The sequence below is a fragment of the Salvelinus namaycush genome, chromosome 18 (genome assembly GCF_016432855.1).
Source record: "Salvelinus namaycush isolate Seneca chromosome 18, SaNama_1.0, whole genome shotgun sequence".
Taxonomy (NCBI): Eukaryota; Metazoa; Chordata; class Actinopteri; order Salmoniformes; family Salmonidae; genus Salvelinus; species Salvelinus namaycush.
Window position 1 is genome coordinate 32,624,053 of NC_052324.1, and position 71,894 is coordinate 32,695,946.

General features: G+C 42.9%; 3 protein-coding genes across 4 annotated transcripts; 1 reads left to right on the forward strand and 2 right to left on the reverse strand.

Annotated features, from left to right (window-relative positions):
• The first annotated feature begins 11,058 nt into the window (after nt 1-11,058).
• LOC120062788 (leukocyte surface antigen CD53-like) lies at nt 11,059-21,394 on the forward strand. The gene is made up of 8 exons (XM_039012858.1): nt 11,059-11,166; nt 13,227-13,310; nt 15,862-16,050; nt 16,443-16,517; nt 16,741-16,854; nt 17,096-17,188; nt 20,564-20,647; nt 20,988-21,394. The coding sequence occupies exons 2-8, from the start codon at nt 13,248-13,250 to the stop codon at nt 21,054-21,056; spliced, it is 687 nt and encodes a 228-aa protein (XP_038868786.1). The 5' UTR covers nt 11,059-11,166; nt 13,227-13,247; the 3' UTR covers nt 21,057-21,394.
• A 3,771-nt stretch (nt 21,395-25,165) lies between these two features.
• Nucleotides 25,166-49,413, reverse strand: LOC120063367 (serine/threonine-protein kinase A-Raf-like). 2 transcript variants are annotated; one of them, XM_039013711.1, is made up of 16 exons: nt 49,368-49,413; nt 48,181-48,385; nt 47,702-47,805; nt 47,312-47,414; nt 46,938-47,092; nt 40,388-40,492; nt 39,401-39,545; nt 39,180-39,210; nt 38,949-39,073; nt 38,513-38,715; nt 38,113-38,289; nt 36,360-36,406; nt 34,391-34,509; nt 29,376-29,507; nt 28,968-29,102; nt 25,166-28,789 (listed from the first exon to the last, which is right to left on the reverse strand). In XM_039013711.1, exons 2-16 carry the CDS (start codon nt 48,289-48,291, stop codon nt 28,649-28,651), a joined length of 1,833 nt encoding a protein of 610 aa, XP_038869639.1. In that variant the 5' UTR covers nt 48,292-48,385; nt 49,368-49,413; the 3' UTR covers nt 25,166-28,648. The 2 variants fall into 2 exon arrangements, with proteins under 2 accessions (XP_038869639.1, XP_038869640.1); XM_039013712.1 differs by lacking the exon at nt 40,388-40,492.
• Nucleotides 49,414-49,822: 409 nt separating this feature from the next.
• Nucleotides 49,823-53,343, reverse strand: LOC120063368 (U3 small nucleolar ribonucleoprotein protein IMP4-like). The gene is made up of 9 exons (XM_039013713.1): nt 53,261-53,343; nt 52,809-52,917; nt 52,563-52,646; nt 52,322-52,431; nt 51,922-52,054; nt 51,454-51,608; nt 51,269-51,363; nt 51,076-51,149; nt 49,823-50,863 (listed from the first exon to the last, which is right to left on the reverse strand). Exons 1-9 carry the CDS (start codon nt 53,261-53,263, stop codon nt 50,751-50,753), a joined length of 876 nt encoding a protein of 291 aa, XP_038869641.1. The 5' UTR covers nt 53,264-53,343; the 3' UTR covers nt 49,823-50,750.
• Between the last annotated feature and the right edge of the window lie 18,551 nt (nt 53,344-71,894).

Consider the following 71,894-nt stretch of genomic DNA (forward strand, 5'->3'; position numbering starts at 1 on the left):
TTATGCGGATTTTTGAATATTTTCATGAAAATCTGTCGCAACTGGATGGAAACCTAGCTATTGAAGAGGTTTGAAATTGGAATGCTAGTGTACTTCCTGAATTGACTGGAATTTAAATGGAATTGTCCCCAAGTCTGATAGATAAACATTGGACTGTTTTACATTGGTAATTACTTAATATTGTAAACAAAGTAGTTGCCTGTTTAGCCAAGGCCAGGAGGTGAAGATGACTGGTGTTTCTGTTTGAGCGGCAGATAGCTTAGTGGTTAAGATCCCAGTGAAATATCTTTCGATGTACCCTTGAGCAAGGCGCTTAACCCTAATTCCTCTTTCTGCTAAATAACTAAAATGTTAATAGTAGAGGATCAGGTGAAAGGGACTCCACCCACTCTGTGAATGTATGAAAAGGTCCTTGCATATGATTGGCTTTGCGCTATATTCATTGCTCTGGCATTTACTTGTAACTTCAAACATTGTGATTCTGTGTATAGAGGGGCGACTCTACTATGAAGTATATATTTCACTTAGGTGTCTGACAACAAATATTGTCCTGCAGAGTTCCCTTTGACTCTTCTTTCTCTCTTGTCTTATGTCACCTCCAGCCCTTACCTGTCAACAGTCAACACCCAAAAGTATAGTGGTACCCAGGTATTATATCTGCTGTTTTAACTGAGGGAACGTTGTGGACTACTTTGGATCGATTTGTTTGTACGGTACCATGTTGTCACGCCCTGGCCTTAGTTATCTTTGTTTTCTTTATTATTTTAGTTAAGCCAGGGTGTGACATGGGGGATGTATGTGTTTTGTATTGTCTAGGGTTTTTTGTATGTTTATGGGGCAGTGTTTAGTCTAGGTGTATGTATGTCTATGGTTGCCTAGATTGGTTCTCAATTAGAGACAGCTGTCTATCGTTGTCTCTGATTGGGAGCCATATTTAGGCAGCCATAGTCATTAGGTAGTTTGTGGGTGATTGTCTATGTGTAAGTTGCCAGTGTCTGCACTTATTGTTTGTATAGCTTCACGTTCGTCTGTTTGTTGTATTGATTAGTTTGTATAGTGTTCGTTTCGTTTTCGTCTTCATTAAAGAGAAGAATGTATTGTTATCACGCTGCGCCTTGGTCCTCCTCACTTAAATGTTACGACGAATGTGACAGAATCACCCACCAACCTAGGACCAAGCAGCGTGGGAAAAAGCAGCAGCAGCGATCGCAGGACTCATGGATTTGGGAGGAAATTTTGGACAGCGGAGGACCCTGGGCACAACCTGGAGGATATCGCCACCCTCGTGAAGAGCTGGAGGCAGCTAAAGCCGAGAGGCGGTGGTATGAGGAGGCAGCACGGAAGCGCGGCTGGAAGCCAGAGAGGCAGTCCCAAGAATTTCTTGGGGGGGGGGCTCTCGGGGAGTGTGGTGAAGTCAGGTAGGAAACCTGCGCCAACTCCCCGTGCTTACCGTGGAGAGCGAGAGTACGGGCAGACACCGTGTTATGCGGAAGAGCGCACAGTGTCTCCTGTACGTGTGCATAGCCCGGTGCGGTACATCCCAGCACCACATATCGGCCGGGCTAGATTGAGCATTGAGCCAGGTGCCATGAAGCCGGCTCAACACATCTGGTCTCCAGTGCGTCTCCTTGGGCCGGTGTACATGGCACCAGCCTTACGCATGGTGTCCCCGGTTCGCCAGCACAGCCCAGTGCGGGTTATTCCACCTCCCCGCACTGGTCAGTCTACGGGGAGCATTCAACCAGGTAAGGTTGGGCAGGCTCGGTGCTCAAGGGAGCCAGTATGCCTTCACGGTCCGGTATATCCGGCGCCACCTCCTCGCCCCAGCCCAGCACCACCAGTGCCTACACCACGCACCAGGCTTCCAGTGCGTCTCCAGGGCCCTGTTCCTCCTCCACGCACTCGCCCTGTGGTGCGTGTCTGCAGCCCGGTACCACCAGTTCCGGCACCACGCACCAAGCCTCCTGTGCGTCTCCAGAGCCCTGTGCGCCCTGTTGCTGCTCCCCGCACTAGCCTTGAGGTGCGTGTCCTTAGCCCGGTACCACCAGTTCCGGCACCACGCACCAGGCCTACTGTGCGCTTCAGCCGGCCAGAGTCTGCCGTCTGCCCAGCGCCTTCTGCGCTGTCCGTCTGCCCAGCGCCGTCTGAGCTACCCGTCTGTCCAGCGCCGCCTGCGCTGCCCGTCTGCCAAGCGCCATCTGAGCTGTCCGTCTGCCCAGCGCCGCCTGCGCTGCCCGTCTGCTCAGCGCCGTCTGAGCCGCCCGTCTGCCCAGCGCCGTCTGAGCCGCCCGTCTGTCCTGAGCCGTCAAAGCCGCCCGTCTGTCCTGAGCCGCTAGAGCCGTACGTCAGTCAGGAGCCGCCAGAGCCGTCAGTCAGCCAGGACCGGCCAGAGCCGTCAGTCAGCCAGGACCTGCCAGAGCCGTCAGTCAGTCCGGAGCTGCCCCTCAGTCCGGAACTCGCGGTAAGGGTCCTCGCTCCAGAGGCGCCACCAAATCGGGTTTGGACTATGGTGGAGTGGGGTCCACGCCCTGCACCCGAACCGCCGCCGTAAGAAGGCCCACCCGGACCCTCCCCTTCTGTGTCAGGTTTTGCGGTCGGAGTCCGCACCTTTTGGGGGGGGGGATACTGTCACGCCTTAGTTATCTTTGTTTTCTTTATTATTTTAGTTAAGCCTGGGGGATGTATGTGACATGGGGGATGTATGTGTTTTGTATTGTCTAGGGTTTTTCGTATGTTTATGGGGCAGTGTTTAGTCTAGGTGTATGTATGTCTATGGTTGCCTAGATTGGTTCTCAATTAGAGACAGCTGTCTATCGTTGTCTCTGATTGGGAGCCATATTTAGGCAGCCATAGTCATTAGGTAGTTTGTGGGTGATTGTCTATGTGTAAGTTGCCAGTGTCTGCACTTATTGTTTGTATAGCTTCACGGTCGTCTGTTTGTTGTTTTGATTAGTTTGTATAGTGTTCGTTTCGTTTTCGTCTTCATTAAAGAGGAGAATGTATTGTTATCACGCTGCGCCTTGGTCCTCCTCACTTAAATGTTACGACGAACGTGACACATGTCCTCTTCAGTGATTTTTAGTTTTTACAGTAGATTTTACTGAGATATTATAATTTATATTATTATTTTTATTAGATTTTTGTTTTGTTTCAGACACAGCTGAAACAACAGTAGTACAGTCGTGGCCAAAAGTTTTGAGAATGACAAAAATATTAATTTTCACAAAGTCTGCTGCCTCAGTTTGTATGATGGCAATTTGCATTTACTCCAGAATGGTATGAAGAGTGATCAGATGAATTGCAATTAATTGCAAAGTCCCTCTTTGCCATGCAAATTAACTGAATCCCCCAAAAACTTTTCCACTGCATTTCAGCCCTGCCACAAAAGGACCAGCTGACATCATGTCAGTGATTCTCTCATTAACACAGGTGTGAGTATTGATGAGGACAAGGCTGGAGATCACTCTGTCATGCTGATTAAGTTCAAATAACAGACTTGAAGCTTCAAAAGGAGGGTGGTGCTTGGAATCATTGTTCTTCCTCTGTCAACCATGGTTACCTGCAAGGAAACACGTGTCGTCATCATTGCTTTGCACAAAAAGGGCTTCACAGGCAAGGATATTGCTGCCACTAAGATTGCACCTAAATCAACCATTTATCTGATCATCAAGAACTTCAAGGAGAGCGGTTCAATTGTTGTGAAGAAGGCTTCAGGGCCCCCAAGAAAGTCCAGCAAGCGCCAGGACCGTCTCCTAAAGTTGATTCAGCTGTGGGATCGGGGCACCACCAGTACAGAGCTTGCTCAGGAATGGCAGCAGGCAGGTGCGAGTGCATCTGCACGCACAGTGAGGCAAAGACTTTTGGAGGATGGCCTGGTGTCAAGAAGGGCACCAAAGAAGCCACTTCCCTCCAGGAAAAACATCAGGGACAGACTGATATTCTGCAAAAGGTACAGGGATTGGACTGCTGAGGACTGGGGTAAAGTCATTTTCTCTGATGAATCCCCTTTCCGATTGTTTGGGGCATCCGGAAATAAGCTTGTCCGGAGAAGACAAGGTGAGCGCTACCATCAGTCCTGTGTCATGCCAACAGTAAAGCATCCTGAGACCATTCATGGTTGGGTTGCTTCTCAGCCAAGGGAGTGGGCTCACTCACAATTTTGCCTAAGAACACAGCCATGAATAAAGAATGGTACCAACACATCCTCCAAGAGCAACTTCTCCCAACCATCCAGGAACAGTTTGGTGACGAACAATGCCTTTTTCAGCATAATGGAGCACCTTGCCATAAGGCAAAAGTGATAACTGAGTGCCTCGGGGAACAAAACATCGATATTTTGGGTCCATGGCCAGGAAACTCCCCAGACCTTAATCCCATTGAGAACTTGTGGTCAATCCTCAAGAGGCGGGTGGACAAACAAAAACCTACAAATTCTGACTAACTCCAAGCATTGATTATGCAAGAATGGGCTGCCATCAGTCAGGATGTGGCCCAGAAGTTAATTGACAGCATGCCAGGGCGGATTGCAGAGGTCTTGAAAAAGAACGGTCAACACTGCAAATATTGACTCTCTTCATGTAATTGTCAATAAAAGCCTTTGACACTTATGAATTGCTTGTAATTATACTTTAGTATTCCATAGTAACATCTGACAAAATATCTAAAGACACTGAAGCAGCACACTTTGTGGAAATTAATATTTGTGTCATTCTCAAAACTTTTGGCCACGACTGTACAATAAATAATAATGAGGACAATTGACCTTTTTCATTATAGATTGTTGATGAGATGTTTGAAGGTTATATCACTTAAAATGCCCACAACCATTTAAGTTTCAGTGAAATACAAAAGATCTGATTATATAAAGTAAATCTAGACTTAAAAAGTAAACTGCAACAGGCTCTGACAATTAGTGGCATATTGTCAGTCATGGCTCTGTAATGGTAAATCATGCAATAAATTGGATTCAGTTTAAATTGTGTATGAAATAAAAAAAAATATGCTTGGGTCAGGCACCATGTTGGGTTGCCATACCGAACAGTGCTGTCTTGTGTCGTGGAAAATTGCAACATGATGTTATAATGCTTGTATTGCATTATAATGGTTGTTTTATTCGACAGAATAGAATATTCTGTTAACTATTGTGTGTGTGTTCTACTGAGGATGGGCCTCTGAGATTTTTTTTAACCTTTATTTAACTAGGCAAGTCAGTTAAGAACAAATTCTTATTTTCAATGACGGCCTAGGAACAGTGGGTTAACTACCTGTTCAGGGGCAGAACGACAGATTTGTACCTTGTCAGCTCAGGGATTCGAACTTGCAACCTTTCGGTTACTAGTCCAACGCTCTAACCACGAGGCTACCCTGCCGCCCAGATAACACTGACAGAGGAGATTTACGATGTCTTTGGGTGATAAAACCTAAAGAGCATTCCAGAGAACATGAGCTAATGGTTCTGTTCTATACCGTACCAGGGAGAGACGGTTCCTGTTTGGAGTAGGAGGGCCAGACACTGGTCTTTACAATGAAAACTGTTGGCACAGCAGTAACTGTCTGCTATGTTTTATAGATATCTTTCATACAAATCTTAACCTTTATGAACTGTTCCTAAGATCTGTGGTTCGTCATGTAAGTTGAGAGGGGTGTATCTTGGCTGTAAAAGATCTTTGTACTTTTCTGTTGGTACTTTCAATGGTTCATTAGAAATATGAGCCACACCTGCGTCATTGAAAGTCAAAAAGGCTATTGCAAAGCTCTTATTATTAAAGATGTAGTTTAAGTATAACTCTGACTGGTGTGTGAAGTTTGTAACTCTCCTCATTTGGTAATGCAGAAATATGCCACCACACTTGTCAACACTTCAACCATTATACCTAAGGAGTAGTCATGGTTACTTGAATCAGCTGCTTTCCTACTGTAAAGCTGGATTAGACATTATTATGAAGTCTTTATCATCTCTAAAACGTGAAATGACTGGTGACATCATAAATATATCATATCAAATGCATCCTGTAGAGGGGATAAAGCGTAAACACCACTTTCTATTCAGATACTTTGTTAATACTAAGTCATCAAAAATATTTTTTATTCCTGTCATTTAAAAAAAAATCTCAAATGTCTACATTTTAATTTAATTAATAGCTTGAGAGATCTACAAGATCAGGTATTCCCCTTTTTGACCCTGATGCAAACCTTATGTTCCAGTTGTGTGGTGCCTTCATCGTGGGTTTTGGAGATTTCCAGATGATGTAATCTAGATTTGTCTCCCTCATCACATTCCTCTGCCCCATCAACCCTGCCAACACCCTGGTAGTCACGGGAACCATCGTAACCTGTGTGTTACCTGGGAATCATGAATCATCACCCATGAAGGAAAACCATTGTATGCTCATCACTGTGAGTTTGCACAGATATTCTTTACTCATTATTTTATTAGGTCATTTGTCAAGGACTATGCAGAAAAGGTACGCGTTCCAAATGCCACTCCATAAGACCCTGGTCAAAAGAAGTGCTCTATAAAGGTGCCTGTGGTTTGTGAGTGATTTGTGATCTGTTGTAATTGCAGTTTTGCATCTTGTTGTTTTGCTTGATGCTGGTGGAGCTGGCCATGGTGTTTGAGAGGGAGATAAGAGACATCTAAAGGCTTCTCTGCTGTTCTTATGACCTGATTTGAACATGGTAATGGTGGTAATATTTGTCATATAAACATGTGACCTGTTTGCCATACAGATTGACACTTTCTTTTTAGAAAGACCTGGTTTGTAACCTGGACGTAGAAGAAATCAAATCACATTTTATTTGTCACATTCGCCGAATACAACAGGTGTAGTAGACCTTATCGTGAAATGGTTACTTACACAAAAATAAATATTAATAACACAATAAAATAACAATAACAAGGCTATATACAGGGGGTACCGGTACCAAGTCAATGTGTAGGGGTACAGGTTAGTTGAGATAATTGAGTTAATATACCCCTTCGGTGAGTATTCAGACCCCTTGACTTTTTATAATTTTGTTAGGTTACAGCCTTATTGTAAATTTGAATAAATTGTTTTTTCCCCCCATGATGACAAAGCTTTTTTGCTAATATAAAAAATAAAAAATGAAATAGCACATTTACATAAGTATTCAGACCCTTTACTCAGTACTTTGTTGAAGCACCTTTGGCAGCGATTACAGCCTTGAGCCTTCTTGGGTATAACAATACAAGCTTGGTACACCTGTATTTGGGTTGTTTCTCCCATTCTTCTCTGCAGATCCACTCAAGCTCTGTTAGGTTGGATGGGGAGCAATGCTGCACAGCTATTTTCAGGTCTCTCCAGGGATGTTCGATCGGGTTCAAGTCCGGACTCTGGCTGGGCCACTCAAGAATATTCAGAGACTTGTCCCGAAGCCACACCTGCGTTGTCTTGGCTGTGTGCTTAGGGCCGTTGTCCTGTTGGAAGGTGAACCTTCACCCCAGTCTGAGGTCCTGAGCGCTCTGGAGCAGGTTTGCATCAAAGATCTCTCTGTACTTTGCTCTGTTCATCTTTCCCTTGATCCTGACTAGTCTCCCAGTCCCTGCCTCTGCAAAACATCCCCACAGCATGATGCTGCCACCACCATGCTTCACCGTAGGGTTGGTGCCAGGTTTCCTCTAGAAGTGACAATTGGCATTCAGGCCAAAGAGTTCAATCTTGGTTTCATCAGACCAGAGAATCTTGTTCCTCATCGTCTGAGAGTCTTTAGGTGCCTTTTGGCAAACTCCAAGCGGGCTGTCATCTGCCTTTTACTGAGGAGTGGCTTCCATCTGGCCACTCTACCATAAAGTCAAATCAAATCAAATGTATTTATAAAGCCCTTCTTACATCAGCTGATATCTCAAAGTGCTGTACAGAAACCCAGCCTCAAACCCCAAACAGCAAGCAATGCAGGTGTAGAAGCACGGTGACTAGGAAAAAAATCGCTAGAAAGGCCAGAACCTAGGAAGAAACCTAGAGAGGAACCAGGCTATGAGGGGTGGCCAGTCCTCTTCTGGCTGTGCCGGGTGGAGATTATAACAGAACATGGCCAAGATGTTAAAATGTTCATAGATGACCAGCAGGGTCAAATAATAATAATCACAATGGATGTCGATGGTGCAACAGGTCAGCACCTCAGGAGTAAATGTCAGTTGTCCCAGCTTCTCAATCACCTCGTATGGCCCGTGCCATGTTGCCAGGAACTTACATTTGGCCGTGGGGATTAAGACCAACACCCTGTCTCCCACCTGGAATTCTCGTGGCTGGGCTCCCCGATTGTAAACCTGGGCTTGGGCGCGTTGGGCCTTCTCCATATGTTCCCTCACGACTGGACATATGGCTGTCATCCGCTCCCTCATCATCTCCACGTGCTCTAACACACTGCTTAAGGGGGTCTGTTGGGCTTCCCACACCTCCTTGGCGAGGTCCAGTAGGCCGCGTGGCCTCCTCCTGTAGAGGAGTTCAAAAGGGGAAAACCCAGTGGAGGACTGGGGTACTTCTTGGATTGAGAACATTAGGTGGGGTAGTAGCTGGTCCCAGTTCTTCCCGTCCTGCTCGATGACCTTCCGCAGCATTTGTTTGAGCGTTTTATTGAAGTGCTCGACGAGCCCATCCGTCTGCGGGTGAAAGACGAAGGTCCGGATCTGCTTGATCTGCAGGAGAGCACACAACTCTTTCATTAGGTGGGACATAAACTCAGTACCTTGGTCTGTCAGGATCTCGTTCGAGATGCCCCCCCTTGCTAAAAAGGTGGAACAGCTCTCGGGCGATTCCCTTGGATACCGCAGCCGTAGGGGAATGGCCTCGGGATACCGGGTGGCATAATCTACTATCACAAGGATGTACCGGTGTCCTCATGCTGTTTTTACCAGGGGTCCCACTATGTCCATGGTGATGCGTTCAAAGGGCACCCCAATGATTGGTAGGGGGACCAGAGGGTTTCGGATGTGTGCTTTTGGGACAGCGGGTTAACACTCCGGGCAGCTGCAAAGACTACTGAGTCTTCCACGGCCCTCCTCATCCCGGGCCAGTGGAACTGGGCTGCGATTCATTCCCGGGTCTTCTCCATTCCCAGGTGCGCCCCCAACAGGTGGGTGTGGGCCAGCTGAAGAACGGTTCCCACGTACCGTCGGGGCAGCAACAATACCTCTCGAAGTTCCCCCGTTGGCGCGACACCTGATACAAAAGGTTATTCTTGATTTGGAAATGGGGGTATCGCCAGTCACTCACCCCCGGAAGTAGCTGTCCATCCACCGCTATCACTTGGATTGCGGCGGCTTTCAAGTTCGTATCCTCCCACTGGGACGTCCCGAATTGTCCCCTCAGTTGGCCCCCAGCAGGTGTCTCGACTGGACCCTCGAAATTGAGGAGGGGGAGGCTGGGCTCCTCCTCCAGGGTTCCGGCGCCCCCTCCGACTCCGGACCTGTAGATACAGGTTGGTCAACCGGTTGCTTCCGGGCCGCACAGGCGATGGGTCGTCCCCGCTCTCTTCTTCGGCCAGCTCGTATCTTTTTCTTCAGCTCGTGCCCCCATAGGGCCGCGAACAGCGGACAATCCCGTCCCACTAGGAGAGGTACTGGCAACTCTGGTACTGCACCCACCATCATCTGGCAACTCCCTTGTGGTGTTACGATGTTGATCCATCCGGTTGGATACCGCTTTGTGTCACCGTGAACACAGGAAATGACATCTCCTTACCCCGTTCGGTCTCCTGGTTCAGCAGGCACGTGGTTACGAGCGTAACCATACTTCAGGAGTCTAATAGAGCTTCCGTGTCGTGTCCGTCAATCTTCACTGGGACCATGGGTGCAGTTGATTCGTGGTGTGCCCAACAGGAGGTGACATAGTTCAACAGTCACAACAACGTAACCTCTGTCTCTTTCTGGGCCGTCATATGAAGCTCAGGAACTGGGGAGGAACTTTCTCAGCACTGGAGCAGGTGTCATACCCCTGTTCATTCTGCAGGTACAGTACACTTTCTACGCTTTTACTTATTTGGATCAATGTGTGTGTCCCAAACGGCACCCTATTCCCAATATAGTGCACTACTTTTGACTAAAGCCCATTGACCCTGGTCAAAAGTAGTGCACTATATATAGGGAATAGGATGCCAATGTGATTCTCACCATCTTCTTCATTCTACTTAGCCTGTTTCCTCTTCCTTAGTCTATAAGACTGTCTGTGGTCTTAGTTCAAATGTGCTGACTATGCATCCAGAACATGTTTCTGTTATTGTTTGCAGTTGATTTGCCTGTGTTTCACCGTCCCCATCTTCTGACACTTCAGTCGTAATGGATATGGTTACAAGTAAAAGAAGAACCCATGACTTTCAACTGGCTTATTACGCAAAATACCCTCTACAATACGTTGTTTAGAGGATGTACTGCTCCTTTGACTTTACCGTACTGGTATTTTCCATTCTCATTAGACTCTGAAGGCAAGGGGTTTGTCAGTTGTCTGTAAATAGAACACAAAGCAATCAGGTACCTTTTTTGAGAGAAGTTATGTTATGAGTACTTAGCATAATGACCAAGCATCTGACAAGAACAGTTGCCATTGAGACTGAGCCATTTTCAGGTATCATTCTGTATTTTCATGTTTTGATTTCATTCTGGATGAATCTCACCTGAGAGACTAATATATATGTATGTTATAGGGATTGTTTCAAATTTACAGAAAAAAATGTATGTAAACAATAATAATCTACATTTTGACTGCTCCTACCTGTGTATTAAACCATTGATTACCTCTCAAAACGTGGATGTGCATAGCACATTTTCACTCTTACAGAGTAGGCATGATTGAAACAACAATGAGTCAGTTTTTACTTCAGAAAATCTTTTTTGATCATTGGTTATTTATAGTTGAAAACATAGGTGCCAAATTCCCCTCCACTGGTAGAAAAGGGTTACCACAGCTTTAGACTTTGTGTGTTTCCTTTTGCTAGTTTAAAATGCACGGCACAAGTTCTCAGTATAGATTTGTCCCAGTGTGCCCCAGAATAAGGAAGTAGAATGAACTGACAAACCCCTTGCCTTCAGAGTCTAATGAGAATGGAAAATACCAGTACGGTAAAGTCAAAGGAGCAGTACATCCTCTAAACAACGTATTGTAGAGGGTATTGGGCTTGAGTTACACTTGTATCACTATTTCAACTGACAAGGTAAGCACAAGGTTGGCATTTTCTTCATTCACTAAAGCTCAATCGATACCATTCTCACAGGAATTTAATGACGTCTCAATGTCATCATCTTTAATTGAAAGTTATATTTTATTGGTTATAAAACAGAGAGGACATATGATTGTATTTTGATTGTTATGAGTGACTTACTGCATGAGTCTATTGATCTAATAGACATAGCTAATGTCCACATGATCTCCACCCGGCACAGCCAGAAGAGGACTGGCCACCCCTCATAGCCTGGTTCCTCTCTAGGTTTCTTCCTAGGTTTTGGCCTTTCAAGGGAGTTTTTCCTAGCCACCGTGCTTCTACACCTGCATTGCTTGCTGTTTGGGGTTTTAGGCTGGGTTTCTGTACAGCACTTTGAGATATCAGCTGATGTACGAAGGGCTATATAAATAAAATTGATTTGATAGCTAACCAAGGGATAAGAGACATTGGTCATGGGTTAATAAAGAGAGAGTAACTATAACTTATTAAACCTTGTCTGAGAACAATCTAAAATGTAATGTCAGTATTATTGAAAACATCTATTTGAAGACATTTTATAAATGTGGTATAACAAGAAAGGTAGGGTAGTTTGGGGTTTCTTAGGCTCTTAGAGGTAATTTGGCAGTAATTGAAATTAGCTTGAATGTCAAGAAGGAAATTAAGTACATTTTAAATTTGACATTGAAACAGTTTCATTTCAATATGTTTATCAATTACAGACACAGCATGGTTTCAGAGGATGAGGGTGATATTGGGTTGGACACATTACTGAACAAAAATATCAACGCAACATGTAAAGTGTTGGTCCCATGTTTCATTACATTAAATAAAAGATCCCAGAAATTTTCCATACGCACAAAAAGCTTATTTTTCTCAAAATGTGTGCACAAATTTGCTTACATCCCTGTTCGTGAGCATTTCTCCTTCGCCAAGATAATACATCCACCTGACAGGTATGGCATATCAAGAAGCTGATTAAACAGCATGATCGTTACACACAGGTGCAGCTTGTGCTGGGGACAAAAAAAGGCCAATCTGAAATGTGTTGTTTTGTCACACAACACAATGCCACAGATGTCATTTTGAGGGAGCGTGCAACTGGCATGCTGATTGCATGAATGTCCACCAGAGCTGTTGCCAGAGAATTGAATGTTAATTTCTCTACCATAAGCCACCTCCAACGTCATTTTAGAGAATTTGGCAGTACTTCCAACCGGCCTCACAACCGCCAACCATGTGTATCCACGCCAGCCCAGGACCTCCACATCCGGCTTCTTCACCTGCGGGTTCGTCTGAGACCAGCCACCCAGACAACTGATGAAACTGAGGAGTATTTCTGTCTGTAATAAAGCCCTTTAGTTGGGAAAAACATATTCTGATTGGCTGGGCCTGGCTCCCAAGTGGGTGGGCCTATGCCCACCCATGGCTGTGCCCCTTCCAAGTCATGTGAAATCCATGGATTAGGGCCTAATGAATTTCTTTCAGTTGACTGATTTCCTCATGTGGACTGTAACTCAGTAAAATCGTTGAAATTGTTCCATGTTGCGTTTATATTTTTGTTCAGTATATTAACCTGAAGAAGGTGTACAATTCTACCCACATTCATCCCGCAGTTGAATGAAATATTGTTATGATGTTGGTTTACTTCGACAGATATTTCCTCAAAGATTAAATCGATATCAAACTGTCTTGGTCTAAACATCAGGGTAAAAACTATGATGAAAACCAGCCTGGTCCCCTGGATAAATATAAAGGAAGTATTATACACAGGAAACCAGATAAAGCAGGCTCCTTTCCTCATACTGTGTGACACTTGATGGCCTCACTACTCAGTCTCAGACAATGGTACCATGCTCCTTCTCATTTCTTTTGATGAACAAAATACAAATCTGACTCAGAGGTGTCCTCAAAGTTTTTAAACAATCTTTGCTGTGCATTTGTGTGGTATTGTATGTTGCTGTTTTCACTGATGGTTTCTGTGTTAAAGACACGCTTTTCATTGATCTGTTGGCACATTGTGTGTTTATCTGTCTCTTGTTTTGTTTTTTCAGGTCTGAACGCACTTCTGGGAAATGGCTCAAAATTGCCTCAAGTGTTTGAAATACACCATGTGTGTGGTTAACTTCGTGTGCTTTGTACGTATCCCAAACATCCATCTGTTACCTTCTACTCTTCCTTCCCTCAATGAGATAAAAACCCATGTTCAATATTTCAGTGTCCATTTATCACAATTTGTACAACGGGTGGGTCTAATCCTGAATGCTGATTGGTTAAAACCGCATTCCAGCTGGTGTCTATTCCATACGTTACCACCGGCTAAATCTATGACTTTAAAATGCCTATTTACTCTGTTCCATCTGACTTTTTTTTAGACTAACATTTAGTTTTCAAAAGCGGAGATTTGCATAAAACTTGCTGTCTGTCTCTCCGACATTTACAACACTGCTTCAATATTCAAATTCGATCTCCAGCTGTCAAATAGTAATGAACATGTCGTGACGAGACAGGCACGCAGGCAGCGTTTCTCAGACAGTTGAAATCATGAATCAGCCGGTATTTTTTTAATGGATATATACAAAGAAATGTCAATTGATAAAAGGTAAAACGAAACGAAATGCAGCTAGCTTGCAGTCTTTCCAGCTTCCGTTTGAAGTGATTGTGTTAGCTGTGTTGTTGGCTAGCTCCTTTGAACAATAGTGTTCTGACAAGAGAACACATTTTCTATGCCAGGTGAAATGGCGCCTCATTAGCTCATTGTTATTGTGTATTTAAATAAATGTCACTAGAAAACAGCTTAAACAAATGCAAATGCAGCTTCTTTGCTGTTATTCTGGATGCGCTTTTTGACGTAATTGTTAGCCGTAGTTGGCTAGCTAGTAAGCAAGGGATAAGAACGTTGCCAGCCAGTATGGCAATGGAACATTTACAACGAACGACTGGGCTGCGTCCATAGATACAGAACAAAAAGACTGGATGGCTGGGTCGCGTCTCTAGCAACCGAAACGATAGAACAAACGACCAGCCGGCTTGGGTAGCAACCCTAGATTTGTATCGGGACTATATCTTGTGGAAGGATGAAATAGTATGAATAAATTCAGCAAAATAACGTTTTTAATGAAAATATGTTGGTAACCCGTTGTATTAAAGTGATTATGCCCTCGAAGCCAGTGTTTGGAGGATATATTGGCACATATCAATTAAGACATCAAAACTATGAAATAACATATGGAATCATGTAGTAACCAAAAAATTGTTAAACAAATCAAAATATATTTTATATTTGAGATTCTTCAATTAGCCACCCTTTGCCTTGAGCTTTGCACACTCTTGACATTCTCTCAACCAGCTTCATCTGGAATGCTTTTGCAACGGTCTTGAAGGAGTTCCCACATATGCTGAGCTATTGTTGGCTGCTTTTCCTTCACTCTGCGGTCCAACTCATCCGAAACCATTTAAATTGTGTTGAGGTCGGGTGATTGTGGAGGCCAGGTCATCTGATGCAGCGCTCCATCACTCTCCTTCTTGGTCAATAGCCTTTACACAGCCTGAAGGTCTGTTGGGTCATTGTCCTGTTGAAAAACAAATTATATTCCCACTAAGCGCAAATCAGATGGGATGGTATATCGCTGCAAGAATGCTGTGGTAGCCATACTGGTTAAGTGTGCCTTGAATTCTGAATAGCACACCCACACCACCATCACACCTCCTCCTCCATGCTTCACAGTGGGAACCACACATGCAGAGATGATCCGTTCACCTACTCTGCGTCTCACAAAGACACGGCAGTTGAAACCAAAAATCAGAAATTTGGACTCATCAAACCAAAGGACAGATTTCCACCGGTCTAATGTCCATTGCTCGTGTTTCTTGGCCCATGCAAGTCTCTTATTATTGGTGTCCTTTAGTAGTGGTTTCTTTTCAGCAATTCTACCATGAAGGCCTGATTCACGCAGTCTCCTCTGAACAGCTGATCTTGAGATGTGTCTGTTACTTGACCTCTTGTGAAGCATTTATTTGGGCTGCAATTTCTGAGGCTGGTAACTCTAATGAACTTATCCTCTGCATCAGAGGTAACTCTGGGTCTTCCTTTCCTGTGGTGATCCTCATGAGAGGCAGTTTCATCATAGCGCTTGATGGTTTTTGTGACTGCACTTGAAGAAACTTTCAAAGTTCTTGAAATATTCCGTATTAACTGACCTTCATGTATTAAGTAATGATGGACTGTCATTTCTCTTTGCTTATTTGAGCTGTTCTTGCCATAATATTGACTTGGTCTTTTACCAACTAGGGCTGTCTTCTGTATACCACCCCTACCTTGTCACAACACAACTGATTGGCTCAAACGCATTGAGAAGAAAAGAAGGTACACCTGTTAATTGAAATGCATTCCAGGTGACTACCTCATGAAGCTGGTTGAGAGAATGCCTAGATTGTGCAAAGCTGACATCAAGGCAAAGGGTGGCTACTTTGAGGAATCTCAAATATAAAATATATTTTGATTTGTTTAACAGTTTTTTGGTACTACATGATTCCATATGTGTTATTTCATAGTTTTGATGTCTTCACTATTATTTGAAAATGTAGAAAATCGTCAAATAAAGAAAAACCCTTGAATGAGTAGGTGTGTCCAAACTTTTGACTGGTGCTGTATGTTGAACACATGCTGTTGTGTTTGGTTCTTGTCAGATCTGTGGAACTGCAGGGTTTGGTTTTGGAGTGTTCATGATGATGAACTCTAAGGTGTCGTCTCTCATCCCATCCCTGTCCTCCCTGAACATTGCCAACATGCTCTTCATCATTGGCATCATCATGACCTGTGTGTCCTTCCTGGGGTTCCTGGGGGCCCTGAAAGAGAACCGCTGCCTCCTTGTCACTGTAGGTCTCACATTTGACATAATTTCATATTTTTTAGAGACATTGGTCTCATCCCACGGGGCACAGACATCAGTTCAACGTCTAGTTTTGATTTACATTTGGTTGAGTTGTCTAACATGAATTCAACATGAAATCATCCAACAATGTCACCCTGTCGTTGGATTTAAGTTAAAAGTTGGGTGAAAAAAAAGACAAAATTCCCTGACGTTGATGTATTTTTTCAAATCCAATCAGTTTTCCACATTGATTCAACGTCATCACGTTGAATTTTTGGGTTGAAATGACGTGTAAACAACATTGATTCAACCAGTTTTTGCCCAGGTGGGGATCATTCACTGTCCTTGCTTAAATTAAAATGACTTACAAACACTTGTACTTTTCTTGATTTTCAGTTTTTCATCCTGTTGTTCATTCTGATATTGGTGGAGCTGACTGCAGCCTTTCTACTGCTTTTATATGAGAGCAAGGTAAGATATAGCAGATGGGCACTGGGATGTTGGGAGGAGGTTTGAGAGGGGTGACAGAAAATGAAGTGAAGAAGAGAACTTTAATACAATACTAATTTACATGAGGAACATCAGGGATTGAGAGAGGGCGATTGTTGTGAGGAAAGCTCAAAGATGATAGGAGATAATCAGGTAGCGTTTTATGAGATGGTCATACTGCCAAGTAATTAATGTGTGTGCTTAGATTGGCAGCTTCCTACAGAGGGATCTCACAGACAGTCTGGAGAAGTCCCGGGAATCAGCTAAAGGTGGGAATTCAACAATGAGCACGGGTGACTGGGATATCATTCAGACCACGGTGAGCGTGTGCTGTGAAATATATATCAGAAACATTTAGTGTGCGTCCCAAATGGTACCTTATGTACTATATAGTGACATGACCAGGTCTTATAGGGAGACACTGAGACTTTACAATGAAACATGTATACTCCCTCTTTAGCCCTCCCAGGCATGTGAACAAAAGGGAGTGGAAATGTGATGTTGTTTCATGTGTTGATAACACTGCTTTTGTCATGTTTAATTCTATTACATACATGTAGTTCCAGTGCTGTGGGGTCCATAACTCAAGTGACTGGAAGGATAAAATGCCTGCGTCCTGCTGCTCCAAGACCCAATGTGACATCAATCAGCCGGTATACTGGAAAGAGATATGCTGCCAGGCTTGGGGTCAATTCAGGAAGTACACTGAAATTCCATTTCCAATTCCCTTCAATGCTTTTCAATGATGAACATTTTGAATTGGAATTAGAATTTGGTTTACTTTCTGAGTTGACTGGAATTGAAATGGAATGGTACCACATAATGGTCTTCCCCTCTTCAAAGGGGGAGACACCTTAGACCCAAACTGTTATAGACCTATATCCATCCTACCCTGCCTTTCTAAAATCTTCAAAAGCCAAGTTAATAAACAGATAACCGACCATTTCAAATCCCACCGTACCTTCTCCACTATGCAATATGGTTTCCGAGCTGGTCACGGGTGCACCTCAGTCACGCTCAAGGTCCTAAACGATATCATAACCGCCATCGATAAAAGACAGTACTGTGCAGCCGTCTTCATCGACCTGGCCAAGGCTTTCGACTCTGTCAATCACCGCATTCTTATCGGCATACTCAATAGCCTTGGCTTCTCAAATGACTGCCTCGCCTGGTTCACCAACTACTTCTCAGATAGAGTTCAGTGTGTCAAATCGGAGGGCCTGTTGTCCGGACCTCTGGCAGTCTCTATGGGGGTGCCACAGAGCTCAATTCTCGGGCCGACTCTCTTCTCTGTATGCATCAATGATGTCGCTCTTGCTGCTGGTGATTCTCTGATCCACCTCTACACAGACGACACCATTCTGTATACTTCTGGCCCTTCTTTGGACACTGTGCTAACAAACCTCCAAACGAGCTTCAATGCCATACAGCACTCCTTCCATGGCCTCCAACTGCTTTTAAATGCTTGTAAAACTAAGTCCATGCTCTTCAACTGATTGCTGCCCACACGCTCCCGCCCGACTAGCATCACTACTCTGGACGGTTCTGACCTAGAATATGTGGACGACTACAAATACCTAGGTGTCTGGTTAGACTGTAAACTCTCCTTCCAGACTCACATTAAGCATCACCAATCCAAAATTAAATCTAGAATCGGCTTCCTATTTCGCAACAAAGCCTCCTTCACTCATGCTGCCAAACATACCCTCGTAAAACTGACTATCCTACAGATCCTTGACTTTGGCGATGTCATTTACAAAATAGCCCCCAACACTCTACTCAGAAAATTGGATGAGTCTATCACAGTGCCATTCGTTTTATCACCAAAACCCCATATACTACCCACCACTGTGACCTCTATGCTCTCGTTGGCTGGCCCTCACTACATATCCGTCACCAATCCCACTGGCTCCAGGTCATCTATAAGACTTTGCTAGGTAAAGCCCCGCCTTAGCTCAGCTCACTGGTCACCATAGCAACACCCACCCGTAGCACGCGCTCCAGCAGGTATATTACACTGGTCATCCCCAAAGCCAACACTTCCTTTGGCCGCCTTTCCTTCCAGTTCTCTGCTGCCAATGACTGGAACGAATTGCAAAAATCTCTGAAGGTGGAGTCTTATATCTCCCTCTCTAACTTTAAGCATCAGCTGTCAGAGCAGCTTACCAATCACTGTACCTGTACACAGCCAATCTGTAAATAGCACACCCGACTACCACATCCCCATATTATTACTTACCCTCTTGCTCTTTGCACCCCAGTATCTCTACTTGCACATCGTCATCTGCTCCAGTATTAATGCTAAATTGTAATTAGTTTTGCCTCTATGGACTATTTATTGCCTACCTCCCTACTCTTCTACATTTGCACACACTGTACATAGATCTTTCTATTTTTCTTTTATTTTGTGTTATTGACTGTACGTTTGTTTATGTGTAACTCTGTGTTGTTTTTGTCGCGCTGCTATGCTTTATCTTGGCCAGGTCGCAGTTGTAAATGAGAACTTGTTCTCACCTGGCCTACCTGGTGAAATAAAAAAAATCAACTAAAAAAATAACAAATATCCTTTCATGTGGGTAACAAGTGAACTGAACTATAAAACTAGAGTACCAGTCAAAAGTTTGGAAACACCTACTGATTACAGGGTTTACAATAATTTTGACTATTTTCTACATTGTAGAATCATATTGAAGACATCAAAACTATGAAATAACACATATGGAATCATGTAGTAACCAAAAAAGTGTTTATGCAATTGAGCCAATCAGTTGTGTTGTGACAAGGAAGGGTGGTATAGAGAAGATAGCCCTATTTGGTAAAAGACCAAGTCCATATTATGGCAAGAACAGCTCGAATAAGCAAAGAGAAATGACAGTCCATCATTACTTTAAGACATGAAGGTCAGTCAATCCGGAAAATGTCAAGAACTTTGAACGTTTCTTCAAGTGCAGTCGCAAAAACCATCAAGCACTATGATGAAACTGCCTCTCATGAGGACCGCCACAGGAAAGGAAGACCCAGAGTTACCTCTAATGCAAAGGATAAGTTCATTAGAGTTACCAGCCTCAGAAATTGCTGCCCAAATAAATGCTTCCTAGAGTTCAAGTAACAGACACATCTCAACATCAGCTGTTCAGAGGAGACTGCGTGAATCAGGCCTTCATGGTCAAATTGCTGCAAAGAAACCACTACCGAGGGACACCAATAAGAAGAGACTTGCTTTGTCCAAGAAACACAAGCAATGGACATTAGACCGGTGGAAATCTGTCCTTTGGTCTGATTAGCCCAAATTTGAGATTTTTGGTTCAAACCACCGTGTCTTTGTGATCTCTGCATGTGTGGTTCCCACCGTGAAGCATGGAGATGGAGGTGTGGGGGTGCTTTGCTGGTGACACTGTCAGTGATTCATTTAGATTCAAGGCATTCTGCAGCGATACGCCATACTTCTGGTTTGCGCTTAGTGGGACAATCATTTGTTTTTCAACAGGACATTTTTTATTTTATTTAACCTTTATTTAACTAGGCAATTCAGTTAAGAACAAATTCTTATTTACAATGACGTTCTACAATGACCCAAAACACACCTTCAGGCTGTGTATGGGCTATTTGACCAAGAAGGAGAGTGATGGAGTGCTGCATCAGATGACCTTGCCTCCACAATCACCCGACCTCAACCCAATTGAGGTGGTTTGGGATGAATTGGACCGCAGAGTGAAGGAAAAGCATCCAACAAATGCTTAGCATATGTGGGAATTCCTGTTGAAAAAGCATTCCAGGTGACTAACTCATGAAGCTGGTTGAGAGAATGCCAAGCGTGTGCAAAGCTGTCATCAAGGCAAAGGGTGGCTACATGATTCCATATGTGTTATTTCATAGTTCTGATGTCTTCACTATTATTCTTCAATGTAGAAAATAGTAAAAATAAAGAAAAACCCTGTAATGAGTAGGTGTGTCCAAACTTTTGACTGTTACTGTACATTAAAAAAACATAGCTGTCACTCAGCAATGTTTTCTCTTCTTCATCTCAGGGTTGTTACAATAAGCTGAAGGCCTGGTTTGAGGAGAACTTCCTAGCCACTGGAGTTGCTGTGATTGTGCTCTGCGTTATTGAGGTATAGTCATCTTCCCATACTTGTTAATACAGGGGGTCAGTGACAGGTTTATCCACATTCACATGACAAACATGTCTTATTCCTGACCACGATAAACCTTCAACTATATGTATCAATCATCATGTATAGCTTCTAAGATATATGTATTGTGGCCCAAATGGCACCCTATTCCCTATGTAATGCAGTGTGCACTCATTTTGACCAGATAAGCCCATGCACTATGTATGGCCATTTGGGAGGCTGTTGCATGAGTTTTTAAACATGTATTAGATGGAAATGAAAACTCCACCAGAACACCATGTAGGCTAACACATCCATTTTGTTTTTTCAATGTTGGTAGGTCCTGGGCATGTGTTTTTCCGTGACTCTGTTCTGCCACATAAGCCAGTCTGGACTCAGCTACAAATGATGAAAACGGCATTTATTTTTTTGTTTGTTTTTTGTAATATAATCCCCTCTCGGTTTATGCTCTCTATGATGTTTCATTTCATTACATGCTAAAAGGCAGGCACTTTTTACATTTGAGTCATTTAGCAGACACTCTTATCCAGTGACTTACAGGAGCAATTTGCTCAAGAGCACATCGACAGAGTTTTCACCTAGACAGTTTGGGGGTTCTAACCAGTGTCCTTTTTGTCTTCTTAACAGCTATGCTACCTACCTGCACTTTTGAATGCTATGTAATACTATTGATACTGTGACTGTACTGACACATTTTGTAAACAACCCAAATAATTCAATAAACATTGAGCTGTTATTTAATTTTAACCCCACAATGAATCTGACTGAAATTACTTTTCGATCTTTGTAACTACGCAGTGACTTACTGTGTAGTTACTTATGTTATTTGTGACTGCTGCTTCTCAACATCACATGGTTTCCTGTCACTAACTTTCAACCTGCTTTGTGAGTGTTCATATAACCACTATTTTTAGCTTATCTGATGCTGGTGGTTTCACAATATAACAACGAGGGCGATGAAGTTGAAGAAAAGGAGCCTTTGTTAAAAGTCCTCCCTGAGTGAAAACGGTGGGCCTTGCAGAGCATAGGCCCACCCACTGGGGAGCCAGGCCCAGCCAATCAGAAAGATTTTTTCCACTCAAAAGGCCCTTATTACATACAGAAATACTCCTGTGGATGCAGCTTATGGTAGAGAAGTGAACATTCAATTATCAGGCAACAGCTCTGGTGGACATTCCTGCAGTCAGCATGCCAGTTGCTTGCTCCCTCAAAACTTGAGACATCTGTGGCATTGTGTTGTGTGACAAAACTGCACATTTCAGAGTGGCCTTTTATTATCCCGTGCACAAGGTGCACCTGTGTAATGACCGTGCTGTTTAATCAGCTTCTTGATATGCCACACCTGTTGGATGGATTATCTTGGCAAAGGACAAATACTCACTAACCAGGAATGTAAACAAATTAGTGCACAACATTTTAGCAAAATAAGCTTTTGTGGGTATGGAACATTTCAGGGATTTTTTATTTCATCACATTAACATGGGACCCACAATTTACCTTTTTTCTCAATCCTGGGGTGGGATATATTTAACTTGAGGTGAGAGAACCATATGCAACATCTTGCAGGTACATTTGCAAATACACTTGAAGGTAGCCTATGCATTAAAGGTCAAATGCAGATGTTTTTATCTCAATATCAAATAATTTCTGTGTAACAATGAAGTACCTTACTGTGATAGTTTAAAACAAAAGCTTCTTAGCACATAGCAATATCTCAATCAAGAATTTTGGAAAAAAACTGAAATCTACCTGTTACTGGCAGAGAGGTTTGGAACTCTTTCTTATTGGTATATTAACTAACTCCATCCCACCAACAGGCGGAAATATCAGGCAGAATTTTCAAACAGTTCTTACACTAAAAGGGCAGTATCATAATTTTCACAATATTATTCCAACCCCATTGTGGAAATACACTATACAGAAATACACTATATTCAGAAAGTATTCAGACCCCTTGACTTTTTCAACAGACTTATTCTGGAACGATAAAATACTAAAATAAAAAAACTGAAATAAACGATTTACATAGGTATTCAGACCCTTTACTCGGTACTTAGTTCAAGCACCTTTGGCAAAAAATGACCGCCTCGAGTCTTCTTGGGTATGACGCTACAATCTTGGCACACCTGTATTTGGGGAGTTTCTCCCATTCTTCTCTGCAGATCCTCTCAAGCTCTGTCAGGTTAGATGTGGAGCAGGCTCTGGGAGCAGACTTGTTCCGAAGCCACTCCTGCATTGTCTTTGCTGTGTACTTAGAGTCGTTGTCCTGTTGGAAGGTGAACCGTCGCCCCAGTCGGAGGTCCTGAGCGCTCTGGAGCAGGTTTTCATCAAGGATCTCGCTGTACTTTGCTCCGTTCATCTTCCGTCGATCCTGACTAGTCTGCCAGTCCCTGCCGCTGAAAAACATCCTCACAGCATGCTGCTGCCACTAACATGCTTCACCATGGTGCCAGGTGTCCTCCAGACGTGATGCTTGGCATTCAGGCGAAAGAGTTTAATCTTGGTTTCATCAGAACAGAGAACCTTGTTTATTATGGTCGGAGAATCCTTTAGGTGCCTTTTGGCAAACTCCAAGCGGGCTGTCATGTGCATTTTACAAAGGAGTGGCTTCCGTCTGGCCAATCTACCATAATAGCCTGATTGGTGGAGTGCTGAAGAGATGGTTGTCCTTCTGTAAGATTCTCCCATCTCCCAAGAGCAACTCTGGAGCTCTGTCAAGAGTAACCATTGGGTTCTTGGTCACCTCCCTGACCTAGATCCTTCTCCCCAAATTTCTCAGTTTGGCCGGGCGGCCAGCTCTAGGAAGAGTCTTGGTGGTTCCAAACTTCTTCCATTTAAGAATGATGGAGGCAACTGTGTTCTTGGGGGACCTTCAATGCTGCAGAAATGTTTTGGTACCCTTCCCCAGACATGTGCCTCGACACAATTCTGTCACTGCGCTCTACAGACAACTCCTACCTCATGGTTTACTTTTTTTCCTCTGACATGCACTGTGAACTGTGGGACCTTATATAGACAGGTGTGTGCCTTTACAAATCATGTCCAATCAATTAAATTTTTACCACAGGTAGACTCCAATCAACTTGTAGAAACATCTCAAGGATGATCAGTGGAAACAGGATGCACCTGAGCTCAATTTTGAGTCTCATAGCAACGGGTCTGAATACTTGTGTAAGGTCTGTTTTTTAATTTTTTATACATTTGCAAACATTCTAAAAACCTGTTTTTGCTTTGTCATTATGGGATATTGTGTGTAGTTTGATGAGGAAAAACATGTATTTAATCAATTTTAGAATAAGGCTGTAGCGTAACAAAATTTGGAAAAAGTGAAAGGGTCTGAATACTTTCCGAATACACTGTTTATAGAAATGTTGACACCCCTTAATTTGTGGATTTGGCTATTTCAGCCACACCCATTGCTGACAGGTGTATAAAATCAAGCACACAGCCATGCAATCTCTATAGCCAAATATTGGCAGTAGAATGGCCTTACTAAAGAGCTCAGTGACTTTCAACGTGGCACTGTCATAGGATGCCACCCTTCCAACAAGTCAGTTCGTCAAATTTCTGCCCTACTAGAGCTGCCTCGGTCAACTGTAAGTGCTGTTATTGTGGAGTGGAAACATTTAAGAGCAACAACGGCCACGAAGCGGTAAGCCACACAAGTGCACAGAATGGGTGTAAACACTCATTACGAGTTCCAAACTGCCTCTGGAAGCAACATCAGCACAATAAATGTTAGTCGGGAGCTTCATGAAATGGGTTTCCATGGCCTAGCAGCCGGACACAAGCATAAGCTCATCATGCACACTGCGAAGCGTCAGCTAGAGTGGTGTAAAGCTCGCCGACATTGGACTCTGGAAACGCGTTCTCTGGAGTGATGAATCACGCTTCATCTGGCAGTCCGACGGACAAATCTAGGTTTGGCGAATGCCAGGAGAACGCCACCTGCCCCAATGCATAGTGCCAACTGTAAAGCTTGGTGGAGAAGGAAAAATGGTCTGGGACTTTTTTTTCATGGTTCTGGCTAGGCCCCTTAGGGAAATCTTAATGCTACAACATACAATGACATTCTACACAATTCTGTGCTTCCAACTTCATGCCAACAGTTGGGGAAGGCCTTTTCTTGTTTAAGCATGACATTGCCCCTGTGCACTAAGCAAGGTCCATACAGAAAAGGTTTGTTGAGATTGGTGTGGAAGAGAACTTGACTGGCCTGCACAGAGCCCTGACCTCAAACCCATTGAACACCTTTGGGGTGTTTGCAACGCCAACAGAGCCAGGCCTAGTCGCCCAACCTCATTAATGCTTATAGCTGAATGGAAGTAAGTCCCCGCAGAAATGTTCCAACATTTAGTGGAAGGCCTTCCCAGAAGAGTGGAGGGTGTTATAGCAGCAAAGGAGGACCAACTCCATATTAATGCCTACAATTTTGGAATGAAATGTTTGACAAGCACTGGGCCTTTTAAGTAGAGAATTAAAACAGACATTTAAGCATTCCATAAGTATTCCACAGTTTTATTTAAAGAATAAAATCCTGCATCAATATTTTAAGACAAAAAAACCTAAGATTTCCTTTAAATTTTAAAATAATTGTTCTTTTTTGAAACCATCACAAAAAATAGAAACAAGTACAATTTTGTAATTTAAAATGTTTTACTGTACACAGCAGAATATACCATTTATTGCAAACTGAACACCCCTGATACCTCAGAAACTATACACACAATTATTTCAATTCACCTAGAGATATGCAAAACTACTGAGTTCGTTAATTATATTTTCTGGTCAAATATGACAGTCCGGTTTTTATGCCATTTAATTACCATGTGTCTAAAGCACAGTAAGTGGCATCTTCAATGTGACGTCATGCCTTCCGTACAGTCCATTTCAGGGGAGGTCAATTTCTTTATTTAGTTTGTACAAAATTCCAGTAAATGTGGCACTTTTGTCCTCCTTTCTGCAAACATACAACAGAATAAACTAATGGGGAAGTTTTTTTTAAAGAGCTCGCCACAGAGTCCCTCTGAGTGACAAACATGTTTACTAATTAATTCAGCAGAAACTGACCGACTAACATTATGGTAAAGCAATGCCACCAAACGTAAGATGCTAGACTATTCCTGCATATCTCTAAACACACAGGACAAAAAGAAATAAAGTCTATAAAAAGGGATTTCATTTGGAAAGATATGTTTCATTCAGCCTTTGGGCTATTCAATTACTTATGACCTACATATCATAAGACAAAGTAATGTTTGATGTACAACGCCTTAAAAAATGTGTTCCATAGTTTCTTTCTTTTGCTGCAGATCGCAATAATAACAGTACATGCCATTTTAATCACACATTCCATGTTTACTGGTCTAATCAGAGGAGGGTAGGGTTGCAAAATTCTGCTAACTTTCCAAAAGTTTGAGTTTCAGGAATCCTAGTTAGAGGCTTCCGGATTTCCTGCTCATTCCGGGAATATGCCAACCGGGATTTCTGGGTATGACATAATGTAGCCCAGTGGCCCAAGAGGACACTGTATATGCAGTATAATGGGTGTATACGACATTATTCCACCCCAGTAAATTACTCACTGCGGCCAAGTAACAGTTGCAAACGAAAATGTTGTAATCAAAAGCCAAATAAATACACCTGCATGACACAGCGTATCAGAAATCTGAAGCTCAATTAGAATAGTTTGAGACAGTACCATGACTAGAAAGGACATTTCGTTAAGTTAGAGAACCCAAACCATCCATGATTTAAATGCTGTAAAGAGTGATCTCTTATCACTCAGTAAATATTTAGTCCACCAAAAGGTCCATGACAGCAGATCCATCACACTGCTTTATGTAATATCAATAAATAAGATGAGAAATCTTTTCCAACCCTTTTCTACCAAAATCCCCAAGCCAAACATATTCATACAACCCAATCATAACCACCAACCTCATTGGAATGAGGAAACAAAATAGGGTGCCCAGCCCCTCTAAAGAATCTAGGTTAAAAACCTGTATATCATGTTTTTTATAAAAGCTGTCAGTTATGTTTGTTGAGTAACCGTCGACCCATGATAGAACCTGCACTTGTTTAAATTGATCACGTCAAATACAGCATCAAGAAATCACGCCCCTGTACTGTCCATTGCGAGCATACATAACACCAAAAACAACAGACCCCTTATGGGTTAAGATCACAGTTACGGTTAGTTAAAAAAAGTTACCAATGATGATTCAAATCTGCCTCTTTTTGTAACCAGTATTCAGCCAAATAACTGAAAATAACTGCCATCCCCACCCCATTGCACCATGGAGCCATCTACTTAGCATCAATTGAAAAAGCCTCTCAAAATAACAATCAATGCACTTTCACTGAAAGAAGCTGGAAACTAATAGGCTCATCACTGCTAATGCGAACCAAGTAAGCAATCACCTTTCACTAGTCACTAGTTACAACGCTCAATTGAAGTAGCAGCCCGCAATCAACAGCAATAGGAAGGAGGAACAGGAGAAATGATTGATTTAACAGCAACTATTTTCCCAAAGTGTTTAAGCTACTCAAAAATATGGCTTGTATGCGTTTTTAACTGTTCCAAAAAAATAAAAATAAAGTTATTGACAGTAGGAATCAGACGTCAAACTAGAGGTCACATGATTGATAGTGACTAGCACATTTTAAACTAAACCAAAAACATCCATGGAAGAGACTACTTTTCACTTCAACCACAGCCATAACCATAGTGTTACAATGAGCAAGAAAACTGTACAAGTAAGGCAGCTTGTTTTAACCAGATTAGTCAAAGCTAGCACAAGTGCTGCCCCATGGTGCATTGGAGTCAAGCAGACTGTAAGCATGTAAAGCATTGAGAATGCTCTACTCATCTGTTAAGACTACAGGTTTCATGGTCATACAGAAGCTCTCTGGGCTGAACTAACCTACATGTATTCAATGGAAAAAAATGCACAGGTTTGAACATGTCTGGGTCGTATTCATTAGGCACCAAACGGAAGAAAACAGACTGAAAGATGGAGGGACTACCTAACCTTGTCCAATAAGAACCACTTGTTTTTTATTTCCGATGGCAAAGCACTATGTCATGGTGTGCACTAATGAATACGACCCCTCTGCGCATTTCAAAATGTTGCTGTACCCATATGACACTGCAGTTCACGGCTTCCAAACAGATGGTCTTAGACAGTGGCATATCGATCCATGTTGTAAAGCAGCAATACAACTTATTCATCTTCATATTCTAACAACGCATTGACGACACTAATTTACCAAAACCGTTATGGAACCAGAAGGACCAATAACTATAAATATGGTCATAAAACCCAAGTGAAATTCACTTCTCTGCATGCTGTTTTGCAAGCACTTCTCTTCCATCGCTTGCACTTATTCTCAGAACGCCGACTTCAAAATGATACAAAAAAAAAAGTTTGGTGTCCCTTCCCCCCCAAAAGCAGCCTTGAGAAATCCATAGCCACGCATGTACAGTTACAGTATAGGAATGTAGGGGGTCTGACATGGCCAGGCTAGCGTGTGTTCTGCAGTTCCAGTTTGTGTAGGCCTGTGAGCAGGGGGAAGGGAGGGGAGCTGTGTGTTTGAAGTGGAGTAGGGAGAGACTGAGGGCTCAGGGGGTTGTGATGGGGAGTGTCTGCTTGATGAGGGGTTGTATGTGTTGGTGGTGGTGTCTGTGGGAGGAGCCCCAACCAGTGCCAGAGGAAGGGGAATGCTGGGTTGTTTCCCAATTGGCAGTCTTATAGTGTCCCATAGGGATCGGGTAAAAAGTAGTGCACCATGTAGGGAATAGGGTGCCATTTGGTACGTAGCCTCTGGGGTGTTGGGATGGGCAGCTGTCAGTGCACTCTCTCTTATGGGAATAATGCAGCCATCGGTTGCATCAGTGATGGTCTCTTTCCTTCTCTCTCTCTCAGACAGAGGGACAGACAGATAGCTTCTGGGACTGGGGGCCTGGAAGGTCAGGGCTCAAATGGGCATCAGCCGAGTGGTGTTGAACAGGAGTGGGTTCAGTTCCTCTGCATGCACAGCCCTGTGGAGGGAGGGCTCCGAGGCACTCCGCTCGATTTTTGGTAACAGGTCCTGGACCTGCTCAATGCCTAACATGATCTGCGGAGAAACAAAGTAAACATTGTAGAATTGGAAAGATACTCACACTCAAACCATAAACAGCAAGAACCAAGGAGGCGGAGATGGATAAAACAAAAACAATAAGAGAACAGTATGTAAAGAGGAAAAGACCCTGTTGTTGACTTTGATTAAATGCTTTGGCAGTGCTCTCTCTCACCTGTGGAAAGAGGGGCCTCTCATCACGTTTGAACTTCAGGCAGTCAATGATGAGCCTCTTCATTGATTTGGGTGAGCTACTGGACAGCAAACTGAGGTCTGGAGACAAGTAGCCGCGCCCAACCATAAAGAGTATCTGAGAGGAAAGACGGGTTGGTAAATGTATGTCTCTGGTTGGGAATAGAATATGCCACAGTATCAGTTCTTATGTACGAGACGTTTGAATGTGAATGATCTTAAATAGCATACATGTTAGCTGCACCCTTCAGATCTGTATTAAGAGGTAAACCGTTCCCATCCTCTCAGTAGTCTCATTTTATATTTATGTTTTTTTGTAAAATTGTAACAATTTCATTGTAATTATTTGTTCTCGTAACTCTGCTTGCTGCTGCCATTATAATCGTTTCACCTGGTCTCTGTTGTTGATCTGGGAATAAGGCAGAGTCCCTGACATCAGCTCAAACAGAACCACCCCGTAGCCATACACGTCTGACTGAAACGTATAAGGGTTGGTGTCCTGCATCCGAATCACCTCAGGAGCCTAAAAACAGAAAACACACACATATCGTTGGACAGCTGACTCAAGTACAAACATTATATTTTATCTGCAGGTTCCATGAAGATGCATTTAAGACTAAGACTTTTTCCATTTGCCTGGCTACCCAGTTTCTTCTCTGCAATGAGTCTGGATTGGAGTACATCCCTGACTCTTCACCGAATGCGAACACATTCGGGCCGTCTGACTGGTCCAGGAACCGATGGGTTGGGCCAGAGCCGGAACACACGTGGGTAAAGAGGCAGTTTGAAAATTCTTCATTGGCTTTGATACTCTGACTGGTTTGAGACAATCCCAACACCCCTCCCGCCCTTCATCACCAAACGACTTCAATGATGGAAGTTTGACTTCAAGATTAGATACCCATAGAGTAGATATCCATAGACTGCTAGTCATTGCGCCAACGCTAGTTAGCAATTGCACTAGTTAGCAACTTTCCTCAAACTGCACACAGAGAAATAAAAATTGTATTCACAAGTTCAGTTCTTCATGTTTTGTGTCCTTGCCACGATACCTCCGAGTATAGCAACAACCCTAACTGTTATACTAACATAAAGCAGAGACTGTCCTCTTAACAGTAGTTTTAAAAACAGTCTTTCCCACAAATACATTTTGAAAATGTTGCCCAACTGTCAGTATGCTTGCACTTAACAGAAAGTATCTCTCCCTTCACTTCATGTGCAAAGGGGAGAGGGAGAGGCAGAGAAACAGAGACAGGGCAGTGACTTTCATTGCAGGAAGCAGGTTAATCCAGATTCATACACATTGACAGATGGAATGGAATTGCTTTTCCATTACTTCTAACCAAATTTCCATGACCAACAATTAGAGACATCTTGATGTACGTACAAAAACCAATGCATAATATGGTATTGACACTGGGAGGCTGCTCTTTGATCCCATGTACCATCTCCTGCCGCTGTGCAAGGCACTTAACCCCCCCACCCCAAAGTATTATACCTGTTAGGCAACTGTATAAAACACATGGTCCAACCCTCAGTCTGGAGTACTGGGTATGAAAGCTTTTGAGCAAGCCCTGCTCAAACACACCAGAGCCACTTTATCATGGTCCTGTTGAGCAGTTTATTTCTAAAATGTGGTTTGTTAGAGGGTGATGGGAAAAGCACACCCATTAGCTCTCACGGAGGATGGATGACCACCCTTGATGTATAAAATTGCAACATTACAACCAAATACGTTTCATGCCTTTTGAAATAATTAGCTTATTCAATATGTATCAAAGATCAAATGGCTATGGTAGGACACAAATATTTTTAGACAGCTGAAGCAAGCTAACATTTTCCTCAGGAAATGTACCTTTTCCAGTTTAGTCAATCTTAGCTACCTTAAGTGTTTACTTTGCAGGTTCATTAGCATCTATTGAGTTGCAATGTCCCATATATTGTATGACCAAATCAACTGGAAGTATCTACAAAACAAGTATTGAAGCCACATAATCAAAAAGGCTACATCAAATCTATTTTCCTAAAATTACTCTGTGATTCAAATTATTTTGACTTGATTAATCGTTATTGAACCAAATCTCAACTAATATAAATGGTGAAGTAAATCATTTGTTTCGTCAAAAATACTTGTTTAGGGCCTCCCGAGTGGTGCAGCGGTCTAAGGCAATGCATCGCAGTGCTAGAGGCGTCACAACAGACACGGGTTCAACCCTGGGCTGTATCACAACCGTCTGATTGGGAGTCCCATTGGGCAGAGCACAATTGGCCCAGAGTCGTTCGGGATAGAGGAGGGTTTGGCCGGAGGGGCTTTACATGGCTCATCCCGCTCTAGCGACTGCTTGTGGCGAGCCGGGCGCCTGCAGGCTGACCTTAGTCATTAGTTGATTGATGTTTCCTCCGACACATTGGTGCGTCTGGCTTCCGGGTTAAGCGGCCGAGTGTTAAGAAGCGCGGTTTGGAGGGTCATGTTTTGGAGGGCGCATGAGTCGATCTTCGCCTCACGAGCCCGTTGGGGAGTTGCAGCGATGAGACAAGATAGAAATTGTGGAGAAAAAGGGGGTAAAATACATTCATAATAATACTTGTTAAATTAATCGTTAAAAAAGTAAATCCACCTTGTTCGCGAGTGTCAGTGGTACGTTTTTGGGCTCATTACAAATATTAATACATGCTAATAATATCTAAACAGTTAACTAGAAGGTACAAGATATGTTTTGTTTTGAATTGGTTACTAGTCTGTTCTTTATCATATTTTATAGGCTAGGCCTACCTGCTGCTGCAACGTCTGACTGACTCCTTGAGCAACGAACGGCCCACTCGTCTTGCACACATGCAGGTGATGCGAGCAAACAAACGAGCTGAAGTGTCATTCCGATCCTGGCGGATATGTTGATTTATTTGACTGACAAAATCTTTAAACTGTGCCTAAATATATTAAATTAATTTCCATGACCTTTCCAAAACTTTTAGGATGCTATAATTTGCCAAACCTTTTTCAGGCTTGGAAAACACAATTTCAAAATGTTATGACTTTTCCAGGATTTTCATGACCGTAGGAACCTTGGTTAATGCACATTACTGTTGAACAAAAATTTGTTTTAGAACCCAAAAAAATCAGCAGGAACGGCGTTTAGCCTAATCACCAAAATTATAGACGTAATCAAAATTTCTTCGGTAAGAGGGCAATGTCGGTGTCTAATTTTCAGGTAATCGTCCCAGCTCTAGTTACTGTTGTCTTAAATTGTGAAGACCACTTTTCTCTCTCTGCAACAGCCTGACTTGCACATGCAGATAAGCTCTGTAACATCTTGAAAGTTGTGACGGCCCTGAATATTTCTGAACCGTCTCAGTGCTTCTCCTAATAGGGCGCTTCCCCTTTAATTCCCCATTAAATAGCCAGCATCAGCTGCGCAAAGGTGAAGTTGTGATTGAGACATGAATGAGGATGTGTACTACCCTCAGTTCATGAAGCTTCGCTATTCCGTTTGTTTTGTTGCCTTAAAGCGAGTTTACCCAGGATTGGATCCACTCTGTGCGTCTGTGGACTACACCTCTCCGTTGGTTTTCGTGGCCTTTTCTCCGCTGGAGATCTGTTGGCGGATTGTCTGACTGACCGACTACAACTTTTTGTACACGGTATTTCATTTGTTTGGGGTGATGTATACTGTGATTTATGTAGTTGTGAGGACGTATTATTCTTTGATAAGCTTTATAGTTGTATTGCAAAATAAGTGTTATTTTGAGTGTATGAATATACTGGGTTTACGCTACGTACAAACGTTGCGTGACTAAGGTCACTTGAGTCACTGAACTTATTTACCGGGCTGGACTCTTTTTATGCCCGAGGTACAGGACATTTCTAAATGAACATAAGTGCATTAATTGTTATATTATTGTGTGTGTGTGTGATCATTTATGTTGTTAATACAACCACGCAAAAGAATACACTTGTTTGAAGTTCTTTCCAATGTTTTAAGGGGTTTATGAAAAGTATATTTCCATCCTGACTTTTACATAAGTCCTTTGTATTGGTGTGACTTGACGGACCAGATGGGACTCATTCCCTCCCAAACTAAAAGGAGAAACCAATGCTTTCTCTGGTAGGCACAACCTACCTGGCACCCCTATAAATAACCTCAAGTCAAAACCGTTACATAAAAAATGGCACCCCAGATGGGACCTCAACATTGAGAACTAACCAAAGCAAATCTTTTGTGTGTAATTAAAACAATGGATTCACTCCAAGAAAATGTGCTCATCCATATCCTACCTGTCAATGGGAATACACAGGGCCATTCTGACCACCGAGCCAACAATACAAATCATAATGTGAATGGAAATAATGGAGTTGATTTGGGCCAGAGCCCTGGGAATCTGAATGCTCGGTCTGGACCACAGGCCACAGGAGGTCTAACCAGTAACTCACTTATTGACATGGATTTGTGTGGAAGTACTGAGCTAGCCCTCCCTCTGACACCCAACCTTCCCCCATTGTCTGGTTTATCTCCAGAGGTTGTAGTCTTACAACTTCAAGGTGACATCCTTGATATTCGTCGGACTCAACAACATCTCCAAACTCTAATCCACCATAAATTCAAATGTCTGAGTGAAGAGCAACAACAGAGTGCCATGGAATTCAGAAACTCACTGAGCACTAACTCACACGCTGACAGAGCTCAGTGAGAGTGGAAGACGGGATGTTACTGGTGCCATGGACAGGCAGTTTGACTACCAAAGAAGCCAACTCACTGCCACTCTCCAGTGGCGCCTGCAACATCATCACACTGAGGTCCTCAAGGACGTTAATTCTGTTTTTTCTCCCCTGGTAAACACTGTAGACCACTTGCAGACAGCGCTCTCTAATTGTGTTAAAATGTTGGATGACGTGTCTGTTGACATTCTTGACAAAGTGTGCCTCAAGAATGATTATTTGTAAAAAAGAATAAAAATATTACCGTGGTGGCAACAATTAAGCAGCTGCACAATCTAACAGAAACTGTGTAGTTATCGTCGTTGTATTTTTTAAGACCTTTGAAAACTGAATTGAAGACACTGTAAGACTTAAATCAGATAATTAAATTAATTTAAGACAAACACTTCAAGGACCCGCAGACACCCTGTTTAAGATGTCACAACTGCGGTCTTTATACTGAAAGATTAATCACGCATGAAAAATACAACCCCTCTAAACTCTCCAGGAAAACTCAGACATTACAAATCACATTGCTAAATGCAGTTTGACAGTTGATGTGAAATGATGCTACCCCCACTATCAGCCAGTGATATCTAGGTTGTATTCCTCGACACCAAATGGAAGAAAAAGGCCTGAAACAGACTACCTGAACTTGTTCAATGAGACACTGTGCTGTAAATTAATGCAACCCAGGAGTTCAAGGAACTTACCATCCACAGAATGGAACCGCTAGGCTGTTCTACCTGCTCGGAGCCACTCCATCGAGACTTCACTGTGGCCAGCCCAAAGTCCCCGATCTTCACAGTCCAGCCCTCATGGAGGAAGATGTCTGACAACAGAGCTCAGGAACATGGCAGCAGGTAGGTAGGTATATACATTTGGAAAAGCAAATCACACTGATGATTTTAACGCAACCTTCAAAATGACTAAATAGACTTGAAATTGATAGCATTCTACAAAAGTGATCTAGTTTTGGACAAGCATTGGCCTCAAGTGATACTGGTGGTGGGCATCTTTCTCTGACAAACATTTGATACATTTTGACAAATACGATAAGTTGATACATTTGTTCTAATTAATCTCCATGAATGTTTGATTTGCCAGAGAATGTGTTTTAAAGGCTACTTCGCCTTTAAAAAGAGGAAGACAAGACACTGGCAGTTTGAAGCTTAAAAAAAGTCTCACACCAAGCAATATAAGCACTAAACTCATGATGCAAAGATTTCACAACTGAACACATATTGACAGACCATAAAAATATTAATGGTAAACATAGCACTGAACTCACAGACAAAACGCACAAATAAATCGGGTGCTCAAAAATGCTTCTGTGGTCGTTGATCATTGGCTTCTAACTAGGCTTCTGGCCAACCACATAGGCCTACATTAGAACTGACAGATCCTCACCAGACAGTGTTAAGCACACCACAGATCCAAACTCATTGCCCGTATTCATTAAGAGTCTTAGAGTAGGACTGCTGATCTAAGATCAGGTCCTCCCTATCCATATAATCTACACTGATTAAAAATATAAACCGCAACATAACAATGTAAAAGATTTTACTGAGCTAAAGTTCAAATAAGAAAATCATTCTAATGAAATAAATGCATTAGTCCCTAATCAATGGATTTCACATGACTGGGAATACAGATATGAATCTGTTGGTCACAAATACCTTAAAAAAAAAAAAATAGGGGCGTGGATCAGAAAACCAGTCAGTATCTGGTGTGACCACCATTTGACTAATGCAATGCGACATCTCCTTTGCATAGAGTTGATTAGGGTGTTGATTGCGGCCTTTGGAATGTTGTCCCATTCCTCTTCAATGGATGTGCAAAGTTGCTGGATATTTGCAGGAACTGGAACACGCTGTCACAGATCCAGAGCATCCCAAACATGCTCAATGTGTGACATGTCTGGCGAGTATGCCATGGAAGAACTGGGACATTTTCAGCTTCCAGGAATTGTATACAGATCCTTGCGACATGGGGCTGTGCATTATCATATTGAAACATGAGGTGATGGCGGCAGATGAATGGCATGACAATAGGTGTCAGGATCGTGTCACGGTATCTCTGTGCATTCAAATTGCCATCGATAAAATGCAATTGTGTTCGTAACCCTAACCCCACCATGGGGCACTCTGTTCACAACAGCAAACCATTCGCCCACACATGGTCTGCAGTTGTGAGGCCGGTAGGACGTACCGGCAAATTCTCTAAAACGATGTTGGAGGCGGCTTGTGGTAGAGAAATTAAAAGTAAATTCTCTGGCAACAGCTCTGGTGGACATTACTGCAGTCAGAATGCCAATTGCACGCTCCCTCAAAATATGAGACATCTGTCATTGTGACAAAAGCTGCACATTTTACAGTGTCCTTTTAATTGTCCCCAGCACAAGGTGCACCTGTGTAATCAGCTTCTTGATAAGCCACACCTGTTAGGTGGATGGGTTATCAATCAGGTAAGGAGAAATGCTCACTAACAGGGACGTAAACAAATTTATGCACAACATTTGAGAGAAATAAGCTTTTTGTTCATATGGAACATTTCTGTGCTCTTTTATTTCAGCTCATGAAACATGGGACCAACACTTTACATGTTGCATTTATATTTTTGTTCAGTGTAAATTCATCTTATTCTACTTCAGAAGTAAAAGCCCAGCTCAAGAAAGGATACTGTTTGATTTCAGGTCTCGATGAATTATATTCTTGGCATGAAGATAACTGAAAAAAATAAGAAAAAGGCCTAAGTTATTTCTAAATGTATACAAAGTAAATAAGCTATAAAAAAAAGAACATACTGCATGTTAATACTTTTCAAAAGCACCATGTGTTGTGATAAAGACAGTTGAACAAAGCTCATGAGGCATTTATAAGTTATATTCTAAAAGACTCCATAGCTATACAGTTGAAGTCGGAAGTTTACATACACTTTGGTTAGTCATTAAAACCTTTTTTTCAACCACTCCACGAATTTCTTGTTAACAAACTATAGTTTTGGCAAGTCGGTTAGGACATCACTTTGTGCATCACACAAGTACATTTTCCAACAATTGTTTACAGACAGATTATTTCACTGTATCACAATTCCAGTGGGTGAGAAGTTTACATACACAAAGTTGACTGTGCCTTTAAACAGCTTGGAAAATTCCAGAAAATTCTGTCATGGCTTTAGAAGCTTCTGATAGGCTAATAGACATCATTTGAGTCAATTGGAGGTTTACCTGTGGATGTATTTCAAGGCCTACCTTCAAACTCAGTGCCTCTTTGCTTGACATCATGAGAAAATCAAAAGAAATCAGCCAAGACCTCAAAAAAAAAAAAAGTGTTGACCTCCACAAGTCTGGTTCATCCTTGGGAGCAATTTCCAAATGCCTGAAGGTACCACGTTAATCTGTACAAACAATAGTACGTAAGTATAAACACCATGGGACCACACAGCCGTCATACCGCTCAGGAAGGAGAAGTGTTCTGTCTCCTAGAGATGAACGTACTTGTGTGAAAATCAATCCCAGAACAACAGCAAAGGACCTTGTGAAGATGCTGGAGGAAACAGGTACAAATGTATCTATAGCCACAGTAAAATGAGTCCTATATCGGCATAGTCTGAAAGGCCGCTCAGCAAGGAAGAAGCCACTGCTCCAAAACCGCCATAAAAATGCCAGACTACGGTTTGCAACTGCACATGGGGACAAAGATCGTACTTGCTGCAGGAGGGACTGGTGCACTTCACAAAATACATGGCATCATGAGGTAGGAAAATGATGTGGATATAATGAAGCAACATCTCAAGACATCAGTCAGGAAGTTAAAGCTTTGTCGCAAATGGGTCTTCCAAATGGACAAGGACCCCAAGCATACTTCCAAAGTTGTGGCAAAATGGCTTAAGGACAACAAAGTCAAGGTATTGGAGTGGCCATCACAAAGCCCTGACCTCAATCCTATAGAAAATTTGTGGGCAGAACTGAAAAAGTGTGTGCGAGCAAGGAGGCCTACAAACCTGACTCAGTTACACCAGCTCTGTCAGGAGGAATGGGCCAAAATTCACCCAACTTATTGTGGGAAGCTTGTGGAAGGCTACCCGAAACGTTTGACCCAAGATTAAATTGTTTAAGGCAATGCTACCAAATACTAATTGAGTGAATGTAAACGTCTGACCCACTGGGAATGTGATGAAAGAAATAAAAGCTGAAATAATTCTCTACTATTATTCTGACATTGCACATTCTTTAAATAAAGTGGTGATCCTAACTGACCTAAGACTGGGAATTTTTACTCAGATTAAATGTCAGGAATTGTGAAAAACTGAGCTGAAATGTATTTGGCTAAGGTGTATGTAAACTTCCAACTTCAACTGTATATCATGAATTTAAAAAATAAATAAAATGGATTACCACTTTAATAACAGTGTTTAAAATGAAATAGCTTACTCCATGCCCTGTGCTGTCTGCCTGGCAACGTCGATGCGGCGCATGGTTTCAAACTTGGTCTCGGAGACGTGCAGATGACGGTACAGGCTGCTGCCCTCACACCACTGTGTGATGATGGCAAAGTTAGGCTTAGTCATAAAGCCCATAAACAGCAGAATGTTGACGTGGCGTGTCTTTCTGCAGGGGGGGGGGGGGGACACACCGATATCAGTCACAACACACACTGCTATCAATATCTCACCCAAACGGCATGTTAACTCATGGTAGGACAGTTTCAGTAAAAACAGCTACGTAAATTGCAATACAGCACCATCATCAAGTAATGTGTCGTATATCAAGACCTCCAAAAAAAACATGAATTAATTTGTCAATGTAAGAAGAAGGCAGGTACAATACTCACCTTAGGACTTGCATTTCATTTTTAAAAGCCTGCAGCTGCTCAGGTGTTGGCTCTGTCACTTTGAGGATCTTGATGGCCACATCTCCGTGCCACTTTCCCTTGAAGACAGTCCCAAAGGACCCTGCACCTATCCTTTTCTGCATGGTGACTTCTCGAGAGTGGACCTCCCAGTAGTAACTTGAGTCTCTATAACCGCCACGGTGCTGAAACACACTTTTACTTAAAACCATTTTCAACAACATCCCCATCACTAATTAACAAGGAGCACCAAGGGTTCAGTCTCGGACACATACCACTTTCTAAAAAAAGAAAAGGTAATGACGGCATCTCCCAAAAAGACTGCAACAACTGATGCCAGAACCTTTTTTCACCCAGATGAGATACTCATTCCCATAGAAGGGTTTTAGTAGCGCCGGCAAATCTAAACTTTACTTACCACTTTCTTTTTGTCGTCAGATGAGGGCTTGCGCTCTTTGTGCTCTGAGGGGGATTTAGGGGGTCTCCTGCCAGGGGAGTCCAGGGAGGGCGGGCTGGTGGAGGGTTTGGATGAGGGTTCAGGACCTGTAAATAACAGTTGTCAAATGAGCAGGTTATGAAACAAATGAGCAAGTGCAAAATAATCTCAAAGACATGAGTAAGGATAAAGAAATCAGATTTGAAATCTCACCCATTGTATTGTTTTGTATTTTTAACGCCTCCTAAAGGAGAAACACATCGTCTAATATTAATGAAACATTCACAGACTCACATTGATGGCCACTGTGTGTGTGATGTATGCTATTGTAGGGGTTGAGAAATAAGCAGAAGACACATTTCCATGGTTCACTGTAACAAATAGACTAATGAATTTGTTTTGTAAACCCTGTGTTATAGGAGTGACTGTCTCACCTCTATGATGCTGACTCCGGCAGGGCCCACTGTGCTGACCATGTGGACGTTGGGGGTGGAGGTGGACCGATGCCTCTGTAGGGATGGTCCATCTCCAACTGGCGGGGGGAACAGGAAGGCAGAGGTCGGGGACAGAAGTCCATGCCTACAAGACACAAAGGGGCACAACAGAACAGGTTTGGTTCATTTCTGAAGAGTTACGGTTATCCATTTGAGGGGGCACCAATACCATATGGTTTCTGTGACTGCATCCTAAATGGCACACTATTCCCTTTATAGTGCACTACTTCTGACCAGAGACCTATGGGATAAGTAGTGCACTATATAAGGCATGGTCCGCAGAGCAATTTCCTAAGACCAAACATTTATAAAAATTCAGTCGGTGTCAACTTACTGACTTAGAATAAAAAGGTACAATTTCGAAATTTGGCATCGCATCATCAGTTTCTCTCTTGTTATGTCAGTCACTCAATTAGCCCATGTCAGCTACATTTTTTAGACTAATTTAACCAGCCATCTAAACTTTTAGTAACCATGGTCAAATTACCAGGGGGCACCCATTCATTTTGTTAGTCACTCTCACTCAGACATATTCAAAACTGCAAACATTTCTCTCCACCCTATGGCAAAATGAGTAGAAATGCATGAAATGTGTTATAAAATGTCTAAATCTTCACTCCGCCCCATGGCAAAATGTGTCGAATTGCAGGAAATTAACTCATATTTATCTGCTGTCAAGAGGGGTGCCGCAAGCATGTTTTGCTTGTAAGGTGGGGGGGGACCTCCCCAACAAAATGTCACTTATGGCCCCCAAAAGGCTAGGGCCGGCTCTGACTGCATGTATGGGTATGCAGACCCACGAGTCACTGCGGTCTCTCATGAGTTCAGATTTTTTGTGGCCCCCACCCCCATCAAAGTTGCCCATCCCTGATATAGGGAATAGGGTGTCCTTTGGAACGCATGTGACTATGGTTCAGATCCACTTACCCAGAAGAATCTGGGGTTAAGGCTATGTCGCTCTGGGATATGGAGTTGTCTGGCAACAGTATGGATATCTGAGGGTACTCATCTGTGCAGGGATTAGGTGTGAACCTGGAAATAAGGTACAGTACACACACAGAGGGTAAGCAGAGGGTAAAGAGCTGTTCCAGTCACACAATGCTAACAGTAAAACAAATATGAAGTGATATTGGTGACATTGTGAAAAGCACAACAAAATGCATGGAGAACATTATGGGATTTGATTATTTTAGTTTGTGACCAACTTTTTATTTCGTTCGGTCTTTTTGAAGGGCGGGGTGGGTGGGGGTGGAACTACAGAAATTCAACCGTGACAATATATTAATTTTGATAAGGATTTAACCTGCAGAATATCTTAACAATGAACACAATAAATAAGTCTCCATTTAAAAATAATAATAAAAAAAAAAATCGGACTGTTTTTTTTGTATGGTGTCTCTATCCACTGCATCCCTTATGTCGCTCTTCCGCATCTGCAGTGGAAAGTGGCAGAGCTACAACGGTTTGTCAGATGAACAGATATCCCAGGAAGAAAAAAAATAAAATCAAAATCTGTCTTCACATGAAAATGTCTGTAGTTTCCGAATGGTTTGGCCTAACTATGAAAAGATGAAACTCTCGAACATAATGGTGTTCTCCGTTTTTCTATACAACCCCCACTAATGTCACACGACTCGTCAAATGAATGGAAGTACGGAGGTAGTTGTGCCAACAAAAATAAGGTGTTAAATGTGTCCACTTGTTTTTCTTTTTTTCTGAGCTTTCTTATATCTCCTACATATAGATTTTTACATTTTTTTTTAATGTACATATAGGACAGACACTTTACTCTTACACCTTACTCTATATAATTTACTTTTTGACTGTCTTTTTTTTTTGCAATTTATGAATGTGTTATTCAATGCATTTCTATGGGCTACAGTAGTAAAGGCCAAATTCAATATTCTATCAAATATATTTTTTTTTGGGGGGGGGGGGGGGGGGATACCTAAAGGGGTTCTAAAATTCTAAATCAAATAGCTAAATGATCCACGATATCACCACCTGAAAACAATTCCAGATGTTAGCTTAGTAGAATGGGACCAACACTTCACATTTAGCATTTCTATTTTTGTTCAGTATAAATTAACTTCACTAGGGTAGGGGGCAGCATTTGAAATGTTGGATGAAAAGCGTGCCCAAATTAAACTGCCTGCTACTCAGGCCCAGGAGGTAGATGTGCATATAATTACTAGATTTGGATAGAAAACACTCTAAAGTTTCCAAAACTGTTAAAATAATGTCTGAGTATAACAGAGCTGATATGGCAGGCGAAAACCCGAGGAAAATCCAACCAGGAAGTACTATTATTTTGAAAGGCTGTTTTTCCATTGAAAGCCTATCCACCATACAAAGACTTAGGACCCGGTTCACGAGCTCTGTGGCTTCCTCTACATGTGGCCAGTCTTTAGGCATTGTTTCAGGCTTTTACTCTGAACAATGAGGGAGATACAGCACTTTCAATCAGTGGCCAGTGGAAATTTCCATTCATCAGCCATGCGCCTGATCGGGAACGCACCTTTGTTTCTCCTTTCCTATTGACGAAGCTTTCGTCCGGTTGAAATATTATTGATTATTTTATGACAAAAACAACCGGAGGATTGATTTTAAACATCGTTTGGCATGTTTACTAACTTTTATTGTACATTTTTTAAAACTTTGTCTGGACTTAGTGCACGCGCCTTAAGTACCGTCTTGATTTTCGAAAGAGTAATAGCTACCTGGTCTGAAAATAGTGTTCGTTGATAATGCTCTAACATCGATAGCAGATTTGGAATTGTTATCGTCTTTGTGATTTATTCAACCCAGATGAAAGGTAGTTGCTTTATTTCTAATAAAACCTTTAGCGGCATCTCATAGGATCAGGGGGGAAAATCGACTTAATTTTGATTGTTCATTATGAATTAATTTAGTTCAATTTCAAATTGATCACAGAATATAGGATTTTTTTGTCATGAAATGTTCTAATGCCATTTTGTGGCTCTTTTAGGAGATTCTGACATTTCAAGTTGGCAGTGGAAAGCGTGGTGGTCAGACAAGCTCATATATTGATTAATTAAAGAAAATAGAGGTGTAGATAATAGTATGAAATCGATTTGTGAAAATGATTTATGCCTGTTTAAGTAGAAAGCGTGCTCTTTTACTTTAGGATTATGTGCTCACCAGGCATCAATGAGGTTGTAAACAGAGAGTATATGCTGGAGAGCCTTGGTTGCGTGTGAATTGTAGTCGGTCTTATTAGATTTGTTCCACATGTCCAAAATACCATTCATGTCGGTCCCAATAACCAGATGGAATTCAGTTAATTCTAACAATATGCTGTTCAGAAAATGCAAAAAAACGTAGGATCATAAGAATTTGAAGAGTACATTAATAAAAAGACCATTTGCATTATTGATACAATAAAAGTGCCTTCCTCACCATCTTAAATAAGCATGCTCCATTCAAAAGAAATTAGAACTAGGAATAGATAGCCCTTGGTTCACTCCAGTCCTGTCTGCCCACATCCTGTGGCGTTCTGCATGAGCATCGAATAGCCCCCGTGATATGCAACTTTTTAGGGAAGTTAGGAACCAATATACACAGGCAGTTAGAAAAGCTAAGGCTAGCTTTTCAAACAGAAATTTGCATCCTGTATTACAAACTCAAAAAAGTTCTGGGACACTAAAGTCCATGGAGAATAAGAGCACCTCCTCCCAGCTGCCTACTGCACTGAGGCTAGGAAACACTGTCACTACCGATAAATCCACAATAATTGAGAATTTCAATAACTATTTTTCTACGGCTGGCCAAGCATTCCACCTGGCTACCCCTACCCCGGTCAACAGCCCTGCGCTCCCCACAGCAACGCGCCCAAACCTCCCCCACTTCTCCTTCACCCAAATCCAGATAGCTGATGTTCTGAAAGAGCTGCAAAATCCGGACCCCTACAAATCAGCCGGGCTAGACAATCTGGACCCTCTCAAAAATTCTGCCGAAATTAATGCAAACCCTATTACTAGCTTGTTCAACCTCTTTCGTATTGTCTGAGATTCCCATAGATTGGAAAGCTGCCACGGTCATCCCCCTCTTCAAAGCGGGAGACACTCTAGACCCAAACTGCTACAGACCTATATCTATTCTACCCTGCCTTTCTAAGGTCATTGAAAGCCAAGTTAACAAACAGATTATCGACCATTTCGAATCTCTCCGTACCTTCTCCGCTATGCAATCTGGTTTCAGAGCTGGTCATGGGTGCACCTCAGCCACGCTCAAGGTCCTAAACGACATCATAACCGCCATCGATAAGAGACATTACTGTGCAGCCGTATTCATCGACCTGGCCAAGGCTTTCGACTCTCAATCACAACATTCTTATTGGCAGAGTCAACAGCCTTGGTTTCTCAAATGATTGCCTCGCTTGGTTCCCCAACTACTTCTCCGATAGAGTTCAGTATGTCAAATCGGAAGGCCTGTTGTCCGGACCTCTGGCAGTCTCTATGGGGGTGCCACAGGGTTCAATTCTCGGGCCGACTCTCTTCTCTGTATACATCAATGATGTCGCTCTCGCTGCTGGTGATTCTTTGATCCACCTCTACGCAGACGACACCATTCTGTATACTTCTGGCCCTTCGTGGGACACTGTTAACTAAACTCCAGTTGAGCTTCAATGCCATACAACTCTCCTTCCGTGGCCTCCAACTGCAAGTAAAACTAAACGCATTCTCTTCATCTGATCGCTGCCCGCACCTGCCTGCCCGCCCGTCCAGTACCACTACTTTGGACGGTTCTGACCTAGAATATGTGGACAACTACAAATACCTAGGTGCCTGGTTAGACTGTAAACTCTCCTTCCAGACTCACATTAAACATCTCCAATCCAAAATTAAATCTAGAATCGGCTTCCTATTTCGCAAAAAAAGCATTCTTCACTCATGCTGCCAAACATACCCTCGTAAAACTGACCATCCTACCGATCCTCGACTTCGGCTATGTCATTTACAAAATAGCCTCCAACACGCTACTCAACAAATTGGATGAGTCTATCACAGTGCCATCCGTTTTGTCACCAAAGCCCCATATACTACCCTCCACTGCGACCTGTACGATCTCCTTGGCTGGCCCTCGCTTCATACTCGTCGCCAAACCCACTGGCTCCAGGTCATCTACAAGTCTCTGCTAGGTAAAGCCCCGCCTTATGTCAGCTCACTGGTCACCATAGCAGCACCCACAGCCAATCCATCCAATCTACCTCACCCCCATACTGTATTTATTTATCTTGCTCCTTTGCACCCCAGTATCTCAACTTGCACATTCATCTTCTGCACATCCTACCATTCCAGTGTTTAATTGCTATATTGTAATTACTTTGCCACAATGGCCTATTTATTGCCTTACCTCTCTTATCCTACCTCATTTGCACATGCTGTATATATATTTTTCTACTGTATTATTGATTGTATGTTTGTTTATTCCATGTGTAACTCTGTTGTGTGTCGAACTGCTTTGCATTATCTTGGCCAGGTCGCAGTTGCAAATGAGAACTTGTTCTCAACTAGCCTACCTGGTTAAATAAAGGTGAAATAAATAAACTAAAAAAGAAAGTGATTATTTTTCTTGGTCTTCACCCAGAATTGTAATTTTAAGTTTCCCATGTATTATGATTACACCTTTAGTTTTGTTTGGGGCTAATGAAAAAGCAGCCTTTTGTACAAATGGTTCTCTATTCTATGCGAGTCCTTTTGGAGCAGGTGTGTTTCTTGGGTCATTGCTATATCAACATGGTTTCTTATTAGGATATCAAGAAAGCTGGAATGTTTAATAAGGACAGTTTGGGCTTTTCAAATGCCAAGAAAGAATAGCTAGCGTTGTTATTTTTTATCTTTAGTGTTAGTAAGCCCATGGATGTGAAACAAAAGGCTGGACCCACAGGGAAACCCACACATTGGTCCCCCCCATGTGAACCAATCTAAATTACCCCTAAACATAATGTACCCTGAATTTGTATTAAGCATGTATGTGCTCTATGTAAAAATATATATATAAAAAAAAAAGGCGGGGGGTAGGGGGGGTGTATGTGCAAGAAATGTAGTCTATAATCTAGATCTTCACAATAATTAAATCATGACCTGTAGGCCAAGTCATCCCTGGGAGACAAATTCAGCAGCGTAAACAGAGGGGGACCGCCATCTATCCTAAACAGTTTAGCCCAAAGGGATGCAATGCTCTATAGCCCCACAAGGAAGCAACCCTTGTAAATGTTATCACAATTTACTGGATAGTTACCGCACTATTGACTCATACAATCTAGAACAGTATCCCCGTTCCGTCTCCATGTCCTCGACCAGGGCTCTTAAGTACAACCCTTTGGATCGCACATGCTCCTAGATATTTTGCTGTGTGACATTACATATTATTTTGGGAGCACCAGTGAGACAAAACATATAATAAAAATAAACACCCAGATAATTGTTGTAATGATAGGTTTCACTGTGCAGATGTTTCCAAGTCCCCTAGAGAAAAAAGCAAGCACAGATTAATTTGTTTTAATCCAAAGCCTACATGTAAAGAATAATAAAGACCGCTTCAGTGATTTGTATTTCTTGCAACTTTCTGAAGAAGTCACGGCATGGGAATGCCTGCGTCTACCACTGTGTAGGCAAAACTTATTTTTCAAGGCTTCCCCAAAAAACGTTGCAAATTAAAATGTTAACTCGCAGAATGATATATCATGATGATTTGTATCAATCGGGTGGTCTTTTGTTTTGCAAACTCCATTCCACATGCAGTACAGAAACACCGCCAACCAAACACCAGTCTCTTGAGGTGCGTAATTGAAATTAAAGGGCAACTATACCTACCAAAATATTCTATTGTGGTCTGCTGCTGTGGTTTAATCATTGTTATCCAAATGTTTTCAATGAAAAGTGCGATTTTTAGAGTGAAAACCAGAAGGGGGGAGATCCAAAACGTTTGTTTCTCGTGTTATTATGGCAAATAAATGTATTGACTGGTAAGAATTCTGAGTGGCTGGAAGTTATTTTCATCCAACTGCCACAGTGGTTGGTGGCCCAAAACATTGGTTTATGAACAGGGCCTAAAAACTATGTCACGCGTCGTTCCCAAACCACTCATGGGCATTTGTTTAAACCTTGTTCAGTCAGGTTACCTCATTAGCTAACAACCTGGTTACTTTACCAGTACATCAAAAGATTTGGCGGCACAAAAAGAAAGGAAAAAGGACAGCTTCTTTAGAAGACCACTGATCATAACAATGAATGAATGAGTGATCTCTTGCATGTCGTCACTCACAAACTTGACGTGCTTAAAGAGACAGGGTAGAATTGTCTATGTAATGCATCTCACTAGGTTGTGCTTTTACACAATATAGAAAGCTAATATAAAAAAATATATATCTTCTGGCACTCCTAGACTTGTGGGAAATCTAGTGCTACCAATGAAAAATGCTAATTTAAAACCCTGTCCTCGACAGACTCACCGTTTTGTCATAGTGTCCATGTCCACACACACAGTGGGAACTTTGCTGCTGCAGTGCTGGTGAAACTTGTAGCCACATGTCTGACATCTGAAGCCGTTGAACAGAAACTTGTGGCAGAAGTCACAATAGGCCAACTTGAAGAAGGTTTTCCGTACCTGCAATAAAAATAATGTGAAAGTATATTTTTCAGACATTTCAGTTGAAGAGAAAGTGAGGTGAGAGTTGTGAAAAAGTAGTGGTAAGTCTGCTATACTAACCCACACAGTCAGAAGCACATGTGTGCCGAATGTGGTGGTGTTAACCACTACTGGAAAAATAAGTGTTGCCTTACAATACACAAATGCAAAGGTGAAACATTTACAAGAGCTACTTACAAAGTTATGCATGGCGAGAGGGACATCATCCAACACATCTACAAGCAGCTCTTCTCCTACCAGCGGGGTGATGTCAGTGTTCCAATCAGTTAGTCTCTTGCGACTGCGGGGGAGAGGGTCAGATTAAAAAAAGACCAATGATATCAAAGAAAAACAAATCTAAAATCAGAAAACTGTATTATTACCATGAAAGAAATGTTGCCAGAAATGTATCTTGGGGTTAAGACGCATCAACAATGAACCACTTACAGATTATTTAGTAAACAGACACTGCTAGAACCTTTAACTTATTGAACTGTACACACACCTTGCCAGATCAGACAAGAAAGATGCTTAAAAATGGAGATGGTGCAAAACAAGATATTAAAATGGGCTAGGGCAGACACTTACCCCTCTAGGAGTCGAAACACTGCGCAACAGTCCTGGCTCAGGCCCCTCACTTTAAGGGCTTTATCCAAACTGTCATAAACGGTCTGGCCAGGGCGAACATTCACCTGCAGACACAAACAGTAGGGAGTTTCATGTAGTTTAGCAATTTCAAGTAGGGTGTGCAAGTGGCTTGTTGTGTCAGAGAAAGATAACTACTTTCACATAATAAAATACAGCACCAACTCCGTTTACAGTTATGAAATTGTGTGAGTTACATATTCACAGTGAATTATTTGGATCTCTATGGTAAATCATGTGTTTTCTCATGTTTGAGAAACATGATAAGAAATAGATTGGAACTGGGCCTTAGGCACCAGCTGGGACAACACCAACTGTCTGCTAGGAGTTAGTCATTGATGCAATCGTGAATCATTAGTGTTGAAAATAATTCAATTTTTCGTGTAATATAAATGCCCAAAAGATTATTGTGAAAGTCTTACCACAGTCCTCTGTTTATTGGGGAGGTAGACGCGGATGGTGCCGCCACCTCGGGGCACGTCCTCTGGACTGGTCTCACCAGAGGAGGAGCAAGAGGAGGAGTTGGAGGACATGATGAAAGGCAGGAGGAGCAGGGGAGGCAGCACTGAGATGCTTCAACCGCAGGCGAACTTCATGCACTGGGGATCCGGGGGAGTGAGCCCTTACCTGGAACAGACAGTGCTACGAATTAGCTACGATCCATCTGAATCCAATCAAACGAGTGAGACAAATGTGCCCATAATTATGAACATAGATTGACTAAGTATGTTGCAACTAGCAAGGATGATACCACATTGTGTAAACTAGGTAAAGAACTGCTAAATAAACAGAAGAGGCCTCATTTTTACATCTCCAAAAAATAGCTGCTCACAGTAAAAACTGTCTAAAAGGGTTGCTTGTACCAAACAGCTGAGTTGGTGTAGGTTGTCAATGGCTCGAACAAATGTTATTTATCATGGATGATTACTACTTTGACACTTTAACTAGTTAAACTTACTAACCAGTTAGCTAACTTCAAAGGCAACTTTACGTACCCTAGACATTGCTAGTTAACGTTCATTACTACAGCATGTCTCGCTGCACTTTGACTCACAGCTAGACATTTAATGTGCACGCGAAATTGCATTATTGCTGTCAAGTACCGTAGGAGCCTTGTTGGCTTTGTAAAGCTACAAATGTTATAGCTAAAGTCGTTGGGAATGTAATTACGTAGCTATCCTAGCTTAGCATATAGTAATGATATTTGACTGTTTAACAATATGACATTTCCACATTTTGGAAGCCATGTTTTTCTCAGCATAACTACCACTGAGGCTTGCAATTCGTTTATATTATTTTGACGGAATGACAATACCGCGTCGACGAGGCTGTTATAAATAGTTTCTTAATTCCTGTCAGGTGTTTTTTTCACGTTCGAGTGAGTGCTTTCATGAGGCGGAAAGGGATTAGCTAGCTAGCTGTGAGCCAGCTAGCGCTTTAGGTTGCTACTTTTTCTGTCTGATACTATCAAGTAACGAAAAGCTTGTTTCACTCTAATTTACGTAATAACATAAGCAACTGCCGAATACATAATTGGCAATTCAATACCATTGCAAAACGAGTCATTCATAAACAACTAACCGCAAATTTGGTTGTGGAATAGTCTTACCTGAAGGAGCCATCTTGAATGCTCTCAATCAGAAGTAGAATCTCTTGGAAAGCGGAACACCTCCGTGATGCGCGCTCCCTATTGGTCAATTCTCACATGTACACTCGCTCATTGGATAACATAATATAACATAAAGGGGCGGGTGTTACAAGTAAACATTTTTTTTTTTTTTTTTTAAGTTACATTGTACAAACTTATGTTACAGTACTACAAACGACGTGGATATGATTCAGTTGACCTATTAAATATCCGGGGGGAACATTGTTACATCTGAATCTACCATATCAAACGGCACATCCATAACTTTTTTTTTTTTTTTTTTTAAATAGCTACATGCAATAAATGGAGGTTGGACCTCATTCTGTGATAAAGCAAATGTACAGTATGTATGATCCTGATTTTTTTGCAGTAAATTGGGAAGGTGGTTTGCATCATATGAGCAAGTAAAAACAAGATTAAAACCTGGGACTGCTTTTATTTTCACATGTTGATCATCTCTGGGCAAGTCACTAGCTCAGATACAGTACATATTTATTTTTATTTAACTAGGCAAGTCAGTTAAGAACAAATCCTTATTTACAATGCTGGGCCAATTGTGCGCCGCCCAAATGGACTCCCAATCACGGCCGGATGTGATGCAGCCTGGATTTGAACCAGAGACTGCAGTGACCCCTCTTGCCATGAGATGCAGTGCCTTAGACCGCTGTGCAACTCAGGAGCCCAAATTTGTGTCTTTCTATAAACTTGGGTACCAGTGAACATTTCTTGTTGTGGTTATTGTCAATCATTTTGTTTACAGAACCCATTGTATTAAATAAACGATAAAAAAAATATTGAAATGCTGTTATCTTTTTCATTCTTCTGGAAGGTTTAGCATGGCTATACATTTTAGAGAAGTTGACTAAAGCACAAACAGACATGCCTACTAGGCATGACAAAGAAACATGCAGTTTTCATGTGACATTTTGAATGACATGTAGATGTTTTGTTGTTGCTAGTAGTTATGGTCTCATTGTGCTTATCTAGACTCGTATTCCTGAAACTACACATTTGAAGCTGCAAGAAAATCACATGTATATCAAACCATTTAGAAATGTTTACCCTGATGTCACACATTAGCCCCTTCATTTATATAAAGACCCATATGTAGTACAAAACCACTGAAGTAAAAATATATATTCAGTCCAGTCAAAATCTAGTTTGTATTATACATGACTTGTCTGGTAGAGTCTGTTTCCATGAAATTATCCATGGTCTGACACCATATTAACATGAAATACATATCCGAGGAATGGTGTGTAAAACTTAACACAGCATTATACAACTATGTGGTTGGGCTGCTTTTGCCATGAGCGGTCCATGAAAGGGGAATACTGGTTGAGGCTACTCCACGCTGAGAAACTTCCTCTTTTTGGCAGTGTGTGTGTACGAGTGGTGGCGCCATTCAACGTCCGCTGTAGCCTCATTCTCCAAGGTACCAAGCTTGATCATGTACACTACAGACGGAAAACCAGTTAAAGCACTATTTTATAATATAACAATTATAATGTGTGTACATCATCAAAACACACAAGAGGAAGATACACAAATGGTATAGGGGCTGCAGTGCAAGAAAGGGTAAAACTGCAATTAATACAAAATTCCACCTTGTAAAAAAAAAACTCCTTTGATGTTGCTAATGATGAGAAAGGGAAAACATTGCACTTACATTTAATTTCAAATCTGGGCCCAACTTCTGACAACTCAATGTTCTTGTGGTCCGTTTTCTTGTAAGTGTGATGTCTGCAATGAAAATAGGTCCTTACTTTAAGTGAATAAGTCTGACTGAGTCTAGAAAATGAATCAGAAAAACACAAGGTACATTTTCCCAAATAGCTCATCCAAAGCATCCCTCTACTCACCTGAAAGATATAAAATCCTCCTGGTTGGCAAATGTGATAACTCGTCTACTGTCCTCTTTAGGCACTGGGAACAAATACTTGAGGATATTGGAAACCTGATTGAGAATTACTTACAGTCAGTGTCAAACATTTGCATTCACTACTCAAATAATAAGTCTAAACATTTATTAAGTGTCAAGGCTCACCCTCTGGCCAAGTCGTGAGGAGAAGTTGTGAAAGATGAGGTGGGGGTAGGCCTCAGACATGGTTCCAATGTCTGGCACATCATGTCTCATTACCACATTGTAAAGGGTGAAGTATGCAGTTGGTCCAAAAGGTAGATGGCACACCACCAGCCCATCTATTAATACCACAGGCAATATAAAAGTAGTTATTTTAAGGTTACCTCAATGCAGTGTTTTTATACTTGGAAATAGTCATTATAGTCTACCCAGATCCATTTGTGCACTCTTGCCTACACTATTGCTGTTCTGTGAAGCCAAACTTGGCAAGGAGTGACAAGGAAATAGCACGATATAGCACAAACAGACTGGATAATTACAACCTCTGTTCGCATTAAACAAACATCTAATATTATTAAACCTAGAGAAATAATAGTGCAGGGCTATGATACTTAAATGAGAGGATTTGGTGTTGGTTATGGATGGGCTTACCTGGCTGTCCTCTGGTTTCATGAACAATGACCAGGTCTGTAACATTGTTGGCTTTACAGGCTTGTACCAGAGCATTGATCTCATGACCTCCCCTGTTCATACGCTGAGCGCCTGGAAAGATCAGCTTCACCTCCTGTCAACAGCAAAAGTTACACATCAGGCACAATTGAGGAGAGGTCATTACTGTAAACATACTTTGTGTTAGAGATTGGGCAGAGGACAGACATTTAACAAGAACGCATCTCTCAATTAATCTTTCTACGATTCCTTAATCCTATCTCCTTGCCTCCTATCTTCTCCAAAGTCTTTTTAGAAGGAGGCGAGTAAGGAGGATGCAAGGATTCAAGGAAAGACAAATTGAGAAAGGGCCAATATCTTGAGACATATAATGGGGACAGACTTTGACAAACATCTTGAGTCGAGAGCTGGGGTCTCTTGACGTTGTGACCATGACCTTTGGATCCTCCACTCCAGCCCATTTATACTCATCATCCATGTGAGAACTGACACCTGCACGCACAGAGAAGGTGCTCATTGTCATGAGCGACATAATATTTACAGTGGATGTGCAGATGCAGAACCCGATGTGCGGAAAAAACTGAATTATATGGAGAATGTCATTCTATTTCTATGGAACAAACCTTCCGCTCCCTCATCGTCATACTCCAGCAATTTCTGTAACTGTACTGCTTCTCTGCGAACCTCCGTAGGGATGAGACGATTGTCTGCGAAAAAAAAAAAAGAAGAGTCAAAGTCTTGGAACTAACTAATGTTACCCAAATTGTCACTTGTTTTCAAGGCCATGTCTATTGCCATCCTAAAAAGTATCAAAACATTTCAGATTGTTCATCATTCACCCAATCTTCTGAATTACATGCAATCCTCACCATCAAGAGCAGATTTCAGCTTCTGTTTCTTCTCCTCAATCGTCCGCACTCTGTCCTCCTGGGCCTTCCTATACAGATACTCCCGTCTCAGTCTCGTCTCTCGGCGAAGCTACAATCAGACAAAAACACACCATGTACAGTTGAACGCTGGCTGTATCATTCATTCATAAAACAGTATCATGGATTAAAGTAAAAAAACAAACAAAAAAAACACCATAAAATCTTAAATACACAACAGTCCAAAATGTCCACTTGGCTGTGTTTGGCTAGCAAACTAGCTAGCTAGCTAACGCTAAGAAGCTAGCCAGCATGGTAACCTGGATCAGCAACGTTTAAACAGAGAGTCCGACATCAAAATATTTGCTTAATTTCTACACTGGAGTCAGAAATAATCTGATGTTTTAAGCAAATATGAGATTATTAAAAGCTAAACAAATGTTCAGTAAATTTACCATTGTGTTGCTTTGCTAACACGCACTCACACGCATGGGAGGCTGTAAGGAAGACACCAACACTCTTTTTCATTGGATACGCCAACAGCCAATGGCAGTGAGCAAAACTGTCTAGCTAGATGACAAGTACGCGCCATCGAAAAAATAAAAGTCCCAGGTACAAGCCATAAGAAACATTGATTGAACCAAATATTGGAAATTCATTAGCATTTAACGTTCGCATATTTGAGTCATTAGCTGTTTTTTTATTTTCACAGATATCAGGACAACTTCCATTCACATTTCTAAATGTGTACTAAGCTATCCTATATTTGCCTATTAAACATTCACAACTTTTAATTATATGATTCAATGTGATTAAATCAACCCAACTATGCAAAAACAAAAAGAAAACAAGCGCGCTCTCTATTAGGCTCGATATATTTGGTTGGCCATTTTCTGACATGCCCCTCTCAGACACTGACATACACTGACAAAACCACCTTCTGCTCGGTTTTACCTCATATTTTGAACATTGAACATTGAACAACAAAAATACTTCTACTGACTACAGTGTTGTTCTGGCTTGCAGGTAAGGTCCAGATATGCTTTGAAAAAGTGTTTGAGACTTTTTTGTGTATTTGTTTTGAACATTTGCTGTTTTTGATCTGACCTAAGATGGATTTCAATAACCAAAGCTAAATGAAGGCATAGCAACAAAACATTGTTTTACAGAGTGAATATTGTTTTGACTGAACTGATATTCAAAACTTACTGTACATATTTGTTTAAGTGTTTGTTACAATGTTACAAAACACTGTCAGCTGTTTTCAAAATAGAAAAGTTAAAGTTACAGATGACTCAAATAACAATTAAATCTACTTCATGAAACAATTTGGGATGCGTAACAAGTCTAATACTGCCATTCACATGCTAACAGATTCTACCCCCAACCCATAAGACTGCTGAACAATTAATGAAATGGCCACCAGGACAATTTACATTGACCCCCCCCCCTTTGTTTTTACACTACTCACTGTTTATTATCTATGCATAGTCACTTTACCACTACCTACATGTCCAAATTTACCTTGACTAACCTGTACCCCCGCACATTACCCCCTTTATATAGCCTCGTTATTGTTATTTTATTGTGTTACTTTTTCTTACATTTTTTCTTTCGTTTATTTAGTAAATATTTTCTTAACTCTATTTCTTGAACTGCATTGTTGGTCAAGGGTTAAGGGCTTGTAAGTAAGCATTTCATGGTAAGGTCTACACCTGTTGTATTTGGCACGTGACAAATTTGATTTGGTTGTGATATTTGAGACAGGAAATTCAAAAAAACTTTTCTTGAACTAATGTCTTGATAGGTCTACGCCTACAAGTACAATTTGAAAATTAGCTATGTAGCTTACGAACGGTTTGGCCTACAAACTAATATGACCACTCCATGGACTCGTCTGAAGGTAACCAGTACCAGTTTAAATCCTCAAGAGTCTGTTGACGCACCTGTGCGTCAATCTAAGTAACATAATACAAAGATCCCCATCAAAATCTGTTAGTGTAAGTTAGCAATGTTTTTTTTGCATGGGCTGTGTCTCAATATGCATATATATAAGGCCGCTCGAGACTCCACTCTGTTGATCTACGTGCGTGCACATGGGTGGAGTGGGATTTTTTGGGGCAGCGGACTCTTTTCGTTGCGTTCCACCCAGAGAGGAAGTCCGCCTTGTGTAGTGTATATCCACTAGGGGCTTGGGGAGCCAGAGTAGTTTACCAAGCTATAGGGGCCGAGACACTCTTTTTTACTTTAGCTAAAGACAACATGCCTGTTTACAAATACTTGTAGCTAGCTAGTTACATGTCAGTCTATCAATTTTGGCTCCCCACTCATTGCAGGCCAGCTGCTGCTACCAATGCCAGAGTGCTTGCTGGGGACCCAAACACCAAGCCCATATGTCTTTGTGGGATGCGAGGCATTCCCTCTGAGGGTAAACCTGATGCGACCATATCCAGGTAAGATACATTGAATACATGTGACTATATACATTTGTGAAAATTATACCAATATAGACATTGTAATGATATGCATAAAAGTGATCAAGCATCTTAGTAAGAGAATAAGGGCCTATGTCCAAAGCATATGCTACACAGTTGTTACAGTACATTGATAGCCTTCATATTCCTGTTCAATACTAATGGAAATGCTTATTTTATTCAAAGGGTCTTATGGCCTTGATGACACTAAGATCTACAGCTACTGCCACTCAAGAACCAGAAGAATTTCCGAGAACTGCTTTGGGATCCTTGCTACAAGACACGAGGATCCTAGAGAAAGCTGAGACCATTGTGAAGGCCTGTGTGGCCGTCAACAATTACCTGCACCACAGACATGTAACAAAAGACATGTAAATGTTGGAGTGTGGTTTGGAAAACGTGTTTACATACATTCTCTTATTCTGGTTGATGTCTGTCATGTTGAGCTACACAAAATGGTTTCCCTGTTCTTCTTATTCACACTTTACAAATCACAATAAAGACTACAATAATGACAGTCACTTCATCCTTGTTTTAGTTTTTCATATTCTTTGGAGGCTAGACCTTGTTATGTGTAGTGGCCTTTCAGTGGAGACCTTCCTGCTATAGTACATGGGTGAGATTGAGTGTCCAGCTGTAGACAATAAGGACAGACCCCCAAGACATTAACCTAATCTACAAAGTAGTACAAGTTTACTGAGTGACTAATTCAAAACAGTAATATTTTCTGCCACAAGTACAAATACATTTGCAGACCTTTTAAATATTTATTTACTGTCTCAAGAGGAAAATAGTGATACGTAAAACACAGGGTAAAAGTGTGGTGAAAGGGGAAATAAGAGAAAAAACAAAGTAAACACCAGTAACAATAATTATTTCCTCAGTCAATATAAAAAGATCATGCAAAAAAAAAACTGGAAATTACCCACCACCCTTACGTGTGAATAAGAAAAAAAGCACACAATGTCACGCCCTGGCCTTAGTTATCTTTGTTTTCTTTATTATTTTGGTTAGGTCAGGGTGTGACATGGGGGATTTATGTGTTTTGTCTTGTTTAGGGGTTTTGTATGTTTATGGGGTGTTTTCTAGTCTAGGTGTTTGTATGTCTATGGTTGCCTAGATTGGTTCTCAATTAGAGGCAGCTGTTTATCATTGTCTCTGATTGGGAACCATATTTAGGCAGCCATATTCTTTAGGGATTTCGTGGGTTATTGTCTATGTGTTAGTTGCCTGTGTCTGCACTGTTATATATAGCGTCACGTTTGTTTTGTATTAGTTTGGTTAGTGTTTCTTCTTAAATAAATAGAAGAATGTATTCACTTCACGCTGCGCCTTGGTCCTCTCTTCCACATTACGACGAACGTGACACACAACACACGTTTTTGGAGTGAGACGGAGGGCTCTGTCTCACTCGAGAGTGGACGGGGCGGACACTACTGATTGATGGCCCTGTGAAAGTACATCATCACGTCCCTGACAAACGGGAGACATTGATCAGCTGGAATAAATACCATCCATGGTACCATGACATCGAAGATGGCCATTGCTGGACACTGTTGCCGTTTCAAGTCATCCACCTGCTGCATAATGTCAGTGTCCAAAGGATCCTCAGCTGTCTTCCTCAATTGGCCATTGGAGCTGGGTCAGGGAGATGGAGCGGAGGTTGATGAGTTGCAGGGCAGAGAGCAAGGGTGCGCCTGGACAGTACGTTGGGTGTTGGTGAGAAGGGCATCGGGGAAAGGGGCCGGGAGGTGAAGAATCAAGGGGCGATGAACCACCTGTAGATAGGCCCTCAGGGCTCTGCTTTGTCCAAAACACCAGCCCCTCCCAAACCTACAAGCAGATTGCGAATACATTAGAATACAATGCACGCAATCTTAAAACATCTACATGGGCTCCTTTGAGATAAAATGTTTTCCCAAAATAACTGATTTAATAAACATCTCAATCTAATTACGACACTGTATGTTGTCAGATGTTTGAACTAACCCTGCTATTCATTATGATTTGACAACACAGGCTCTGAATATTTCCCACTAACAATTTCTTTCATCCAGAAAAGAGCTGATACCACATGTTCTAACTGTTCCAACTAGGTCGGCTAAACATAAGATATCACACACACACACACAGCACAAAAGGGCTCGGCTGCATGATGAGAATATACCGTATCTGGCATATTGATGTCTGACGATGTTTCAAGTGAACACGAAGCTAATCCAGTTGTCAGACAATCGGTGGGACACACACACGAGCGGCAGCCCCACTCCTCGTCTCCTTCACCCTTTTCAGATTGCGAACGAGTCCCGAATCCTTCTCCATGTTTCTTTGATATTAATATCGGGTCCCGAATCTTTCTCCATGTTTCTTTGATATTAATATCGGTGTTCAAATTTCGTGATATCTCCCTCCAGCTGTTGTTTTTGCATACTTGTCCGAATACAACCGCATGGAAGGGTTGTAAATGTTATCGTATTCTCACTAGCTCGCAGAGACGCTCCTCAGAACTGCACATTGACATAATTGAACATAGCAAATCTCAAAATAAAAGCACAAGAAAAAGCTTAATAGCAGACCTTTCTTCTTCGGTATATTGGCGATCGCACAAGTTAATGGGGCATCCTGCCACCTACTGTACGCACTACCCTCTTTAGTGACTTGCGGTCAGAGGCCGAGCAATTTCCATACCAGGCAGTGATGCAACCAGTCAGGATGCTCTCGATGTTGCAGCTGTAGAACCTGTTGAGGATCTCAGGACCCATGCCAAAACTTTTTAGTTTCCTGAGGGGGAATAGGCTTTGTCGTGCCCTCTTCACGTCTGTCTTGCTGTGTTTGGACCATTCTAGTTTGTTGTTGATGTGGACACAGAGGAACTTGAAGCTCTCAACCTGCTCCACTACAGCCCCATCGATGAGAAAGGGGGCGTGCTCAGTCCTCCTTTTCCTGTAGTCCACAATCATCTCCTTAGTCGTGGCTATGTTGAGGGATAGGTTGTTATTCTGGCACCACACGGCCAGGTCTCTGACCTCCTCCCTATAGGCTGTTTCGTCGTTGTCTGTGATCAGGCCTACCACTGTTGTGTCATCTGCAAACTTAATGATGGTGTTGGAGTCGTGCCTGACCACGCAGTCGTGGGTGACCAGGGAGTACAGGAGGGGACTGAGCACGCACCCCTGTGGAGCTCCAGTGTTGAGGATCAGCGTGGCAGATGTGTTGCTACCTACCCTCACCACCTGGGGGCGGCCCGTCAGGAAGTCCAGGATCCAGTTGCAGAGGGAGGTGTTTAGTCCCAGGATCCTTAGCTTAGTGATGAGCTTTGAGGGTACTATGGTGTTGAACGCTGAGCTGTTGTCAATGAATAGCATTCTCACATAAGTGTTCCTTTTATCCAGGTGGGAAAGGGCAGTGTGGAGTGCAATAGAGATTGCATCATCTGTGAATCTGTTTGGGCGGTATGCAAATTGGAGTGGGTCTAGGGTTTCTGGGATAATGGTGTTGATGTGAGCCATTACCAACCTTTCAAGGCACTTCATGGCTACGGACGTGAGTGCTACGGGTCTGTAGTCATTTAGGCAGCATGCCTTTGTGTTCTTGGGCACAGGGACTATGGTGGTCTGCTTGAAACATGTTGCTATTACAGACTCAATCAGGGACATGTTGAAAATGTCAGTGAAGACACCTGCCAGTTGGTCAGCACGTGCCCGGAGCACACATCCTGGTAATCCGTCTGGCCCCGCAGCCTTGTGTATGTTGACCTGTTTAAAGGTCTTACTCACGTCGGCTACGGAGAGCGTGATCACACAGTCATCCGGAACAGCTGATGCTCTCATGCATGCCTCAGTGTTGCTTTCCTCGAAGCGAGCATAGAAGTGATTTAGCTCATCTGGTAGGTTCGTGTCACTGGGCAGCTCGCAGCTGTGCATCCCTTTGTAGTCTGTAATAGTTTGCAAGCCCTGCCACATAAGACGAGCGTCGGAGCCGGTGTAGTATGGTTCAATCTTAGCCCTGTATTGAAGCTTTGCCTGTTTGATGGTTCGTCGCAGGGCATAGCAGGGGTTCTTGTAAGCTTCCGGGTTAGAGTCCCGCACCTTGAAAGTGGCAGCTCTACCCTTTAGCTCAGTGCTAATGTTGCCTGTAGTCCATGGCTTCTGGTTGGGGTATGTACGTACAGTCACTGTGGGGACGACGTCCTCGATGCACTTATTGATAAAGCCAGTGACTGATGTGGTGTACTCCTCAATGCCATCGGAAGAATCCCGGAACATGTTCCAGTCTGTGATAGCAAAACAGTCCTGTAGTTTAGCATCTGCTTCATTTGACCACTTTTTTATAGACCGAGTCACTGTGAGGGGGAGATGCAAAACCCTTCCTTGGCGACAGACGGAAGGAGATTATGGAGGACAGCGACGATGACAGGGTTCGCGGCTACAGAAAGCCCAAGGACAACCCCAAGTGTTTTTTGGTGGGGGGCACATGGAGCTGGCGGCTGAGCAAAGGGAAGAGCCAGAGACTGTCAGGGAGGCAATGGCGAAGTTGGGAGAGAGTGAGATGAGAGAGATGCAAGTGTGTTCTGCTCAACATCTGACCAGAGGATCCGGTTAGCAGTCTGGTGCAACCTGTGCCGGTTCCACGCTTCTGCCCTCAAGTGCGCCTACCCAGTCAGGTACGTCCTGTGCCTGCTCCTCACACTCTCCCTGATGTGCGTGTTCACAGTCAGGTACGTCCTGTGCCTGCTCCCCGCACTCGCACTGAAGTGCGTGTCACCAGTCTGGCGCCACCTGTGCCGGCTCCACGCACTAGGCCTCCAGTGCGCTTTCCCAGTCCGGTGTGTCCTGTGCCTGCTCCTCGCACTCTCCCTCAAGTGCGCCTTCCCAGTCCGGTACGTCCTGTGCCTGCTCCTCGCACTCTCCGTGAAGTGTGTATTCCCAGTCAGGTACGTCCTGTGCCTGCTCCCCGCACTCGCCCTGAAGTGCGTGTCACTAGTCTGGCGCCACCTGTCCCGGCTCCACGCACTAGGCCTCCAGTGCGCCTTCCCAGTCCGGTGTGTCCTGTGCCTGCTCCTCGCAATCGCCCTGAGGTGCGTGTCACCAGTCCGGTGCCACCTGTGCCAGCCCCACGCATCAGGCCTCCAGTGCGCCTCCCCAGTCCAGAGCTTCAGGCGACGGTCCCCAGTCCAGAGCTTTCGGCGACGGTCTCCAGTCCAGAGCTTCCGGCGACGGTCCCCAGTCCAGAGCTTCCGGCGATGGTCCCCAGTCCAGAGCTTCCGGCGACGGTCCCCAGTCCAGAGCTTCCAGCGACGAGTCCCAGTCCAGAGCTTCCGGCGACGGTCCACAGTCCGGAATCTCCGGAGACGGTCCACAGTCCGCAACCTCCTGAGATGGTCAACGGTCCGGAACTTCCTGCGACGGTCAACGGTCCGGAACTTCCTGCGACGGTCAACGGTCCGGAACCTCCAGCTCCATGGCCGGAGCCTTCCCCTGCGCCGATGCCTAGTCTAAGCACGGCGTCCAGTCCAGCTCCAAGGCCAGAGTCTTCTTCTGCGTTGGATGCCCAGTCCAGGCACAGCGTCCAGTCCCGCTCCATGGCGGGAGCCTTCCCCTGCGCCGATGCCCAGTCCAGGCACGGCGTCCGGTCCAGCTCCATGGCTGGAGCCTTCTCCTGAGCCGGTGCTCAGTCCAGATACGGCATCCAGTCCTGCTCCATGGCAGGAGCCTTCCACTGCACTGATGTCCAGTCCAGATCTGGTGTCCAGACCCGCTCCATGGCAGGAGCCTTCCTTGATACCGAGGTCCAGTCCAGGCACAGGGGTCAGCCCGGGTACATAGCTGGATCCATGGGATGAGCGGGTTCTTCGGCCCGGACCAGAGCCGCCACCAAAGATGGTGGATCCACGAGTTGAGCGGGTTCTTCGTGCCGCACCAGAGCCGCCCCCGATGCTGGCGGATCCGCGGGATGAGCGGGTTCTTCGTCCCGCACCAGAGCCACCACCGATGCTGGCGGATCCGCGAGCTGAGTGAGGGCTACGACCTGCACCAGAGCCGCCACTGACACTAATCACCCCCCCTTTCAGGTTTTGCGGCCGGAGTCCGCAGCTTTGGGGGGGTACTGTCACGCCCTGACCATAGAGAGCCTTTGTTTTTCTATGGTATAGTAGGTCAGGGCATGACTGGGGGGTTTTCTAGTCATTATTTTCTTTTCGGGGTTCTAGTTTAGTTTTTCTATGTTGGTGTTTGGAATGATTCCCAATTAGAGGCAGCTGGCTATTGTTCTCTAATTGGGGATCATATTTAAGTACCATTTTTTCCACCTGTGTTTAATGGGATATTGTTTTGAGTTAGTACACGTAGCACCTCTGTAGTCACGGTTTGTTGTTTGTTTCGTTCTTTCTTTGTTGTTTTGTGCGGTTTCAAATAAATATTATGCGGAAACCATATCGCGCTGCAGTTTGGTCCGATAATTAGTCCAGCGAACGTGACACAAACAGAGGGCGAGGGAGAGCTTTGTACGCGTCTCTGTGTGTGGAGTACCGGGTGGCGCATCTCCCGGGTGGCGCAGTGGTCTAGGGCACTGCATCGCAGTGCTAGCTGCGCCACCAGAGTCTCTGGGTTCGCGCCCAGGCTGGGCTGGGTTCGCGCCCAGGCTCTGTCGCAGCCGGCTGCAACCGGGAGGTCCGTGGGGCGACGCACAATTGGCATAGCGTCGTCCGGGTTAGGGAGGGTTTGGCCGGTAGGGATATCCTTGTCTCAGTATGTAAAAAAATGTAATAAAATGTATGCACTCTACTGTAAGTCGCTCTGGATAAGAGCGTCTGCTAAACGACTAAAATGTAATGTAAATGTGAGTACAGGTGATCTAGAATTTGTTTCCCTCTGGTTGCACATTTAACATGTTGATAGAAATTTGGTAGAACTGATTTAAGTTTCCTTGCATTAATGTCTCCGGCCACTAGGAGCGCCGCCTCTGGGTGAGTGGTTTCCTGTTTGCTTATTTCCTTATACAGCTGACTGAGTGTGGTCTTAGTGCCAGCATCTGTCTGTGGTGGTAAATAAACAGCCACGAAAAGTATAGCTGAAAACTCTCTAGGCAAGTAGTTTGGCCTGCAATTTATCACAATATACTCTACTTCAGGCGAGCAAAATCTAGAGACTTCCTTAGATTTCGTGCACCAGCTGTTGTTAACAAATATGCACACCGCCCCCCCCTCGTCTTACCGGAGTGTGCTGTTCTATCTTGCCGGTGCAGCGTATATCCCGCAAGCTGAATATCCATGTCGTCATTCAGCCACAATTCCGTGAAACATAGGATATTACAGTTTTTGATGTCCCGTTGGTAGGATATTCGTGATCGTACTGATAAGGGAATTTATATGCTTAAAGGTAATGACTAAACAATTCCACCCTGAAACGTAATTATGACATTATGTAACATATCTAATGAATAATTAGACAAACTGTAACGGGTTTCGTCCTCGTCTGAAGAGGAGTATGAAATGTCGGACCAATGTGCAGCGTGGTAAGTGTCCATTTTAATTATTATAAAACTGAACACTAAACAATACAAAATAACAAAGTGCAAAATACTGAAAAAACCCGAAACAGTCCCGTATGGTGAAAACACTAACACAGGAAACAACCACCCACAAAACACAAATGAAAAACAGGCTACCTTAATATGGCTCCCAATCAGAGACAACGACTGACACCTGCCTCTGATTGAGAACCATACTAGGCCAAACACATAGAAACAGACAACCTAGACATACAACATAGAATGCCCACCCACATCACACCCTGACCAAACAAAACATAGAAACATACAAAGCAATCTATGGTCAGGGCGTGACACAAACGTAACTATTAGTAATCATTCGATTCTGTAACATGTATAATGAATTAGAATGGTAAACTTCAGTCTAATAAGGTTTGGTCGAGACATGTGTGTGTGTGTGACTAAGAAGATACCGAGAACAATTAAACTGTGTATGACCTGACCTGGCTAGAACTCTGAGAAACTAACAGCAGGACAGGGAGTCCTGTCAAGGTTCCTCTAATCTCGGGGGAATGGAACTGCCCGTTTGGTAGTGATAAACAGTGGTGAGAACCATGGGGAAGGATACATTCCACCTACTGTTCGTGTGTATGTATGTGCATAGGCTATCTACTGTTTGTGTGGAGGTATGCGCGTAAGTAGGGAGTGAGTTATAAAATGGATGTCTTTGTATTATGGACTTTAAAGCGCTCTCTGAATAAACTGTACGGACCTTTTGCATTTGCTGAGTCTTTGCCTAATTATTATTAAACCCAGGGTCTTACAAACCTCGGGAATTAGTCAAAGCTTTAATAATTGTTAGTTATTATTCAATCATTGGGATTGAAAATTCTCGTGACAGTACCTCGTCTAATTTATTGTCCAATGATTGCACATTGGCGAGTAGTATTGACGGTAATGGCAGCTTTCCCAGTTGCCTTCACCGGGTCCTGACCAGGCAGCCGGCTCTTTGTCCTCTGTACCTGCTTCGCTTCCTCTTGCAAATAACGGGGATGTCAGTCCTGTGGGGTGTTTGGAGAATGTCTTGTATGCACAAGTTGTAGAAAAAATCTTTGTCTAATCCGAGGTGAGTGATCGCTGTCCTGATATCCAGAAGCTCTTTTTTTGCCATAAGATATGGTTGCAGAAACATTATGTACAAAATAAGTTACAAATAATGCGAAAAAACACACATAATAGCACAATTGGTTGGGCGCAGTAAAACTGCTGCCATTTCTTCCGGCGCCAAGTTATTGGTCACTGACAGACTCATTTTCGACACCTCAAACGGGTTTCCCACATATGCATCCTTACTCAACAAATGCATCCCAACAAGAAGCGATTCATTATCATTCATACAGTGTCCTCTACTCCAATTTTAGACAATTTCCTTTTTTGTCCCAGTTTTCGCTACTACTGTTGTCCATTCAGAACATTCGTCTTCACCAATTATGCTTGACGCGCTGCTTGATTCGAACTCAGCATCCACTTCCGCCATCTTTCCTACCAAAAGAAGCAGAATGTTTCTTCTGTGTCGAAAAGATACCGGAAAATATGATGCAGACACAGGGGCAGGACTTCCGTTGAAAAACTCACTCAATACTGCCCCTAGTCTTCACAAGAAATGATACATCTGTCGGGTTTCAATTTCCATGTAGAAAAATCTGCGTTGAATAACGGAGCGTATACAAGAAGATGCCCCTTTTATGACAGACATTGCAACACTGCGCTATGCTCCGTCGGCTGTAGAGCAGAGTTGTTGTGAAGGAAGTTGTTAGGAAGTGAGTTTGTGTTTATACAGGAGCTGGCGCCCCCACCTATCGTCAACCAATCATTGTTATAACATTTGAGAAGCGCACAGCGATGCGGTACACAGCTTGATTTGGCCTCTGCGTGCCTCAGGAGGTTTGACCATGTAAAGCCTCTAAATTGGCTTTTGTGCCTCGATCACACAGACAGAATTATTGCATTTTGGTACACCAGAAGTACATTAATTTCCAATGGAACCCTGCGTTTGCTTTCTGTGTGCTGCATACGTTGTCTTTATCGAACTGTATGCGTAGACGGCTTGACATAAATGGTAGCAGAAGCTAAAAGTTGAACTTTTGTTGCACACATATCCAGATGATGCTGTTTACCATTTTGCGCAAGCTCTGTTGGTGGGATCGAGGCATTAGACTGCGGTGGAAGGTGGCAAAGCTACAGTGATGTTTGTCAGACCATGAAACATCCCGAAAAACGGGTTTCTCACGAAAACGTCTGTAGCTTCCGAATGGTTTGGCATACAAACTAACATGACCACTCTATGGACTTGTCTGAAGGTAACCGGTGCCAGTTTTAAAACTGGTAACTGGTTCAGGTTACCTTCAGATGAGTCCATAGAGTGGTCATATTAGTTAAAAAACCTTATGAATGTGTTATTCAATGCGTTTATGGGCTATAGTTAAAAGTCCATATTCAAATAATAAAACTCTCTATATACTGTATATACCTAAACGGGTCCTAAAATTGAACCCCCGGTACAGGTGTCTTCTTTTTTTAACCCATAACCATGTGTGTGAGGTGTATACTTTTGTTTCAAAGTAGATTTGACTACAACGAAACAGTCTGTGTGACCCTGATTTAGCCCACTGCAGTAAAAGGTTTTAAGTATGCATTTTTTCAAGATGACTGATGAGAAAAGTGCACTACATGACCAAAGGTATGTGGACATCTGCTCGTTGAACATCTCATTCCAAAATCATGGGCATTAATATGGAGTTGGTCCTCCCTTTGCTGCTATAAAAGCCTCCACCCTTATGGGAAGGCTTTCAACTAGATGTTGGAACATTGCTGGGGGACTTGCTTCCATTCAGCCACAAGAGCATTAGCGAGGTCAGGCACTAATGTTGGGCGATTAGGCCTGGCTGGCAGTCGGTGTTCCAATTCATCCCAAAGTTATTTGATGGGGTTGAGTTCAGGGCTCTGTGCAGGCCAGTGAAGTTCTTCCACACCGATCTCAACAAACCATTTCTGTATGGACCTCGATTTGTGCACGGGGGCAATGTAATGTTGAAACAGAAAAGGGCCTTCCCCAAACTGTTGCCACAAAGTTGGAAGCACAGAATCGTCTAGAATGTAATTGTATGCTATAGTTTTAAGATTTCCCTTCACTGGAACTAAGGTGCTTAGCCCGAGTTGTCCACATACTTTTGTATATATAGTGTATCGTCCAACCCACTGTAGAATTTGTGAATTTTGTCACTTGTATAATAAATTCCATAACTTAGTTTATACTGGATTAAGCGTACATTTTCGTTAACTGTATGTTCCAACATTCCATCCATCTTGTGCCAGTATAAGTTATTTTTAAGTCGTGGTCCCAATAGAATCTTACCTATCATATGAATATCATTTTCAGACTCAAATAGGATTCCCTCAACATTGCGCTGATGTCCAAATTATTTCAAATCGACATTTCGTGATATGACATTTTTATGTTGCATGTATTTGAAAATATCTACATTGGTCAGTCCAAATTTGCTTTATAATTCTGTCATGGAAATAATTGTATTTCCTATTACCAAGTCATTTACGGTTTCTATGCCTTTAGTTTTCCATGTGAACCAATTTATCGGCGAATTCTGAAACGCTATCCAATGCAGGGGCGAAAAGTTGATATCAACTTTGGAGGGAACAATTACATGAAATTTTCTCAAGAGAAATTCCTGAGGGGGACACCAAAGTAGTGCTGTAACACATAACATATTACAACGTAGGCTAAATGTATATTGAGGAACCATACTTACTACTACTGGATAATTGATAGGTAGTTAACTGAAGGTTTATCCCAACTTGTTAAAATGTTTAAATCATTATAATACTACTACTATTAATAGTTACAGTAGTGTTCCTTATCAGTCCAGTATGTATGCAGGTATTTGTATTTACAACCAGCAATACTAAGAAAGGCCAGTAGGTGGCAATGGTACTGTACACTGTATGGGTGCAGTTTCGTAAATACAACGAGAATGCTGCGATCTCATCTAAAATAATCTCCATTGAGAACCATCACAAAGTTGGTCTCAGTATTGAATTGACCTTTTTATTTGACCTTTTCTGATACATTTATATAGTCATTAAATATGTGCCACTGGCCTGAGTCGACAATAGCTTTACAAGAACAAAAAGCTCAAAATAAGTACAGTTCTAAAAGCGAAATAACTACTTCAATGAATAACTCAAATAAATCAACCAAAATATCCTTCAAAAATACTTATTTATTGTTCAGTCAGTGTCTCAACTCTTCAAACAACAGCTATGGACAAGTATGTCACACAAAGTATGCAATTTTAAATAAAATAACAAAATAAATCATTAGTAAGTGTACTGTCATGCACTAAAAACTAAGAACTACTAAACAAATAACAAAAACTCAGCAAAAAAAGAAAGTTCTCTCACTGTCAACTGCGTTTATTTTCAGCAAACTTAACATGTGTAAATAATGTATGAACATAACAAGATTCAACAACTGAGACATAAACTGAACAAGTTCCACAGACATGCGACTAACAGAAATGGAATAATGTGTCCCTGAACAAAGGGTGGGTCAAAATCAAAAGTAACAGTCAGTATCTGCTGTGGCCACCAGCTGCATTAAGTACTGCAGTGCATCTCCTCCTCATGGACTGCACCAGATTTGCCAGTTCTTGCTGTGAGATGTTACCCCACTCTTCCATCAAGGCACCTGCATGTTCCTGCACATTTCTGGGGGGGATGGCCCTAGCCCTCACCTTCTGATCCAACAGGTCCCAGACGTGCTCAATGGGATTGACATCCGGGCTTTTCGCTGGCCATGGCAGAACACTGACATTCCTGTCTTGCAGGAAATCACGCACAGAACGAGCAGTATGGCTGGTGGCATTGTCATGCTGGAGGGTCATGTCAGGATGAGCCTGCAGGAAGGGTACCACATGAGGGAGGAGGATGTCTTTCCTGTAACGCACAGAGTTGAGATTGCCTGCAATGACAACAAGCTCAGTCCGATGATGCTGTGACACACCGCCCCAGACCATGACGGACCCTCCACCTCCAAATCAATCCCGCTCCAGAGTACAGGCCTCGGTGTAACGCTCATTCCTTCGACGATAAACGCGACTCCGACCATCACCCCTCGTGAGACAAAACCGCGACTCGTCAGTCCTGTCTGGTCCAGCGACGGTGGGTTTGTTCCCATAGGCGAAGTTGTTGCCGGTGATGTCTGGTGAGGACCTGCCTTACAACAGGCCTACAAGCCCTCAGTCCAGCCTTTCTCAGCCTATAGCGGACAGTCTGAGCACTGATGGAGGGATTGTGCGTTCCTGGTGTAACTCGGGCAGTTGTTGTTGCCGTCCTGTACCTGTCCCGCAGGTGTGATGTTCGGATGTACCGATCCTGTGCAGTTGTTGTTACATGTGGTCTGCCACTGCGAGGACGATCAGCTGTCCGTCCTGTCTCCCTGTAGCGCAGTCTTTGGCGTCTTACAGTACGGACATTGCAATTTATTGCCCTGGCCACATCTGCAGTCCTCATGCCTCCTTGCAGCATGCCCAAGGCACATTCAAACAGATGAGTAGGGACCCTGGGCATCTTTTTTGTTTTGTTTTTCAGAGTCAGTCGATAGGCCTCTTTACTGTCCTAAATTTTCATAACTGTGACCTTAATTCTGTAAGCTGTTAGTGTCTCAACGACCGTTCCACAGGTGCATGTTCATTAATTGTTTATGGTTCATTGAACTAACAGAAAACAGTGTTTAAACCCTTTACAATGAAGATCTGAAGTTATTTCGATTTTTACGAATTATCTTTGAAAGACAGGGTCCTGAAAAAGTTTATTTTTTTGCTGAGTTTATCATACTATACACCAGGGGTTCTCAAACAGGGGTCCGTGGACCCCTACGGGTCCCTGGTGTAATTGCAAGGGGTCCGTGAAATAAAAAGTGTAATGAACGTATTCAGTACCACAAGGTTTCTAGTAACTTTACATATAATATAGAGGGGGTGGGGGTCCATGAGGACCACTCAAAATCTTGCCTGCCTTGCCTCAAAATAAGAAGGTGTTCCTGTTTTGAGGCAACCCAAAAAAGGTTGATATCCACTGCCATACACACTACTGAACTAATGAACAACAGAACCGAACAAATACCCCTGCTGCCTCTCCACTGCTGCTACAGGGGTATTTGTTGCGAAAGAGAGGCAACTGCACTGAAAGAGAATCTATGTTCACCTCTGGGTACTGATCTAGACTCATCCAACTCCCCCATGAGAAGCGCTCTTTCCAACTTTTGCAGCGCTCTTTCCAACTACATTCTATAATGACTATCCTGGTCAAAACGGTCGCCAAACTGAACCGTCACACAATCCAACACTTAAAAAGATTCTGCCCTATAGTGATCCACTGCTTTGCCAGCAAATCGTCTTGAGTGTGTCTCAATGAATTCAATGGAGTCAATCAATGTTGTTGCTTTCTCATACAGTGCAAGGTAGCTTTCGTCATTTCTCTTGCCCCTAAGAGATGACCACACACAGTCGACTGCAGCCTGCATACCAGAGACAGTCTGAGTTTCCTTCTGCAGTGAAATGTTTAGGCATTCAAGCTCTCCAAGAACAGCAGAGGCAAGTGTGAGGCCCAACAGTCTTGCCTTTGCTGAAGTGCTCAAAAAAGCCACTGGCAGTTGAAGCTGTCTTGGATGCAGTTTTTGCCATCTCCTCTAGGCTGCTTTGTACCTGCTCATACTGCCCTAGCACAGCTCTAATAGCAGTATTCCTCACAGTCCACCTTGTTGGACATAGAGGTTTCAGGGTGGTCAGATGTGTATCTTTGTACGTGATAATTGATTCAAACATGCTCTTAAACTTTCATGACTGTGACATCGGCTGATGTAAAAAGGGCTTTATAAATACATTTGATTGATAGAGGACACCTAATTGATGGACACAAGAAAGGAAATCCCGGATCAGTGGGGAGGCTGAGCAGCCAGCCTGTTTAATCAGATTTACACAGTGTGCTGCACAATGCACATAGAGGGCTAATGGCTGCCGCCTCCTCACAATTGCCTGTGCACCTGTGTATTTTCCTGCCATGTTTGAGGCACCATCATAACTCTGCCCACGTAAGCCAGACATGGGCAAATTGAGCCTCAACAACACATCAGTTGCAATTTCGCAATGCCCTCGCCTTGTCTCCGACACCCTGTATAGCCCAATAAACTCCTTGTGAGGGACACGGTCATGGTAAACATAACGCAGGCAGAAACTCTCCTGTTCAGCACCAGAGACATCTTGAGTACCATCAACAATTACTGAAAATTGTACAATCGGAAGAGACCTAATCTCAGCTGCAATGCCTCAAATGACTGTATTGGCCATGATGTTCATAATTTCATTCTGTGCTTTGGGGCCTGTGTACATTGTGGTACGCTCTGTTAACTACTTCAGTAAAATGGGATTATCCTCTTCTGCCCTAAATTTCAAAAGCTGGTATAAATTCCTACCGTCATCCGTGTGGCCTCTAAAGGCTTGTCCCCGTCTTGCCACATGCCGCACCGAACTAATAATTTTCATCAAGCAATGCCTTGCGTCTTCCTGCTGTTTACCCCATGTGCTGGATAACTGGGCATTGGATTTAGCTGGTGTGCTGTTACAGTTACAAAGTGGTGGTGGGTTTGGAAGTTTTGATGTGCTGTGAATTTTACAATGGCTTTTCTCTAGTTCCTAAATCCTGCACTAATGAAGGCAGCATCCGCTCTTTGGCCAAAAGATGGCTGGCTTGAAAACCCTTGGCTACAGTGAAAACACAACACTCCTTTTATTGATGGATTATAATGTAGCCAGAGGAAATCGCGAAACGTCAACACACTGTTGGCAAGAGTTTGCGGTTCTATAAATTATGGGTGTGGCTGATATGGTTTTGTGCCATCACTGAGGTAACTGGACAATGCTGTGCCACTGTCCCATATACTGGTGGTGCTGGCAACAAGGTTGACACCTGGTCCTGTCGTGGCTGTGACACTGTCACCTGAAGTCTCTCACCCTGGCTCTTTCCCTTTCACTACCCTCACTTTCTCGCAGTCTGTCTCCTAGAAAATAAATAAGGTGTTTGCCATACCTAACTACTGGTACCCAAAACTACACAATCACAACGGCAATACCATTGCCTTAAAACAAATATTGGTTCAGTCACTAGTTTAAGTTGAGAGTGGGGGTATCCATGGCATTGTCCAATTATGTCCCTATTTTACAAGTCTAAAAAAGAGAGAACCTTTCATAATGTTGCCAAACAAAGACTCAACAAACTTACCTGAGACTCCCTGTATCTGCCAGTTTGTCCCTCACTATCTGTCCCCAGCTCTGCTGTCTGTGTGCCATCTGTTGCCTGCTCTGCCTAATGACATCATTATGAAACATTTCATTAGCATTTCATTTCTTTCTTCTGAACATTTTATCAACTAGTCTTTGATATTAGGCTACTGTGGTTCTTACTTTGCGTTTTGGTGTACTGAAATTATTTTCTACCTGGCTGACTGGCTGGCTACACACACATATACATACAGTGTGCAGGTAATTTACAGTAGGAGATGGGCTTCTACATTCTATAATGGGTTTCGATCTACCAGGTTGCTAGCTAGTCAGCTGGCAAATGTGAAACGGATTGCAGTGACAAGGGTTGACAGCTGTATGAGTTCGCCATTTACACAACGTAAGATGCAACCTTTTGAAATTTTAATATAGTTTGTTTTCTTTTTATATTGGCTGGCTTACCACAATAGATGAATTTGCAGAGCTAGCGAGCACCAATTCCGTTTCTGTGGTGTTTGCTATAATCTTTGCTATCGTCAGTTTACTCCAAGATCGTCACACCGGTGCCTCGAAGTCCCCTAGCGATGATTTAGCTTTTGCAACGAGACCATTAAATATATTTAAGACAATGGTAGAAGAGTGTAGTTCTGTTCAGTTTATCGCTAACCTTATCACAGGGACTTCGAAGCACTACAGTTGCATGCTGATCTTGGAATAAACTGACGATAGCAAAGATTCCATCTTTGACGACGCCACATAAATGGAATAGGTGC

What these genes read in the sequence shown, in the direction of transcription:
- LOC120063367 (XM_039013711.1), bottom strand. Translation starts at nt 48,291, where the DNA reads ATGTCCTCCAACTCCTCCTCTTGCTCCTCCTCTGGTGAGACCAGTCCA. An exon ending in AATACAAAACAATACAATGG is followed by an intron (nt 39,074 to 39,179) that starts GTGAGATTTCAA and finishes TGTTATTTACAG; the next exon opens with GTCCTGAACCCTCATCCAAA. An exon ending in AGATCAACAACAGAGACCAG is followed by an intron (nt 29,103 to 29,375) that starts GTGAAACGATTA and finishes CTTTCCTCTCAG; the next exon opens with ATACTCTTTATGGTTGGGCG.
- LOC120062788 (XM_039012858.1), top strand. Translation starts at nt 13,248, where the DNA reads ATGGCTCAAAATTGCCTCAAGTGTTTGAAATACACCATGTGTGTGGTT. An exon ending in TGGTTAACTTCGTGTGCTTT is followed by an intron (nt 13,311 to 15,861) that starts GTACGTATCCCA and finishes GGTTCTTGTCAG; the next exon opens with ATCTGTGGAACTGCAGGGTT. An exon ending in AATGTGACATCAATCAGCCG is followed by an intron (nt 17,189 to 20,563) that starts GTATACTGGAAA and finishes TCTTCATCTCAG; the next exon opens with GGTTGTTACAATAAGCTGAA.
- LOC120063368 (XM_039013713.1), bottom strand. An exon ending in CCTCACGACTTGGCCAGAGG is followed by an intron (nt 51,364 to 51,453) that starts GTGAGCCTTGAC and finishes ATTCTCAATCAG; the next exon opens with GTTTCCAATATCCTCAAGTA. An exon ending in GCCCAGATTTGAAATTAAAT is followed by an intron (nt 50,864 to 51,075) that starts GTAAGTGCAATG and finishes TTCCGTCTGTAG; the next exon opens with TGTACATGATCAAGCTTGGT.